The sequence below is a fragment of the Arachis hypogaea genome, chromosome 16 (genome assembly GCF_003086295.3).
Source record: "Arachis hypogaea cultivar Tifrunner chromosome 16, arahy.Tifrunner.gnm2.J5K5, whole genome shotgun sequence".
NCBI lineage: Eukaryota > Viridiplantae > Streptophyta > Magnoliopsida > Fabales > Fabaceae > Arachis > Arachis hypogaea.
The window spans coordinates 38,336,410-38,408,498 of record NC_092051.1 but is presented as its reverse complement, the minus strand read 5'-3'; the positions used below and the strand labels follow the sequence as shown (position 1 = coordinate 38,408,498).

Below are 72,089 nucleotides of genomic sequence, written 5' to 3'. Positions count from 1 at the left end.
CATCATCCTCCTGTTGAAGGAGTCTGGATCATCCTTTAGCTGAGGTAGCTTTAATATCTCTCTGATCTTGTCAGGGGTGGTATGAACAATCTTTCCCCTTACCATGGTCCGAAATTCGTAGCAAGCAGTTCCAGATAGTCTTTGCTTGTCAGTCTGCCACATATTAGCATAGAACTCCTGGATCATGTTCCTTCCTATTTTCATTTCAGGATTAGCTAGGACTTCCCAGTTCCTGATTCGAATTTGCTCCTGGATCTCCGGATATTCGTCTTCTTTCAGATCAAATCTAACTTCTGGGATCACTGATCTCAGACCCATTACTTTAAGATAATGGTCTGAATGTTCTTTAGATAAGAACTTCCCTTGATTCCAAAGTGGTTTTGGAACGCTCTCTTTCTTGCCTCTTGGAGTGGATTGTTTTCCTTTGGGAGCCATGATCTTAGTGATCTCGGAAAAACACACCAAACTTAGAGGTTTGCTTGTCCTCAAGCAAAAGAAAAGAAAGGAGAGGGATAGAAGGAGATCGAGGTGCACTTGTTGATGGAGGAGGGGGGAGGCCGAACCCAATTTTAAAGGGGTGGGGTGGTGGCTTTTCGAAAAAATGGAAGAGATAAGATAAAAAGATTGAGTTGAAAAAGATAAGATAGAAGATAGAGTTTAATTTTGAAAAGATATGATAGATTTTTGAAAAAGATAACTCTGAATTTTGAAAAAGATAATATGGATATTTGAAAAAGATATGGATTAGTTGAAAAGATTTTTGAGTGAAAAAGATAGATTTGTTTTCAGAAAAGATTTTGAAAAGAGTTGGATTGAATTTGGAAAGATGGATTTTTAGAAATTAAGGATTTTAGAAATCAGGGTTCTTAACATGTTCATGTAAAAATCATGCATTGAAGCATAAAATTTGAAATTAAAATAGAAATACGTGTGGGACAAATGGATTTGGCTCCTCCCTGTCTTCCTGGCATTTGAACGCCCAAACACTGCTTGTTTTGGGCGTTCAGCGCCCAAATGCTGATCTCCTGGGCGTTCAGCGCCCAGTTGCTGCCATTACTGGCGTTCAATGCCCAGTGGGTGGCCATTTCTGGCGTTGAACGCCCAGATTGCTACCATTACTGGCGTTCAGCGCCCAGTGGATGCCCATTTTGGGCGCTGAACGCCCAAAATGCCCCTTTACTGGCGTTTTCTTGCCATTGAGCTCTTTTACTCTGTTTTGTGTGCCGATTCCTTCTGTAACCCTGTAAACTTATACAAATGATTCTGTACCTTAGTGTCAGTGAACTTTATATAAACAAATAAAAATAAAAATAGGGCAAAAATGCTTAGAGGATTGATGCCCCATGGCTGGGTTGCCTCCCAGCAAGCGCTTCTTTATTGTCTTTAGCTGGACCTTGCTGAGCTTTTAATCTAGCTTCAGCCTTGAGCATTCTTGCTCAATGTTGCCTTCAAGATAATGCTTGATTCTCTGTCCATTGACAATGAACTTCTTATCAGAATCAATATCTTGAAGTTCCACATAACCATATGGTGACACACTTGTAATCACGTATGGTCCCCTCCACCGGGATTTCAGTTTCCCGGGGAATAGCCTGAGTCTAGAGTTAAACAACAGGACCTTCTGTCCTGGTTCAAAGATTCTAGATGACAGCTTTCTGTCATGCCATTTTTTTTATTTTTCTTTATAAAGTTTGGCATTTTCGAAAGCTGTGAATCTGAATTCCTCTAGCTCATTTAGCTGGAGCAATCGTTTTTCTCCTGCTAATTTGGCATCAAAGTTTAGGAATCTGGTTGCCCAGTAGGCCTTATGTTCCAGTTCCAAGGGCAAGTGGCATGCCTTACCATACACGAGTTGGTATGGAGAGGTCCCTATAGGGGTCTTGAATGCTGTTCTGTAAGCCCACAGAGCATCATCCAAGCTCCTTGCCCAATCCTTTCTACGGGTATTTACTGTCCGTTCTAGGATTCTCTTTAATTCTCTGTTAGAGACTTCAGCTTGCCCATTGGTTTGTGGATGATATGGTGTGGCCACTTTGTGGCGAATTCCATACCGAACCATGGCAGAGTAAAGCTGTTTATTGCAGAAGTGAGTGCCCCCATCACTGATTAACACTCTAGGGACACCAAACCTGCTAAAGATATGTTTCTGGAGGAACTTCAGCACTGTTTTAGTATCATTGGTGGGTGTGGCAATAGCCTCAACCCATTTTGATACATAGTCAACTGCCACCAGAATATAAGTGTTTGAATATGATGGTGGAAAAGGTCCCATGAAGTCAATTCCCCATACGTCAAACAACTCAATTTCCAAGATTCCTTGTTGAGGCATGGCGTAACCATGAGGCAGATTACCAGCTCTTTGGCAACTGTCACAATTACGTACAAACTCTCGGGAATCTTTATAGAGTGTGGGCCAATAGAAGCCATATTGGAGGACCTTGGTGGCTGTTCGCTCACCTCCGAAATGGCCTCCATATTGAGATCCGTGGCAATGCCATAGGATTCTCTGTGCTTCCTCTCTGGGGACACACCTACGGATAATTCCGTCTGCACATCTCTTAAAGAGATAGGGTTCATCCCACAAGTAGTACTTTACATCAGTGACTAATTTCTTCTTTTGTATTCTATTGTACTCCTTGGGTATGAACCGTGCAGCTTTATAGTTTGCAATATCGGCAAACCAAGGTGCTTCCTGAATGGCAAATAGATGCTCATCAGGGAACGTCTCAGAGATCTCAAGAAAGGGGAGGGACGTCCCTTCCACTGGCTCTATCCGGGACAGATGATCAGCCACTTGGTTCTCTGTCCCTTTTCTGTCTCTTATTTCTATATCAAACTCTTGCAGAAGCAATACCCATCTGATGAGCCTGGGTTTTGAATCCTGCTTTGTGAGTAGATATTTAAGAGCAGCATGGTCAGTATACACAATCACTTTTGATCCTACTAAGTATGATCTGAACTTGTCAATGGCGTAAACCACTGCAAGTAGTTCTTTTTCTGTGGTTGTGTAATTTTTTTGGGCATCATTTAGAACGCGACTGGCATAATAAATGACATGCAGAAGCTTGTCATGCCTCTGTCCCAATACTGCACCAATGGCATGATCACTGGCATCACACATTAACTCAAATGGCAATGTCCAGTCTGGTGCAGAAATGACTGGTGCTGTGACCAGCTTAGCTTTCAGCGTTTCAAACGCCTGTAGGCATGCTGTGTTAAACACAAATGGCGTGTCAGCAGCTAGCAGATTGCTTAGAGGTTTTGCGATTTTTGAAAAATCCTTTATAAACCTCCTATAGAATCCTGCATGCCCCAGAAAGCTTCTGATTGCCTTAACATTGGCAGGTGGTGGTAATTTTTCAATTACCTCTATTTTTGCTTGATCCACCTCTATTCCCTTGTTTGAGATTTTATGCCCAAGAACAATTCCTTCAGTCACCATGAAGTGACACTTTTCCCAGTTTAAAACTAGGTTGGTTTCTTGGCATCTTTTCAGAACAAGTTTTAGGTGATCAAGACAGGAGCTGAATGAGTCTCCATATACTGAGAAGTCATCCATGAAGACTTCCAGAAATTTTTCCACCATGTCAGAGAAAATAGAGAGCATGCATCTCTGGAAGGTTGCAGGCGCATTACATAGCCCAAATGGCATCCTTCTATAAGCAAACACTCCAAATGGGCATGTGAATGCTGTTTTCTCTTGATCCTGGGGATCCACTGCAATCTGGTTATAGCCTGAATAGCCATCCAAAAAGCAGTAATAATCATGACCTGCTAGTCTCTCTAGCATCTGGTCTATGAATGGTAAAGGAAAATGATCCTTTCTGGTGGCTGTATTGAGCCTTCTGTAGTCAATACACATGCGCCACCCTGTAACTGTTCTTGTGGGAACCAGTTCATTTTTTTCATTATGAATCACTGTCATGCCTCCCTTTTTTGGGACGACTTGAACAGGGCTCACCCAGGGGCTATCAGAAATAGGATAAATAATCCCAGCCTCTAGTAACTTGGTGACCTCTTTCTGCACCACTTCCTTCATGGCTGGATTTAGCCGCCTCTGTGGTTGAACCACTGGTTTGGCATTATCCTCCAATAGGATTTTGTGCATGCATCTAGCTGGACTTATGCCCTTAAGGTCACCTATGGACCACCCAAGAGCTGTCTTGTGTGTCCTTAGCACTTGAATAAGTGCTTCCTCTTCCTGTGAATTTAAAGCAGAGCTTATGATCACTGGAAAAGTATCACCTTCTCCCAGAAATGCATATTTCAAGGATGGTGGTAGTGGCTTGAGCTCGGGTTTAGGAGGTTTTTCCTCTTTCAGAAGAAAGTTCAGAGGCTCTTTCATGTCCTCTGAATCCTTCCAATCAGGCTGAACATCTTTAAAGATGTCTTCCAACTCTGATTCGAGACTCTCAGCCATGTTGATCTCTTCTACCAAAGAGTCAATGAGATCAACTTTCATGGAGTCTGTTGATGTGTCTGGATGCTGCATGGCTTTGACAGCGTTCAACTTAAACTCATCATCATTGACTCTCAGGGTTATTTCCCCCTGTTGGACATCAATGAGGGATCGTCCAGTTGCTAGGAAGGGTCTTCCTAGAATGAGAGTAGCACTCTTGTGCTCCTCCATTTCCAGCACAACAAAGTCAGTGGGAAAGGCGAATGGCCCAACTCTGACAATCATGTCCTCAATCACGCCTGATGGGTATTTAGTGGAACCATCAGCAAGTTGGAGACATATCCGGGTTGGTTTAACTTCTTCAGTTAAGCTAAGCTTCCTGATAGTGGATGCAGGTATCAGGTTGATGCTTGCCCCAAGATCGCATAAAGCTGTCTTGGTGCAATCACCTTCTAATATGCATGGTATCAGAAAACTTCCAGGGTCTTTAAGCTTTTCAGGAAAGCTTTTCAGAATGACTGCACTGTATTCTTCAGTGAGGAGAACTCTTTCTGTTTCTCTCCACTCCTTTTTATGACTCAAGATCTCTTTCATGAACTTGGCATAAGAAGGTATTTGCTCAAGTGCTTCTGCAAATGGAATCTTTATTTCCAGAGTCCTTAGATAATCTGCAAAGCGAGCAAATTGCTTATCCTGCTCTTCTTTCCGGAGTTTTTGAGGATAAGGTATCTTGGCTTTATATTCCTCAACCTTAGTGGTTAAAGAAGCCTTTTTAGAGGGGTTGTTATCAGCACTTGTGTGTGTCTGATCCCTCACTGGCAATTGAGTGCCAGAGTCAGAAGCTGGAGTGACGTTAGACGCCAGCTCACTGTCTGTTCCTGGCGCCTGAACGCCAGAAATGTACCCATTTTGGGCGTTCAACGCTGGATTCTGCCCCATTTGGGCGTTCAACGCCAGATTCTTGCCCATTTCTGGCGTTGAACGCCAATCCTGCCTTGTTTCTGGCGCTGAACGCCAGTTTTGAGCATGGTCTGGGCGTTCAGCGCCAGCCTTCCACCCATTTTCTGACGTTTTAGTGCCAGAATTATTTTTCCCTGGGCTCTTACTGTCCTCAGGTGAATCTTTGGTGGGTCGCTCATTTCTTGAATTTTTGATGCCTTGAGGTGGGGTATTTAATGTTTTCCCACTTCTTAATTGAACTGCTTGGCATTCTTCTGCTATTTGCCTTGATAGCTGCTGCTTTGTTTACTTAAACTGTTCGTCCATATGTATATTAGCTATCCTTGTCTCCTGTAGCCTGTCCTTGAATTCAGCTAGCTGTTTTGTTAGAAAATCCAATTGCTGATTGAATTCAGCAGCTTGTTTTACAGTACTGAATTCAGCAGTTACTGTTTTAACCTCTTCATTCATGGAAGGGTTGTTGCTTAGATACAGATGCTGATTCCTGGCAACTGTATCAATGAGCTCTTGAGCCTCTTCAATTGTCTTTCTCATATGGATAGATCCACCAGCTGAGTAATCTAAAGACATCTGAGCTCCTTCTGCAAGCCCATAGTAGAAGATGTCTAACTGAACCTGCTCTGAAAACATTTCAGAGGGGCATTTTCGTAGCATCTCTCTGTATCTCTCCCAGGCATCATAAAGAGATTCGTTATCTCCTTGTTTAAAGCCTTGGATGTCCAGCCTTAGCTGTGTCATCCTTCTTGGAGGAAAATACTGATTCAGGAATTTTTCTATCAGCTGTTTCCATGTTCTTATGCTGGCCTTAGGTTGGTTATTTAACCACCTCTTAGCTTGATCTTTTACAGCAAATGGAAACAGTAATAGTCTGTAGACATCCTGATCTATTTCCTTATCATGTACTGTGTCAGCAATTTGTAGAAATTGTGCCAGAAACTCTGTAGGTTCTTCCTGTGGAAGACCAGAATACTGGCAACGTTGCTGCACCATGATAATGAGCTGAGGATTCAACTCAAAGCTACTAACTCCAATGGAGGGTATGCATATGCTACTCCCATATGAAGCAGTAGAGGGGTTAGAATATGACCCCAGAGTCCTCCTGGACTGTTCATTTCCACTTATGTCCATGATGGATATATGGATATAACTTGGACTGATTTACCTTTTTATTTATTTTATTTTATAAGAAGTAAATACTTAAATAAAATAAAATAACTAAAAAGAATTTGAATTTTGAAATTAAAATTTTTTTTTGATAAAAAAAATAAAAATTAATTAGTTAATAAAAAAGAAATTTTTGAAAAAGAGGGAAGATATTTTCGAAAATTAGAGAGAGAGAGTTAGTTAGGTAGTTTTGAAAAAGTTGAGAAACAAACAAAAAGTTAGTTGGTTAGTTGAAACAAATTTTGAAAAGATAAGAAGTTAGAAAGTTAGAAGAGATATTTTGAAAAGATGTTTTTGAATTTAGTGAGGAGAGAGAAAAACAATAAGGTAGTACAAGATTTAAAATTTTTAGATCTAATGCTCCTTGTTTTTGAAAAGTTTGGAGGGAAAACACCAAGGAACACCAAACTTAAAAATTTTAAGATCAAGACACAAGGAAAACTCAAGAACACTTTGAAGACTCACAAGAACACAAGAACATGAAGAAAGAACACCAAACTTAAAATTTTTAGAAAATCAAACCAAAATTTTCGAAAACCAAAGGGAAATCAACAAGAAAACACCAAACTTAAAGTTTGGCACAGGATTTAATAGAAAAATTATTTTTGAAAAAGGTTTTAAAAAATATGATAGCTAATTATCATGAACATAAACACCACGTTCTAATTAACTGAGCTATAAATTTAAAGTGTTTTAACAAGGGATAAATAATAAAAGACTCTAAACCTAAAAAGAAAGATTTTTTTTTTCTTAATCTAAGCAACAAAATAATTCGTCAGTTATTCAAACACAAACAATCCCCGGCAACGGCGCCAAAAACTTGGTGCACGAATTGTGAATCACACTTTTCACAACGCGTACCACTAACCAGCAAGTGCACTGGGTCGTCCAAGTAATACCTCACGTGAGTAAGGGTCGAATCCCACAGAGATTGTTGGTTTGAAGCAATCTATGGTTATCTTGTAAATCTTAGTCAGGAAGTCAATTATGTTTATCAGTTGAATTGCAAATAAACAACAGAGCATGGATTAAAGGTTACTTGTTATGCAGTAATGGAGAATATGTTGGAGTTTTGGAGATGCTTTGTCTTCTGAATCTCTGCTTTCCTCTGTCTTCTTGTTCACGCACGCACGTCCTCCTATGGCAAGCTGTGTGTTGGTGGATCACCGTTGTCAATGGCTACCTTCCATCCTTCCAGTGAAAACTACGCTCACGCGCTCTGTCACAGCACGGCTAATCACCGGTTAGTTCTCGATCCGGTTGGAATAGGATTTACTATCCTTTTGCGTCTGTCACTAACGCCCAGCCTTCAGGAGTTTGAAGCTCGTCACAGTCACTCAATCCTTGAATCCTACTCGGAATACCACAGACAAGGTTTAGACTTTCCGGATTCTCATGAATGCTGCCATCAGTTCTAGCTTATACCACGGAGATTCTGATTAAGAGATCTCAGAGATACTCATTCAATCGGATATAGAACGGAGGTGGTTGTCAGGCACACGTTCATGGTTTGAGGAAGGTGATGAATGTCACTGATCATCACCTTCATCACAGTTAAGCGCGAATGAACATCTTAGATAGGAACAAGCGTGTTTGAATGGAAAACAGAAATACTTGCATTAATTCATCGAGACACAGCAGAGCTCCTCACCCCCAACAATGGGGTTTAGAGACTCATGCCATCAGAGAATACAAAGTTTAGATCTAAAATGTCATGAGATACAAAATAAGTCTCTAAAAGTTGTTTAAATACTAAACTAGTAGCCTAGGTTTACAAGAATTGGATAAACTATGATGGATGATGCAGAGATCCACTTCTGGGGCCCACTTGGTGTGTGCTGGGGCCCACTTGGTGTGTGCTGGGGCTGAGACTTAAGCAATTCACGTGCAGAGGCCATTTGTGGAGTTGAACGCCAGTTTTTATGCCAGTTTGGGAGTTCAACTCCAGCTTTTGATCCTTTTCTGGCGCTGGACGCCAGAATTGGGCAGAGGACTGGCGTTGAACGCCAGTTTACGTCGTCTATTCTTGTGCAAAGTATAGACTATTATATATTTCTGGAAAGCCCTGGATGTCTACTTTCCAACGCGATTGGAAGTACCCCATTTCGAGTTCTGTAGCTCCAGAAAATCCACTTTGAGTGCAGGGAGGTCAGAATCCAACAGCATCAGCAGTCCTTTTTTAGCCTGAATCAGATTTTTGCTCAGCTCCTTCAATTTCAGCCAGAAAAATACCTGAAATTACAGAAAAACACACAACTCATAGTAAAGTCCAGAAATATGAATTTTTCCTAAAAACTAATAGAAATAGACTAAAAACTAACTAAAACATACTCAAAACTATATGAAATTATCCCCAAAAAGCGTATAAAATATCCGCTCATCAAGCGACAACACAGCTCCTCACGCGCGGTGGTTCGGCGCGATGACGCCGCGACAGAGTCTCCCTCTTCCTCTGTCTGGTTCAGCGACATCAGCAGTGGGACGGACTTGACGGAAAGCAGAACGGTGAGGCTGATCGCAGAGGGCGCGACGCCAACGGGCATCACGGCGAAGGGCGACCGCAGCAACCCAAGCCCCGCGAAGACGGTAGCGGACGCGTTTTTCTGGGCAACGGCAGTAGCGCGGGGTCCCCACTCTACTTCCTCCTTCCATTGGTGGCGAAACCCTCACTCTCGAATCTCCCCTTTTTCCTGATTCTGTTTCCTTCTTCCACGGAACAAGAAAAGGAACTATGGGTGCTACTATGGGTTTCAGGTTTGGTGAACTTGCTGAAGGTGAAAGGGAAGACATGGTAGGATGTTCGGCTACTGGGATGAAGGCCTTGGGGTTTCATTCTTGAAAAAATTAGGGTTAGGAACATTTCTGTAATTTCAAATGAAATTAGAAAAAATATAGTAATTGAAACCCAATTAAATCCAACACCAACTATATATAAAAAAATACTATTTGTTCATCAATTTCACATTCTATTTTCAATAAAATGTTCAAATCAAATAATTAAAAATAATATAATTAAACCCCTTTATTTTCCAAAGTAGCAGTATTAATATTCAAAATATTAATTATTTAGTCCAAAATCATATAAAAATCCTTATTATTTCATAACTACCAACTTTATAATTTGAAAATAGAAAATAATCCAATAATTGTAAAATTGGATAAAAATCTCAATTTATTTCAAATTCAATAAATCAAAACTTGCTTTAATTTTCTTTAATAGAGAAATTTCTGAAATTAAAGCTACAGAAACACTGAATTTGAAATTAGCTAATGATAGCCCTTTTTCAAAGGTTTTGGGTTTTACATTCTACCCACCTTATAAAAATTTTTGCCCTAAAAAATTGATACAGAACGAAAGAAATTTCATAACAGTTCACACTTGAACACATTTAAGGAAGAAGCAAAAACATCTCATCATATAAACATATATACGATTTTGAAATACTTTGATTGTCATATGCATAAGGATGCAAAGGTAGAAGTATGGTTGCAAAGCAAACATTTCAAGACAGGCTCAATGCAAAAAGGTGACATGGTTCAACATGTGGTAGAAGAGCAAAGCATCGAAGGCTATAAAACAGGATGGGGTTAAAACGACATGCTTAACATCCGCACACTATTCTCATATCAACCTTCAAGGCTTCAATTTCCCAACTCCATAAAGCACTTTACAACCCCCATATCCGATCATAAGCCTAACGATCACAAACCTGTTCGCAAGGAACAAAACACCCACAACTCTTAATGTTATACACCTACCACTTCAACTTCCGTATACACATATCACGTCTTAAAGAACTAACGCATCACGTTACTACGTCTACAAGTCGCACGTGATATCAAAACAATTCTCGAGTCTACTCAGAAGGATACAAGATCTAGAACGGAGAAACAATTATCAAAGGTAATACTCATAGATTTGAGGAAATGTATCCAATTCCAGATAAACAAGGATGTCCAAGCAAAGAAGTTTGCTAGAAATAAATCGATTGACAACTCCAAAGATAACCCTTGGATCCAAGAAATTCAATAGGACCAAAAAGAAGAGAACCAGCGCCTTAGTTCGAAACAAATTCAAGTTGAGTCGAAGAAGTAGGAGGTTTACAGAAAAGAATATCAAACCCAAGACAAAGCTCACAGAACTTAAGAGCATGATTAAAAATACTTCCAAATACATTGTTCATAAAAGAATCGAAAACTTGCGGAAAAATCACTTCGCAATTTAGAAGAAAAGCTCAATAGCAAACATTCCTCAAAAGGGCAACAAAAGCAATAACGTGGCTTTGCTCTAATTCAACTTCATGTTGAAGTAGATTATGCAGAGTTTTAAAAACAAAATGCACCCAGATTTGGCTAAGAGCAAAAATATTTTCATCAAATATTTTAGAAAGTTAGTTGGGTGCACAATCTTAACCAAAAGTAGTCACAAAAAAAAACTTGGAAGAGAAATCAAATGCTTGTTTAAAAATTCCCAAAGTTCATATCCAAACAAGCGTGTATAAAAATTATAGCAAAGACGAAAGAGAAAATTAAACTCTTTTTAGAAAGGAAATTCCGAGGTAAAAATTTGCTTACAATCTGGTAAGGAAATAAGTGGTGCGTTACAAACAAACCGGTTTCCGCTAAACAAGGAAGCTTTTCAAAACTTCATTTAAAATAGTGCATGCCAACTTTAAATTAACTTCGTCAAAATTGAACAATGGTTTCAATTATAACCAAGCAACTGAAAAATAATTTCGATTTGGAACTTCTTCAAAGAGAGTTCAATCTGCTTTATAAAATTCAAAATAAGACTCCAAAAGTATACTTGAAATCACCATCTCACAACGATATTCAAGAAGATTAGGATGTACTTGAAAAGGAGTCAAGCCATACAAGAAAAGATCTTAAATCAAAGTAGTTTAAACAAGATCCACTAGTCGTGAGACATCCAACAAGCCTCCAATTGATCCAAAAGAAAGTCATAGGAAAAGACGACTCAATCATTAGTAATTTCTCAAGGATAAATATTTGACTAAAAACTCTGGTAGAGACAATGAGAGGATAAATGATGCACTATTTTGAAACGAATCAAACTGACTCACATACGGATGAGATTCACAAGAGAGGACAAACCAAGATCAATGGTAATTTCACAAGATGTAAAAGATTAGTTAAAAACAGAATCGCGTATGACATTCATAGAGGTGAAAAGCTTAAGAAGGAACGAGTCCGTTCATAAGAAGAAAGCTATTATTCCAACATTTTCAAAAGAACAACAATGGCATAAACCATGTAGTATGCTAAATCAGACTCAAATCAAAATGAATTAAGTAAAGTTTATCAAACGAAACTCAACCGGGATAAAAGCGAGAAATCCCCTTTCTTTCCAAAATTTTGAAAAATACCCCAAATACATAATCGAATAAAAATGTTCGTTGGAACTATAGTAATATTACTAGAAGGTCAATTTACATTTAAAGTAAGTGCAGTTCCATAAACCAGTAAAAGTACAAGCAAGGTATTAGAAATAAATAGTTGTTAAACTGTATAAGAAATCTTCAAAACTTCATATATAGATAAGTATATATCTAATCAACAGCAACTTTTATAAAAATCTCAAAATTGGCTGTAATCACTGTCAAATAAGAGAAAAACTGAATCAACAATTTCTCAAAGAATGGACTCAGAACTCGGAGTTAAAAAGCACAGCGCATTAAGACAAGTTCAAAGCTATATCAAAGAACACCTGAATCAAGAAGAACTCAAACAAAGGAAGATAGACGCAACAAGGATTCCAAACAAGCATATGCAATTAAGATCAAAACAACAATGCATATGAATGGAGGGATAGAGTTGAAAAATCAAACTACTTTTCAAAAGGATTAGCAAACAAGAACTTCAAATTAGGATATGAAAGAACAGGTCGACTTGAACAGAAATCAAGACACACAACTGAATAGCCTTGAGAAATAGTTTCCAACGTTCCCAAAACCCGCGATTCGCTTTACTTGAAACTCGTATATCGCCTATGATAACCCATCAGTGCTCTCATGTACATAATTCACTAGTATTAAGCTGGCCAAACTTAATACCAATAATTATGCAATGCAAGACTAACAGCGTCAATCAATAGATCGTCATGTGCATAAAGCTCTAATTCTCGTCATTCGACAAGACCTAATACATGACACACACTCAGAGTATGCAACTGAAGCATAGTCGGTCCATTCCTCAGGCTCTACAGGAAGGACTGCTCTGATACCATAATGTAACACCCTAACTACCAAAGCTCACGCTTCCGGCTGCGCAACTCTGATAGCTCGGACATTACGACGACACTTATACTATTTAATACTAAAATATGAGCCTGTTTAAAACTTTAAACCGTAATACGGATCCCAAAAATACCTTCGTTCGATAACGTACATCCATAAATACCATACAACTTACAACAACTCATAAAGAGTACGTCCATATATATATATAATATTACAAGCATTAGACAATACAATTCCTACCCCTCTTACAGAATATCTCAAGATAAAGATGAGGGTACAAATAATAACCTAAAGCAATACAGAGCATCTCAATAACAACTAAATAAACTCTTCGTGACTTCTGCGCCCATATCCTGAAAGGGAAAAAATGTAGGGGGGTGAGAACATCATCCTCGAAAGGGTTCTCAGTAGAGGGTTTTTGGGAATTACTGTAATAGGATACGTGAAGATAAACCGTACCAGTGATTAATAACCGTCTTATGCCTCTTTTCAAAAATAACGGTTTTCAATAAAAATGAAGTCGAAAATCTTTTCTGAAAGAGGAACCATTCAATTCTCAAAAACATCAAAAGCCTTTCAAAAAGATTTATCTATACTGAACCAAAATAGCCTTTCATACATTTCCAAACCATAACCACAAAACCGAAATCAACCATCGGTCCATCTCAATTCAACCATGGCCCTAGGCCCAAACAATCCAACCAACAACCAATCACCACAATCCAACAGAGTCCCAGATGCAAACACAGATAGGAAGTTCAAGTACAAACAAACAGTTATTGCAAGTAGGACAATTAGCAATTAATCACAGAGGCAAAACAAGTATAATATGCACACCCAAACAATGTCACATAGATGCATATGATGCATGCCTGTCCCTAATGGCTGATGATATCATCTGTCGGTTATAGAGCCAACCCGACAAGTCCTGGTAGCTAACCATTGGACTGTCCCTCTGTCGCGCATCCCCAACTCGAGTTATACTCATCATAAACTTGATCGTAATCATGATCCATATCCATCACCTTCACTGGTGAATATTTACGGGGGCGAGCTCATCTGGGACTTTCACAGTGCCCGGCCACACTTACGACATAGGGTCAAAAGAGCTTCGAGTCTCAACCTGGAGCACGTGGTGGCTAGCCACTGCTTTCTCCCAGGAAAACTCTTATCTCCGATAGTGGAAGTGCAACATTCACATTTATCAATGATTCAGCATATACATGCATTCAATCTCATCCATGGATCAACATCCATCTCAGCCATCCGGCTCACAGTTCAGTCCAGAACCAGCCAATATTCATATCATACATAGCCATTCTGGCTCTGATAAACCACTATTTCATGGTTTATATTGTGTTTAAATTGTGTGGTTTTATCATGATCTTTGCCCACTTATTCATTAAATAAGCATGCATTTATATTTCCTTCCTAAAGATGTTTTATGGTTGAAAACTTGCTTCCTAGAGACTTTTAATTATGTATTTTATTTTTCCCTTATTCCATTCGATGCCGTGATCTGTGTGTTAAGTGTTTCAGGCTTTATAGGACATGAATGAGTTGGAGATTGGAAGGGAAGCCTGCAAAAATGGAAGGAACACAAGAAATTGAGGAGATGACCAGCGAGAAGCGACGCGGTCGCATGGATGACGCGACCGCGCGGAAGAGAGCAATTTGAAGCGATGCGGCCACATGGATGAGACGACCGCGCGGCATGGAGTAGCACGAGTGATGTGGCCACATGGGCGACGCGTCTACGTGGCAAAGCAGAAACGCGAATGACGCGTCCGCATGAGCGACGCGATCGCGTGACGTGCGCGATCTGCATAATTTGCAGATTTGCTGGGGGCGATTTTGGGCCCTATTTTGACCCAGTTTTCGGCTCGGAACAGCAGACTAGAGCCAGAGAACATGCAGAAACCAAAAACAACATTCATTCTACACGGTTTTAGTTTTTAGATATAGTTTTACTCCTCCTCTAGGTTTTTGCTCTCTATACATTCATAGTTCTTAGGATTTTAGTTTCTTTAGCTTTTTGCATTGGGATATTGAGAAGAGTTATTACCTCATCAAGACTTCGTCATTCTAGTTCGTTTTCTTTACTTGGCTTACTCTTCCATGTTCCTTGCTTTGTTTAATTTTACCATTGGAATATTTTTAGGATTATTTAATACATGGATCACTTTTATTTTTAATTGATTATTTTCAATTTTATTTATAATGTCGTTCTTTAATTCCTTTTCATATGCTACGAATTTTACCTTTACAATGAGTGAGTAGTTCCCTAACTTGATGGGGAGTTGATTGAAAGGAACCCTTGAGTTGGAAGGTTCAAGAGAAAGATTGCAATTGGGTTATTGTTGGATTGCTCTCTAATTCCTAACACCAATCCTCCCCAGAGTGGATTGGGACTTGTGAATAGAACAGCATTCCAACTTGTTTTACCTCCCTTTACCTAGTAAAGGATAACTAAACGAAATAACTCTCAATTGTCAATTAACCTTAAGAGTGTTCCATCAAGAATAGGGCTTCCATGTAATCAACTCCCAGTCAAGGCTTTTAATTACATTATTCAATTTCATCAATTTAATTTCCTATTTACTCAACTCAACCCTTTTAAAAAACATCTGATTAATAAAATAGCACCTTTTCCTGCAACTCGTTGGGAGACGACCTGGGATTCATACTCCCAGTATTTTAAATTCAATTTTCTGTGACACCTTTCTAAATTGATAGGCGGATTTCTGGTGAGTTAAGAACTATACTTGCAACGTACATATTTCAACAATTTTTAATTCGCCAAATTCTGTCGGCACCAATTTTTGGCGCCGTTGCCGGGGAGTTGCAATAGAGTGCTAAAGTTATTAATTAGAATTTACTTATTTACATTTTATTTTATTTTGCTACTATGAGCTGCCTGTTTCTTTCGTCAAATGACGCGTTCACTTCCTGATCCGCGCTTGCAAATATTCGATTCTGAAATTGAAAGGACTATTTCACGAATAAGGCAAGCTCGGCGTCGGTTAGTCCGCTCTGAGGGCAGATCTGAAAGTGAACTTGAGGAAGAAACCAGCTCCCGTTCTACTGATTTGGTTGATTCACGTGCAGACGACATGGCATAACCTAGGAGAGTTACCATCCAGGAGGAAGGAGCCCCTAATTTTACAATGCAACCGTTTCAAGCGCGTCACCCAGCAGTGGCTACAGATTTTGAAATAAAGAACGCACTGCTCAATTTGATGCCCAAGTTTCATGGTTTACCTGCTCAAGAGCCCATCAAGCACCTGAGAGATTTCCAGGCAGCCTGTTCTACTGTCAGGCATGATGGTACAGATGAAACTTCAATATTGCTGAAAGCTTTCCCATTTTCTCTTGAGGGAAAAGCAAGAGATTGGTACTACACTCAACCCCTAGCAAATGTATCCAACTGGGATATGCTTAGAAAAGAGTTTTTGGAGAAGTTCTTTCCAGCTGAAGTTACTGATAAACTGAGGAAAGACATTTCCACGATTGTTCAAGATGACAACGAGACTCTCTAATAATCTTCTGGAAGCATGCCCCCACCACATGATGGACAAGATAGTGTTACTCAGCTATATCACACAGGGTATGAGGCCCCAAGATAAGACCACATTGGAAAGTGCTAGCAATGGGTCTATGAAGAAGTACAAGACCACTGATGAGGCATGGCAATTGATCAGCGACTTAGCTGAATCCACTAGGAACCACAGACAGAAGCAAGGCCGCTCAAAAGCCGTTGCAGAAGTATCCTCTAGCAGAGAGACTACTGCTCTAACTCAGAGTATCTGTGAGATGACCAACTTGCTGAAGCAGATGCAATTGAATCAACAACAAGTTCAGCAAGCTCAACCTCCTTCACCACAGCAAAACCAACAGTTAGTCCCACAGATGGTTTGCGGAATTTGTACTGATTATAGCCATTATACTGATGAATGCACGCAACTCCAATAGGAAGACAACATGGTAGCATCCACTCATAACTTCTATGACTGTCCCAACCAAGGGTACAATCAAGGTGGAAATAATAACCATGGATGGCAGAACAATTCTAACCAGAATTGGAGGGATAACAATAACAGAGGAGGCAGAGATAATCAGGGAAATCAGAGGTGGAATAATAACAACAATAGACAGTAGAACCAACCTTACAGAGCACCTCACCTGAGGCAGTCCCAAGGACCACAGAATACCCAACAGCAGACCTATCAATTTACTCACCCTTCTTCATCTCCTAATGAAGAATTACTAAAATTTTTTGAGCGAAGTCAACAGACCATGGAAAATAACATTAATGCCAGTCTGAATGGTCTAACCGCTACCCTGTAAGCTCTTGTCTCACAGATTGGATCAATGCAAAATTCCAGTAACCAACCTTCAAGCTCTACTGGAATTCCCTCTCAACCTTTACCCAATCCAAAGGGAGGTATTAATGCCATCACCCTAAGGTCCAGAATCACACTGTAGGAGAGGAATCAGGAGGAGCCAAGCTCACCAGACCACGCCTCAGCTGAAGAGGTAGTAGAAATAGAAGATGTTGAAGAAGAAGGGGACATACAGGACATGGCTGAAGAAGAAGAAGTGCAACCACAAGAGAAAGCACCAAAAGGTGCAGACACTGCAGAAAACACTACTCCCATTCCCTTTCCACAACTTGCAAGGAAGCCCAGGAAGCAACTGGAATCCGATCCCAAAATGGTAGAAATATTCAAAAAGGTTGAGGTAACCGTTCCTCTTTTTAATGTTATTCAACAAGTACCTAAATATGCAAAGTTTCTAAAAGATTTATGTATACATAAAGACAAAATTAATGAATTAGAAACTATTCCTTTAGGTAGTTCCATATCTGCTTTAATGGGAGGATTACCTGAAAAATGTAGTGACCCAGGTCCTTGTATCGTTAGTTGTACTATTGGTGGAGTAGTAATTTATGATTGCATGTGTGATTTAGGAGCATGTGTCAGTATAATGCCTTTGTCTATATATGATATTTTGAGGCTCCCTCCCTTAAAAAGGTCGGCAGCTCGCTTTGTGTTAGCAGATAAAAGCATTATTACAGTGGCTAGAGTTGCTGAAGATGTTTTGGTGAACATTAAAGGGCTTACATTTCCCACTGATTTTTATATCTTGGAGATGCCCCATAATGACTCAGATAAGCCATCATCAATCCTACTTGGAAGACCATTCCTGAAGACATCAAAATTCAAATTGGATGCTTTTTCAGGAACATACTCTTTTGAAATAGATGGCCGAATAGTAATCTTCAATCTGAATGGAGTCATAAACAACCCTCCAGAAGATCATTCTATCTTCCAGTGTGATGTCATAGATGAAAGTGTAGCTGAAGTTCACAAGAAAGAATTAGAAGAGAGGCACACTGGACCAGGTCCAAGTGTGGGGACCCTCTTAACTGACAATGAGGGCACTTCACCATTTTCACAAGCTCCAAATAATCCAGAGCCTGCCCACGATCAGAATTTAGAGTTACCCCTCCCTCCACATCTCAAATATGCTTATCTTGAAGATGAGCAGAAGTTTCTGGTCATCATTGCAAGGGAACTTACTTCTCAATAAGAAGAGCAGTTACTTGATGTACTGAGGAAGCACAAGAAGGCAATTGGGTAGAGTTTGGCAGACATAGTAGGCATCAACCCTCAAGTATGTGAGCACAGAATATTTTTAGAAGAGGGAGCAAGACCTGTCCGTCAACCCCAAAGAAGATTGAACCCCACTATCTTGGAAGTTGTCAAAAAGGAAGTGACCAGACTATTGGAAGCAGGTATCATCTATCCCATTTTAGACAGTGAATGGGTCAGCCCAGTATAAGTGGTGCCCAAGAAGTCTGGAGTCACTACAGTGAAGAATGAGCATGGAGAGCTCATAGCAACTAGAGTTCAGAATGCTTGGAGGGTCTGCATTGATTACAGGCGTGTCAACCAAGCAGCCCGTAAGGATCACTACCCACTTCCATTTATTGATCAAATGCTGGATTGCCTATCAGGTAAATCACATTATTGTTTTTTAGATGGTTACACAGGTTATTTCCAGATTCATATAGCTCCTGAGGATTAGGAAAAGACCACTTTTACATGTCCTTTTGGGACTTATGCTTACAGGAGAATGCCCTTTGGCTTGTGCAATGCACCAGCTACTTTTCAAAGGTGTATGATGGGTCTTTTCTCTGATCTTATTGAGGATTGTATGAAAGTTTTTATGAATGATTTTAGCGTTTATGGTGATTCTTTTAGCCTTTTCTTAGATGGATTATCTAGAGTATTGGATAGATGTGTCAGTACAAACCTTGTATTAAATTTTGAAAAATGTCACTTTATGGTAAAACAAGGGATTGTACTAGGACATGTGGTATCTAATACCGGCATTTCTGTAGACCCAGCAAAGGTGAATATTATTTCTAGTTTACCTTACCCCTCTTCGGTGAGGGAAGTCCGTTCGTTCCTTGGCCATGCAGGTTTTTACAGGAGATTTATTAAGGACTTTAGTAAGGTAGCACTTCCCTTATCCAGATTACCGCAGAAGGATATCGAGTTCGAGTTCGGTGAGGATTGTAAAGAAGCGTTTGATAAGCTGAAGACCGCCCTGACTCATGATGCCAAGGCATCTTAGGCTAGTTTCACTAGCATTTTTCTGTTAGTTTTAGTTGTTTTATGCATTTTCTTGAGCTTAAAGTAACCAAAAATGGTTAAATGAAGAACAAAGCAATGAACCATCCAAACAGTATGATTTTAATGCAAATTCCATGAGTTTTAGTTATATTACTTGAATGCTATGAATGGAAGATTTCTCATGAAATTTTGCAAGACTTTGATGCATTTGTTTGGATGATTTCAGGGAAGAAGAGGCTAAGCAAGGAAGCAACAAAATCAATAAAGGAAGCTTGAATATCACATGTGGAGTTTAAGTTCCAGTTTAAGCCTAAACTGGAGCTTAAACGCCAGAATCATGAAGGCTAAGAAATGCTTGAATTGAAGTTTAACCTCCAGTTTAACCTTAAACTGGAGGTTAAACGCCAGAATGAAAAGTCTCACCAAAGAAGCATTCCACGTTTAACCTCCAGTTTGACCTCAAACTGGAGGTTAAACGCCAGAATGATAATGCCACTCAGGAAGGAGTTCCACGTTTAACCTCCAGTTTAACCTTAAACTGGAGGTTAAACGCCAGAATGGGAAAAGCACCAGGGAGCCATTTCCACGTTTAAGCTCCAGTTTGACCTCAAACTGGAGCTTAAACGTGTTCGACCAAGTTTTCTCCTCCAGGGTTGCTCTCTCCATTTCCAAGTTTAAGCTCCAGTTTGACCTCAAACTGGAGCTTAAACGTGTTCGACACCTCCAGGGCTACCTTCTAAGCTTCCACGTTTAACCTCCAGTTTAACCTTAAACTGGAGGTTAAACGTGTTCGACCTCCAGGATGCCTCCTTCCATTTCCACGTTTAACCTCCAGTTTAACCTTAAACTGGAGGTTAAACGTGTTCGACCTCCAGGGCTGCCCTTCCTATCTCCACGTTTAAGCTTCAGTTTAACCTTAAACTGAAGCTTAAACGTGTTCGACTACATGACTCTCCAGGGCTGCCTTCTTCCATTTCCACGTTTAAGCTTCAGTTTAACCTTAAACTGAAGCTTAAACGTGCTTCTACAAAAGGCCTCACTGGAAGTGTCTGGCGTTTAAGCTGCAATTTAAGCTTAAACTGCAACTTAAACGCCACTCTTGGAAAAGGTTTCTGGGCCAAAAATATTGCGGTTTAAGTTAGTATTTGAGCACAAACATTAACTTAAACTTACTCTGGTATGAAACCCAATTGAATATCATGGTTTATGGGATTGGGCCTGAAGGATTGATGAGTCTGAAATTTCAATTTATTGAGTCATGTGTCATTATTTGATTATCACTAAGTTTGCTCAATGAATGTTACAGAATTTGGATCAACAGCCTCATCAAGATTATGGATCATAAACCCAAGGCAAAAGGAAAGCATGGAGAGGCCTCAAAGCCCAAGAAACACAACAGAAGCTCAATATAGAAAGTGTATAAATAGGATAGAATTTAAGTTAGGAGGACTTTTACCTTCACTTTTAGCTAGTTTTCATATCTTTGTAATTGAATTCAGAGCTATGACTCACTAAACCCCCTTTCATTGGGTTAGGGAGCTCTATTGTAATTCAATGAATCAATAATAGTTTATCTTCTTCTTCAATCTTTTCTCTTGAATTTTGTTAGAAAGCTTCTCGATCTAATTCCATTGGGTAGTTGTCTTGGGAAAGAAACTACCCATAATTGGAATCCTTCGGAACCTTGGGAAAGGAATGGAGGATTCATGCTAGAGAAGCTTTCTCACAGTGAATTGGATTGGGGTTTGGATGGATATTGTGACATGTAATCCTACCAAATTGTGGTTCATGAAACTGTGTGGTATAATCAGTGATCGAGCATCATCTCTTCTTATGAACATTTAAACCAAGGGATTGGGAATTTGTTCATTTTTAGAGAGAATTGGTGAGCCAAGGGATTGGGATCCAATCATATAAGATTGCCAAGCAAAATTCAATGAACGCATTGCTTGAGGAAGAGATAAACATGTGTTGATTCGGAGATCTCAATATCTCCTATAACCCAATGAATTCCCCAATCTGATTTCCAACTTCTCTTTACATTCTGCAACTCAATTCATGCAATCAACCCCCATTCCCTTTTAATTTCTGCAATTTAGTTTTTGCTCTTTAATTCATGCAATTTAAGATTCCGCCATTTCAATTTCTTGTCATTTACTTTTCCCGCCAATTTTACATTCCGCAATTCTCATCTCAATCTTGATTCCGCTCAACTAGAACACACTTCTAATCCGAATTGTTCACTCAACCAATCCTTGTGGGATTCGACCTCACTCTATTATGAGTTTTTACTTGACGATAACCGGTGCACTTGCCGGAAGGAATTTTGCCGATCGTGCAATTTCCTAAATCGTAGCATAACTAGTTTATGCGCATCAACTCAAGCCCCAATTGTGAGAGGACCAGACTGGAGCCAGCCATTTGAAATCATGTGCGATGCTTCCAACCATGCAGTAGGAGCAACGCTAGCTCAGCGTGAAGGTAAGGACCCTTTTGTTATTGCTTATGCGTCTAAGACTTTAGACACTGCCCAATCCAATTATACTACTACTGAGAAAGAGCTTCTTGCTATTGTTTTTGCTCTGGATAAATTCTGAGCTTATTTACTTGGTACTAGAGTAGTAGTGTATTCGAATCATGCAGCTTTAAAGTATCTATTAGCTAAAAAGGAGTCCAAACCAATGCTTATATGTTGGATACTGCTATTACAAGAATTTGATTTAGAAATAGAGGATAGGAGTGGTAACCAGAATTTAGTGGCAAACCACTTGAGTCGCCTTGAGCACATTAAGGATGATTCTACTCCTATAGATGATAATTTACCTTTTGATAACCTGCAAGCAGTATCTGAGGTATCTCCTTGGTATGCACCTGTAGCTAATTATCTAGTTAGCCGCACATTTCCTCCAAACTTTTCTAAGCATCAAAGAGACAAGCTGAAAAGCGAGTCTAAATATTATATATGGGATGACCCATATTTATGGAGATGTGGCACTGATCAGGTAATTAGACGGTGTGTGCCTCAATCAGAATTCCAGTCCATCTTAGAGGCCTGTCACTCATCTGAGAGTGGAGAACATTTTGGCCCCCAAAGAACTGCTAGAAAAATCTTAGACTGTGGATTCTGGTGGCCTACTCTTTTTAGAGACGCTGCTGAATTTTGTAAATCTTGCCTCCCATGCCAAAAATTTGGTAATATATCCAAGAGGAATGAGATGCCTCAACAATATATGCTTTTCTGTGAAATCTTTGATGTTTGGGGCATTGACTTCATGGGTCCATTTCCAAATTCTAATGGTTATTTTTATATATTGTTAGCTGTGGATTACGTTTCCAAATGGGTGGAAGCAATTTCTACCCGCACTGATGATGCTAACATTGTTGTTTCCTTTGTGAGAAACCATATTATCTGTCGCTTTGGATCCCCACGAGCAATCGTGAGCGATCAAGGCACCCATTTTTGTAACAGGAGACTAACAGGACTAATGAAGAAGCATGGGATAATTCATAAGGTTGCAACAGCATACCATCCTCAGACCAATGGGCAAGCCGAGGTGTCAAATAGAGAGATAAAGCGTATCTTGCAGAAGATAGTAAAGCCCCATAGAAGAGACTGGAGCACCAGGCTACAAGATGCACTTTGGGCATACAGAATAGCATACAAAACACCCATTGGGATGAGCCCTTTTCGCTTAGTTTATGGAAAAACTTGTCATCTCCCGGTAGAAATAGAGCACAAAGCCTTTTGGGCAGTCAAGGAGTGCAATATGGGAATTGAGAAAGCCGGGGCTGAAAGGAAGTTGCAACTACAAGAACTGGAGAGCCTTCGCCTAGAAGCTTATGAGAACTCAAGGCTACACAAGGAGAAGATGAAGGCTGTACATGACCAGAACATTAAGAGGAAAGAGTTCCAACCTGGGGACTCAGTCCTCCTTTACAAATCTCGACTGAGGCTCATGCCAGGAAAGTTGAGATCAAGATGGGAAGGTCCATACAGAGTAGAGAAGGCCGAACCGTACGGAGTTTATCACCTTATCCATCCTTCGAGCTCGGAGCTTATCAAAGTTAATGGACATCGTTTAAAGCTGTACCATGGTGAAAAGCGGAAGAAAGACAAGGAACTCGAGATCTTCCTCTTGGAAGATCCCCACATAGCCACAGACTGAGCTAGTGAAGTGTCCAACTTACAGACGTTAAAGCAAAGTGCTAGGTGGGAGACAACCCACCATGGTATGATCGTTCTTTTCTTTATTTTTAATTTTTCTTATTCAATAACTCTTCTCTTTGCTGGAGCATGGCTGGATACGTGCCAGTGGCACAAATCAACCCACGCGACCGCATCACTGACGCGTCTGCGTCGTATGCGCATAATGGCCTCCCACGCGACCGCGTGCCCCACGCGGCCGCGTGCCCCGATTTTCGACGTAGAAAGGGTGCACAGCTGAAAGTTGTGCTAGAGTGGTGCTGGACTGGCGCTGGACGCGCAGTCCCCCTCACGCAATTGCGTGCCCCACGCGGCCGCGTCGTACCTCATATATTGCCCATTCACGCGATTGCATGCCCCATGCGATCGCGTCACCTCAAATTTGGCACATATATCAATTCGAACAGAGAGTTGTGCTGGCGTGAAGCTGCACTCGCGCCAGAAGCACAAACTGGGTCACGCGACCGCGTGACCGACGCGACCGCGTCCCTCACCTTAAGCGCAAGTCACGCGATCGCGTGCTCCATGCGATCGCGTCGCTTGCGCCGCACAACTCAACCTGAATTGCCAAAATATCTTATCTTTTTCCTCTCTAATCCTAATTTTTCTTTTCCCTCCTTACTTCTTTCTTCCCCCTTCTTCCTTTTATCTCACCTTTCACTCTCACTCTCCCTCACCTCCATTAACAAGGTTTTTATTTTCTTCTTCGTCCTTTCCTTTTCTATCATTCTTCTTATTTTATTTGTTATTTTCTTTTCTTTTCTTTTTCTTTTCATTATTCATATTTTCTTTTTTCTTCTTTCCTTTTTACATGGTGTTAGAATTTTATTTGAGTCATTATTTTTCCTTACTATGCTTGTGGATTATTGTAAATTGCTTGACAATTATACATTATTTTCTTTAAAGGGTTGCTTGCATGTTCACTTTAATACTTTCTATACCTTCTTCACCATTCATGCTATATGTTTGTGAAAAAACTCATATGACACTATGCACTTCTCTATATTATTCTACTATTCAATGCTTGCTTTTCACAAATCTCCTTTACTATTATATTAATTGAATTTAATTGTCAATACAAACGTGATGGTTTGTTACAAAGTCATGCTTGGTCTATGCTACTCATGCCCATTGCCGGCATGCCAATAAACACCTTGCATTTACTTGTATCATATGCACTAACTATTTTCCATTAATGATCTTTCACATGTACTCATGAGCATGTGTTAACATCATTTACCTTTTAATGTGCATTTCTAACCATCCTTTTCCGTTCTCTTCATTGCTATATATCTCTTTAAATTTAATTTACTTTCTCTTCCCTCTTTCAGAATGGCTGGTATGCGAAATTGCTACTTTGGGATTGTAAAATTTGTTGTTCGTTCTCTCCCTGGTAATGGCGCCAACAAACTGGTGCACAATACCATAGTCCAAACATATCTTCACAACTTTGCACAACTAACCAGCAAGTGCACTGGGTCGTCCAAGTAATAAAATCTTACGTGAGTAAGGGTCGATCCCACGGAGATTGTTCGTATGAAGCAAGCTATGGTCACCTTATAAATCTCAGTCAGGCGGATATCAAATAGTTATAGAGTTTTCGAAAATAAATAATAAATAAATAGAAAATAAAGAAAGAAATACTTATGTATATCATTGGTGAGAATTTCAGATAAGCGTATAGAGATGCTTTCGTTCCTATGACTCTCTGCTTTCCCGCTGTCTTCATCCAATCAATCTTACTCCTTTCCATGGCTCGCTTTATGTAAGGGAATCACCATTGTCAGTGGCTACTTTTCATCCTCTCTGTGAAAATGGTCCGATGCGCTGTCACTGCATGGATAATCATCTGGAGGCATCACCGTTGCCAATGGCTGCTTCCCATCCTCTCTGTGAAAATGGTCCGATGCGCTGTCACTGCATGGCTAATCATCTGGACGTTCTCGATCATACTGGAATAGGATTCACCCTCTTTTTGCGTCTGTCACTACGCCCAGCACTCGCGAGTTTGATGCTCGTCACAGTTATTCAATCCCTGAATCCTACTCGGAATACCACAGACAAGGTTTAGACTTTCCAGACTCTCATGAATGCCGCCATCAATCTAGCTTATACCACGAAGATTCTGATTAAGAGATCTAAGAGATACTCATTCAATCTAAGGTGGAACGGAAGTGGTTGTCAGGCACGCGTTTGTGGGGGAATGATGATTATTGTCACGCTCATCACATTCATATTGAAGTGCGAATGAATATCTTAGAAGCAAAATAAGTTGAATTGAATAGAAAAATAGTAGTACTTTGCATTAATTCATGAGGAACAGCAGAGCTCCACACCTTAATCTATGGAGTGTAGAAACTCTACCGTTGAAAATACATAAGTGATGAAGGTTCAGGCATGGCCGGGAGGCCAGCCCCCAAAACGTGATCACAGGATCAAAAATACAATCCAGGATCTTCCCAAAGATGTCTAATACAATAGTAAAAAGTCCTATTTATACTAAACTAGTTACTAGGGTTTACAGAAGTAAGTAATTGATGCATAAATCCACTTCCGGGGCCCACTTGGTGTGTGCTTGGGCTGAGCTTAAATGTTACACGTGCAGAGGCTCTTTCTGGAGTTGAACGCCAGGTTGTAACGTGTTTCTGGCGTTCAACTCTGGTTCGTGACGTGTTTCTGGCGTTTAACTCCAGACTGCAGCATAGAACTGGCGTTCAATGCCCTTTTGCGTCATCCAAACTCGACCAAAGTATGGACTATTATATATTGTTGGAAAGCCCTGGATGTTTACTTTCCAACGCAATTAGAAGCGCGCCATTTTGAGTTCTGTAGCTCTAGAAAATCCACTTTGAGTGCAGGGAGGTCAGAATCCAACAGCATCAGCAGTCCTTCTTCAACCTCTGAATCTGATTTTTGCTCAAGTCCCTCAATTTCAGCCAGAAAATACCTGAAATCACAGAAAAACACACAAACTCATAGTAAAGTCCAGAAATGTGAATTTAACATAAAAACTAATGAAAATATCCCTAAAAGTAACTAGATCCTACTAAAAACATACTAAAAACAATGCCGAAAAGTGTATAAATTATCCGCTCATCAATGGCCACCAAGAAAGGAAAGGAGAAAGCTACTCCCAAACCTCCAGCAAGAAGAGGAACTAAAAGAGCACTAGTGGCAGAGCCTTCTTCAACTGCAGTCAAGCCCTCAACAAAAAGAGTTAAGAGGATCATAAAGGTTGACGAAAAGGAGAAAGCCTTTCCAGCAAAGGACACTACGTGATTTTCCAATCGCTACTGTGAGCAGATGTTCCCTATTCTGGCTGAAAGGAGTTACAACAACGAACACCTTCTTATCCTCCCGCCCAATATTGCTACTTTTGTTGAGCCGCAAATTGAACGAAGACAATGGGGTTTCCTACAGAGACAACAAAAGCAGGTCAATCTTTCTTGGGTAGTCGAGTTCTACTCTAACTTCTACCTGCCTACCCTGCAGTCTGTCTTTATCCGTCAGAAGCAAGTCCCCATTACAGAAGAGGCTATTTAACAAGCTTTGAGTCTTCCCCCTTTTTCAGAAGGATTGGACGCTTTTCAAGAAGCTGCACTCAAGCGCCAGATGTACCAATTTGACTGGGAAGCTGTTCTCAGCGTTATCGCACTACCTGGCAGCCGTTGGATCTACGGATACCATCGTACCCGCCCTAAGGGTATATTGGCTTCAGCACTTACCTTGGAGGCTCGCGTATGGGCACAGATCATGTCCCATTACGTCTTTCCGAGCACTCACGAGTCTTACTTCACTGCGGACATGGCCGTTCTACTATGGTGTAGCCTTACAGACCAGCCTCTGAATCTACCAAGACATATCCGGAATGCCATGGGACACGTACAAATTGCGGGCAACTTACCTTTTCCCGCCTTGGTCTCAGATCTTGTCTCAGCAGCCGGAGTTTCCTACAGAGCTGGAGACACCAAAGACATGCTTCCACGGGATGATCAGTATGTTCCCAATGGGAAGTACCTCAGACTTCCAGCAGCCACTACCAGCCTTCCTACTACTCTAGTTGAAGATATTCCTTCTTCAACACCACAAGCACCTACTACTGATGAACTGCTCTAGCAGATAATCCAAAGATTGGATCGGCAAGAACAAAAAGTGAAGTTAAGAGAGCGCCGTCACGAGCGCCGATTCAAACACCTCAAGGAGCTACTCAAAGGATACTTTAATGACTCAGACACCCCGGACTCCACTTCTTTTACCAGCACAGGGAGCCATGATGGTCCCGACTGTGGAGATACTGCAACCAGCCCACCCCTGTTCCTGACAGATGGCAACGAGGACGGTGCAAAGCCTTAAGTGTGGGAAGGTCGGTCAGTACCTGACTTCCGGAGGTAATTTTCCTTCCCTAGCACCAATGAATTAGGATTTTAGTTAGTCTTTCTTTCTTTTATAGAATAGGATAAATTGCATAGTAATAGGTTAGTTGCATGCATGCTCTACTTGATTGAAAAGACAATAAGTTTCTTCTAAGACCCTATCTTTGGAACAAATTTCACTAATTTTTAAAATTTTTATGATAAATCTGCTTGGAGTTGTATTTGGAACATGATGTTTGAGCTAAAAGAACACACAACCTGTGAAGATTTGAGCCTTTATGCATGGTTACACTATTTAACCATGATTAATTTATTCTTGTGTGTTTACTTCTCTATTATTGTAATCTATATTTTGTTTTATCTTATATGTCCAATATTTATTATATTTATATGCTTGCACATGATTAAGGCCATTATTTATTTAAACTCACTCATCCAAATTAAGCCTACCCTTTTCAATTACCTTTTGTTAACCACTTTGAGCCTTTAAATCCCATTTGTTCTATATTTCACCACATTACTAGCCTTAAGCGAAAAAACAATTGTATATCCCAAATTGAATCTTTAGTTAGCTTAAGATAAAATTGTTTGTGCCAGTTAAGTATGGGAAATTGTGGGAACAAAACTTATTAAGGGGATGTATCATGATAATTTAATGGGAATTTGGATACCTACTCATGTGAAACTATAAGAATAAAAAAAATCTATGTGCATTGATAAGCTATATTTATTTTTATGTAAAAAAAAAAGAAATAAATAAATAAGGGGACAAAATTACCCCAATACTGAATTAAGAATTTAAAGATCAATGCACATATAATAAAAATTAAAATAAAACATTGATACATGAGTATGGAATGAAAAAGGGGAACTCTGGGTAGCTAGGTATGAATTCTAAAGTTATGTAAATTATATAGGTTGGGTTGAAGCTTGGGTTAATTAAAGATTCAATTTATAAGCTCACTTGACCATATATGTATCCCTACCCTTACCTTGGCCCTATTACAACCTTGAAAAGACCTCATGATATTTGCATTGGTATAATAAATGTTGTTGATTGGTTAGGAGAAGAACAAAAATTAGAAAGCATGATTAGAGAAGGATAGAGTGATTACCCTATACACTAGAGAGACTAGAGTGTACATACACCATCAGTGAGGGTTCCATGCTTGAATTTCTATGTTCGCTGCTTTCATGAGCTATCCTCTTGCATTTTTATCTGCTCTTACTTTATAAGAATTGAATTAGTGGAATTTGAATTATAAGTGTTTTGAAGAACTTACTTACTTTTGATCAAGTGGACAAGAATCATATAGTTGCATTCATATATATAGGTTGCATTGCATTTCATAGGTTTTACATGTTCTCACTCATTTCATTTATCTCCTTCAATTAAGCATGAGGACATGCTAATGATTAAGTGTGGGGAGGTTGATAAACCACTATTTCATGGTTTATATTGTGTTTAAATTGTGTGGTTTTATCATGATCTTTGCCCACTTATTCATTAAATAAGCATGCATTTATATTTCCTTCCTAAAGATGTTTTATGGTTGAAAACTTGCTTCCTAGAGACTTTTAATTATGTAGTTTATTTCTCCCTTATTCCATTCGATGCCGTGATCTGTGTGTTAAGTGTTTCAGGCTTTATAGGACATGAATGAGTTGGAGATTGGAAGGGAAGCCTGCAAAAATGGAAGGAACACAAGAAATTGAGGAGATGACCAGCGAGAAGTGACGCGGTCGCATGGATGACGCGACCGCATGGAAGAGAGCAATTTGAAGGGACGCGGCCGCATGGATGACGCGACCGCGCGGCAGGGAATAGCACGAGTGACGCGGCCGCATGGGCGACGCGTCCGCGTGGCAAAGCAGAAACGCGAATGACGCGTCCGCATGAGCGACGCGATCGCGTGACGTGCGCGATCTGCATAATTTGCAGATTCGCTGGGGGCGATTTCGGGCCCTATTTTGACCCAGTTTTCGGCCCGGAACAGCAGACTAGAGCCAGAGAACATGCAGAAACCAAAAACAACATTCGTTCTACACGGAGTTTTTAGATCTAGTTTTACTCCTCCTCTAGGTTTTTGCTCTCTATATATTCATAGTTCTTAGGATTTTAGTTTCTTTAGCTTTTTGCATTGGGATATTGAGAAGAGTTATTACCTCATCAAGACTTCGTCATTCTAGTTCGTTTTCTTTACTTGGCTTACTCTTCCATGTTCCTTGCTTTGTTTAATTTTACCATTGAATATTTTTAGGATTATTTAATACAAGGATCACTTTTATTTTTAATTGATTATTTTTAATTTTTATTTATAATGTCGTTCTTTAATTCCTTTTCATATGCTACGAATTTTACCTTTACAATGAGTGAGTAGTTCCCTAACTTGATGGGGAGTTGATTGAAAGGAACCCTTGAGTTGGAAGGTTCAAGAGAAAGATTGCAATTGGGTTATTGTTGGATTGCTCTCTAATTCCTAACACCAATCCTCCCCAGAGTGGATTGGGACTTGTGAATAGAACAGCATTCCAACTTGTTTTACCTCCCTTTACTTAGTAAAGGATAACTAAACGAAATAACTCTCAATTGTCAATTAACCTTAAGAGTGTTCCATCAAGAATAGGGCTTCCATGTAATCAACTCCCAGTCAAGGCTTTTATTTACATTATTCAATTTCATCAATTTAATTTCCTGTTTACTCAACTCAACCCTTTTCAAAAACATCTGATTAATAAAATAGCACCCTTTCCTGCAACTCGTTGGGAGACAACCTGGGATTCATACTCCCAGTATTTTAAATTCAATTTTCTGTGACACCTTTCTAAATTGATAGCATATTTCTGGTGAGATAAGAACTATATTTGCAACGTACATATTTCAACAATTTTTAATTCGCCAAATTCTGCCCACATCAGGCTCACGGTTCAATCCAGAACCAACCAATTTTTATAATCATACACAGCCATTCCGACTCACAACAAAACAGCACTTCCACATTCAACATCATGAATTCATAAAATCGGCATTTAAGCCATAAATCACTTTTTCCCAAATCATTTCACTTTGAAATCAAGTTTCAACTCTTTTCAACCTTGGCTTTAAAGATCTCATTTCTCAAATCATCTCAGGCTTATAAGCCAAATTTACTCAAAGTGAGTTCCCTTTTTAAAATAAAGCCGCTCTCGGCATTCTCTTTCCAAAACTTCCAAAACCATGGCAAGTTAAGGATTTATTTCAAAGCATTCAAAATCATCCATTCAACAATGGGATTTTATAACAAAAGTTCCTTGGCAGAGTCCCAAGTCTCTAGGGAGGACAGCATAACTCATTTCGTCAAATTCATTTAAAATCATTAAAACCTTGGCTTTACGATTTGAGTAATAAAATAGGGTTTAAGCCAAACCGAGTCACGTAATCCTTTACTTCTTTCAAAGCCGTTTCCTTTACTTAGGCAAAACCAGCTTTAACCCCCATGATAAATTCTAAAGCATTTCAACTGTTCAAAATTGTTTTAGTCTTGCAAAAATTCAGAATTCAAAGAGTAATTAAAACCTTTCTCAAAACATTTCAAAATGAAACTTGTCACTAGACATTCAGGTTCTTTCAAAGTCATTGAAATTTCTTTAATTGAAACCCCCAAGTCAAATTCAAAGGCATAAACCCTTTTCACATTCAAACAGCTTTAAAGCACAAGTTTCATCTAAATAACTTTCTCCTGAAAGAGATACAATGCCTTTCTTAAGAAGCAAGACTAAATCACAATTTCGTCTTTACTGATTCATTTCGAAAACATGAATCATCCTTTTCTCGATAATTCAAATAAAATAGTAGAAGTCTTTAACTCATCATTTTCCAGACAACATTTCAATAAAGACTCGGATTTTATAGAAATTTCGGCAGTACCTCCCCTAAAACTTGGGCTTTGCCACCCTGTTCGGGTCCCAACTAAACCGTTTCAAAATCTTTTTCAACAGCCCAAAATCCAAAATTAGTTCAAGGCAAGCCAAATCCAACAGTCATCTCAATTCCATATTTCAAGGAAACCGTTTCAAAATCAAATCATTATCAGCCGAATAAACTCATTTCTAAAGCTTTAAAGAAACGGTTCAGTAACAATCATTCATCAAAAACCAGATCATTTAAAGCAAGCTAGGCTAAATTCAAGAGTGGATTCTATTTTTTTCACATTCTCAATAAAATTAACTCAATTCAATTCTCAACGGATTAAACTCGATCTCAAAGCTTTAAAAGAATCAACTTGAAAAGCATTTCGTTTCACAAAACCACACAACAATTCAACCAACAGACGTTCATAACCAACCAAGGCAAATCAAGCCATACATAAGGCCGATACAATCACCAAATACACATTCACTCACATCAGTATCCATGTGTAATAATTCCAATACATAAAATATAGTTTTTGGAAAGCGCCCCTACCTCAAAACGCAAAGTTCCATAATCCAAACGCCTCATAAGTTCTTTTTGCCTCAACTCGAAATCAAAGGCAGCTTCAAAGCACAACCCCACACATTTTCGCAGCAGCATAAACAGCTCTAAATTACAACAAGCAACCTCAGTTACTAAACTCTAAGAACATTAATACCGTAAAGCCTTTAATACAAGTACGGGACACTAACGTAGGGCTTTCGAAACATAATTTCTTACCAGAATAACTACACGAAGCAGCTGCGATTTCGAACAGTCCCCAACAATAGCTCCGGCGGTGGCCAGAAGCTCCGGTGGGTCATCTATAAAAAGCCGCGCAGCATCAAAACCTTCTTAAAATCCAAAATGGCAGAAACCTCAATTAAAACCCTTACCGGAAGAGTTTTCTGGCAATGGCAGCGAGATTCTCCGGCGACCGCAGCAAGGTTCCCCAGCGACAGAAATGGGCGAAAGCTCCAGCGATGCTAACCGAGGCTTGCCGGAGGCAGAAATGGCGGCGATAGCTCCGCACAGTGGGTCACGTTCCCGCACGCGCCACTGGTCCGTATCTCCCACCCTCAACATCGCGCGACCTCTCTTTGTCCTCTGGGCTCCCTCCTCTGCGACGGGAAATGCAGCGACAACCCGGCTCCTCACGCGCGGCGGTCTGGCGCGGTGATGCCGCGACAGAGTCTCCCTCTTCCTCTGTCTAGTTCGGCGACATCAGCAGCGGGACGGACTTGACGGAAAGCAGAACGGTGAGGCTGATCACAGAAGGCGCGACGCCGACGGGCATCACGGCGAAGGGCGACCGCAACAACCCAAGCCCCGCGAAGACGGCAGCGGACCCATTTTTCTGGGCAACGGCAGTAGCGCGGGGTCCCCACTCTGCTTCCTCCTTCCACTGGTGGCAAAACCCTCACTCTCGAATCTCCCCTTTTTCCTGATTCTGTTTCCTTCTTCCACGGAACAAGAAAAGGAACTGTGGGTGCTGCTATGGGTTTCAGGTTTGGTGAACTTAAAAGGGAAGACATGGTAGGGTTTTCGGCTACTGGGATGAAGGCCTTGGGGTTTCATTCTTGAAAAAATTAGGGTTAGGGACATTTCAGTAATTTCAAATGAAATTAGGAAAAATATAGTAATTGAAACCCAATTAAATCCAACACCAACTATATATAAAAAAATACTATTTGTTCATCAATTTCACGTTCTATTTTCAATAAAATGTTCAAATCAAATAATTAAAAATAATATAATTAAACCCCTTTATTTTCTAAAGTAGCAGTATTAATATTCAAAATATTAATTATTTAGTCCAAAATCATATAAAAATCCTTATTATTTCACAACTACCAACTTTATAATTTGAAAATAGAAAATAATCCAATAATTGTAAAATTAGATAAAAATCTCAATTTATTTCAAATTCAATAAATCAAAACTTGCTTTAATTTTCTTTAATAGAGAAATTTCCAAAATTAAAGCTACAGAAACACTGAATTTGAAATTAGCTAATGATAGCCCTTTTTCAAAGGTTTTGGGTTTTACAACATTCGTCCAGATTGCTTTAGACCGTATAAAGATCTTTGCAATTTGACTGAGTATAACCCTTGCGAATATTCATTAGATGGTTTAGATATCTTTAGTCCTTCAGGGACTTTCATATAGATATCCCGATCTAATGAGCCGTATAAATAGGCTGTTACCACATCCATTAAGTGCATATGTAGTTTATGATATGCAGATAAACTGACCAAATAACACAATGTTATCGCATCCACTACAGGGGAATACGTTTCTTCATAATCTATAACGGGCCTTTGTGAAAAACCTTGTGCCACAAGTCGGGCTTTGTAGCACATAATTTCATTTTTCTCATTTCGTTTTCTCACAAATATCCATCGGTATCCAGCAGGTTTTACATCTTCTGGTGTATGGACTATAGGTCCAAAGACTTCACGTTTTGCAAGTGAGTCTAATTCATCCTTCATGGCTTCTTCCCATTTTGGTCAATCATTTTTTTGTCGACATTCTTCGACTGATCTTGGCTCAAGATCCTTACTTTCATGCATGATATTTAATGCCACATTATATGCAAATATTTCATTGAAAACTGTCTTATTTCGGTCCCATTTCTCTCATGTAAAGACATAATTTATCGAGATCTCGTCATTTTTACAATTTTCAGGTACCTTAACGTCTTTTGGCGTTAAAACTATATCAGAATTTTGGACAACTGCAGGTGTCTTTGCTATGTCTTTTTCAACCGGAATAGTATTTACCTCTTTTTTCTTTTGAAGATTTTTGTCTTTGGAACCGACAGGCCTGCCACGCTTCTGGCTTGAATTTGCTTCAGTGGCTACTTGTCCTACTGGGACATCAACTCGAATTGGGACATTTTCCGCTGGTATATAAGATTTGGTTATCCTCTTTGTATCCGAAAATGTATCAGGCAATTCATTTGCTATTCTTTGCAAATGTATAATCTTTTGAACTTCTAGTTCACATTGCCCTGATCGAGGATCTAAATGCATTAACGATGTTGCATTCCAATTAAGTTCCTTTTCAAGAAGCTTATTCTCTCCCCCTAATGTTGGAAACTTGATTCATCAAAATGACAATCCACAAACTGGGCTTTAAATATATCTCTAGTTTGTATCTCAAGATACCTCACTATAGAGGGAGAATCATATCCAACATATATCCCCAATTTTCTTTGGGGTCCCATTTTGGTGCGATTAGGTGCTGCAATGTGAACATATATCGCACACCCAAATATTCTTAAATGGGAAACATTTGGCTGCTGGCCAAAAACTAATTGCATAGGAGAGAACTGATGGTAACTCATTGGCCTTAATCGAATAAGTGTTGCGGCATGTAAAATAGCATGCCCCCAAACCGAGGTTGGGAGATTTTTTCTCATAAGTAAGGGTCTAGCAAGTAATTGAAGGCGCTTAATAAGTGATTCTGCTAACCCATTTTGTGTGTAAACATAAGCTACTGGATGTTCAACACTTATTCCATTAGCCATACAATAAGCATCAAAAGCTTGGGAAGTAAATTCACTAGCATTATCAAGACGAATTGCTTTGATTGGATTTTCTAGAAATTATGCTTTTAATCGAATAATTTGAGCCAGTAATCTCGCAAACGCCAGGTTGCGAGAAGACAATAAGCACACATGTGACCATCTCGAAGATGCGTCTATCAGGACCATAAAATATCTAAAAGATCCATATGGTGGATGAATAGGTCCACATATATCACCTTGAAACCTTTCTAGGAATTCAGGGGAGTCAAATCCAATCTTTACTGGTGATGGCCTTAAAATTAACTTCCCTGAGAACATGCAGCACAACAAAATTCACTAGATTTAAGAATCTTCTGGTTCTTTAGTGAATGACCATGGGAGTTTTCAATAATTTTCCTCATCATAGTTGTTCCCGGATGACCCAATCTATCATGCCAAGTTATGAATTCATTTGGTCTAGTAAACTTCTGGTTTACAATGGCATGTGATTCAATTGCACTAATCTTGGTGTAATATAACTCAGATGAAAGTGAGGGTAATTTTTCTAATATAACTTTCTTATTTGAATCATGAGTTGTGATGCATAAATACTCATGATTTCCCTCATTCATTGTCTCAACATGATATCCATTTCCGCGAATATCTTTGAAACTCAATAAGTTCCTCAGAGACTTAGTAGACAATAGTGCATTATTTATTATAAATTTTATTCCTCCGAGAAACAAAATTATAGCTCTTCCGAAGCCTTCTATCACATTGCCTGAGCCAATAATAGTATTAACACATTCTTCTTTTGGCACCAGATAGGTAAAATATATATCACTTTTGAGAATGGTGTATGAACTTGCGCTATCTACAAGGCATACATCTTCATTATATATCCTTGCCATTTTCTTCAAAGATAAATAATAATAAAATGAGTAGCAATACATGCACAGTCAAATCGAATTCTCGATTGGAATTATTTTTCTAAGAAACACTGCACATAATGTCATATACTTAAAATTTTATTTTAAAACTTGACACATTTAATGATTTCAAAATTCATAAACATTAATATTTCATTATTTATATACATCACATTTGAAACTTAAATACATAGAAAATAAAACTTAACAATAAGTTCTTTACATTACTTATTTACATGGATACATAACAATCCCACATTTTAAACTATTCCATCATTGATCAAATGACCAATATTTCCTTTAGGATCCTCAAAGAAATCAGATACATCATAATGAGTGGTGGAATTTTCAGCATCATTTGAAACAAAATTTGTTTCCTTTCCTTTGTCATCCTTTTTCAAAGATGCTTGGTAAAGATCGACTAGGTGCCTTGGGGTATGATAGGTACGTGACCAATGGCCCTTTCCACCACAACGGAAACACTTATCCTCTGTTGACTTATTTTGCCCAGAATTTCTTTCTATATACCACTTCTGGTGAGATCCTCTCTTTTGAATATAATTCCTTTTCCTTCCATAATTATTCTTGTTATTAAAACCTTTCCATTTACCTCTTCTGGGGTAATGATTTTCCGCATTTACTTCAGGAAATGGGACGGCGCCAGCTGGGCGCGCTTCATGATTCTTTAAAAGCAACTCATTGTTGCGTTCAGCAACAAGAAGGCAAGAAATTAACTCAGAATATTTTTTAAACCCTTTTTCTCGATACTGCTGCTGCAGGAGCACATTCGAGGCATGGAAGGTTGAGAAAGTTTTCTCCAACATATCATGATCAGTTATCTTTTTCCCACATAATTTCATTCGTAAGGTGATTCAAAACATTGCAGAATTATATTCATTTATGGATTTAAAATCCTGCAGACGCAAGTGCGTCCACTCATATCGGGCTTGAGAAAGTATCACCGTCTTTTGATGATTATACCTTTCTTCAAGGTCTTTCCAAAGATCTGTAGGATCTTTTAATGTAAAATATTCATTTTTCAACCCTTTATCAAGATGACGATGAAGAAAAATCATGGCTTTGGCTTTATTCTTTTGGGATGCATTATTTTCAGCCTTAATGGTATCTCCAAGATCCATTGAATCAAGATGGATTTCATCATCTAGTATCCATAATAAATAATTATTTTCAGATATATCAAGAGCATTGAATTCAAGATGGGAGAGCTTCGACATAATGAAAATTTGTTACCTGAGTCTTCCTAAATTTTGATTAGAGTCTCGTGCTGTAACGTGTTGTAAAATAACTAAATAAATAGATAAGGAAGAGGTAACAAATATAAAGTATGGAAATATAATTAGATAGCTCTAGTAGTAATGTTCACTAGAATTACTATATTAATAGATATATTTAATATATTGTGGTAAAGAATATAAGAGAGAGAATAGTATAAGAGAGAGAGTGAAGAATATTTAATATTCTTATTGTTGTGTAACTGTGTGTTACGTACTGAGGTTTAACCTCTATTTATACATGCAAGGAGGCTACCTTTTTTCACTATTATTAAATGCAAGAACTTTGGTAACATAAAACTTCAGTATAAAAAAGGTGAGCCGCCCATGGATATCCATTTCATTCTTATCGTAACAAATAATCACAAATGCTATTCGAATCCGTAGGGTTTTTCTTTTTTTTTGTTTTTCTATCTAAATAAAACAAGAAATAACTATCAACATTATTTTGAAGCAAATAAGCTACTCCACTGTCTTATTCATCCAAATTACTATTTGCAATTACAATTTTTTTTTGGAATTTATTTTTAAATTTTTTAATTTTTTCAAAAATTATTTTATACTTTACTCTCATAATTGATTAGTTCATCTTGTATATATGTATAAAGATAAAAAAAACTCGCATCTGTAAATACTTATAGGAATTATTCGCAATGAGAACCTAACGGAAAACCTATAAAATTCCCATGAAAAAAGGAATCCACCCTCGTGAATAAATGAGAATAGAAGCGGAGATTGACCTACCTGCCTCATGAAGGCCCCGCAAATTTTTTGCAAAAAAATTACTTAAATATTCTTATATAAGTATATGTGTATGTAGTGGCATTTTTTTAGTTTTATCAAGAAGCAAATTAATAATAATGTGCATAATATTTAAATTTTTAAATGCGTCAAGAAAGGAATATTATTATCTAACTATAATCAACCACTAAGAATTGTTATGTTGTTTTGTTGGAAATTTTTTATTTTATTTTATTTTAATTTATATGTTAGAAATTTTGTGTGTATATTGATTATGTTAAATTTGTATTTAGATTTTGTTTTAGTTTAATACATTTAGTTAAATTGTATTAAATTTTATTATGATTGTGTTAATTTTTTCAATTTCTTTTAAAGTTTAATATCAATGAATACCAGGGATATCTACATTCTCAATGGGAGAATATAAATGGAGACCCATAATGAAAATAAGACGAGGATGATAGACATTTTACTAAATAGGAACGTGGAATAATGCAGCGTTTATTTTGTTGGACATGTCCATCACTTAATGGATATAGTACATAGTGGTATGTATCCGTCGTTTGGTTTATTAGACACAATTTTTTTATGGACATAGTGGCACACAAGAGCAAATAAAATACATGTTGTCTCTCTTTTAGCTTGAAATACTAAAACATAACTTATAATACACAAACTTTTTTGATTTTGTCCCTTCTTTTTTCTTTAATTCCCACTTTGTTCATTATTCTCTCTTTTTCAGTGAGTTTTTTGACAGAGATAATATTGACATTTATAATTTATTATTTTGTCCAGTGTATAATTACCAAATAAAGTAAAAATTTTATGTCTTATTATATCTATGTTTTCAATGTTTATGTTCTTATGTCTTTTTCTCAATCCATTCATAAACTAAACGCACTGTAAAAAAGGGATCTCCACTCCCATAAAATCTCATTATTACTATCTCTACATAGATAGATATTTAATCTTCACATGTATAAGATAACATTCCATATAAGTAGTTATTATTAATGGCTAACAAATTAAGATGCAGAAAAATTATATTATCTAATAAAAACAAATGTTAAAAATTATTTTATATATTTTTAAATTTAAAAAACTAAAATATTCAATTTTAAAATTCTCAAAAACTGATCTAAAAAATTATTCAACATTATACAGAGGTTCTTCCGAGGGAACAAGCTTGCGACAAAATGTTCCAATGAGCCTTAGGCACACAATTTTCTTGCGCAACTATTCCTATTGTTATATGAATACCGAGATCATATTTTCGAACAAAAAGTTCTGTCAACAATCATATAAATAACTCATTCGTATAGCACTTGTCACGAAGACATTCTATGTGAATAAATATAATATGACTATTAAAATTTATTATTTTTATTGGTATTTTATTAATACTAAATTTTAAATTAAATTTTAATTATATAAAAATTAAATATATATTAACCTAAAAATTGGGACACTAGAAGTCAAACTCATCAAACATAAGGACTTTTGTTTTGAGGATATAATATATTAGTGCTAATATGGGAGTTCTACAATATGAAATTGGAGCGATTTGATTCAAGATTACTCTGTCTTGGTATCAATGTTATGGGGATGGTGATGATGTTCTTTGATGAGAGTTCTTGATGGTTGAGGATGCTGTTGCTTTATTCATAATAGTGTATAGGTTGTAATAGGTTGATGTATTATCTTAGAGTCTAAAATCTATTTGTGATTTATTTGTGTTGTTTTTCGTATGTTTATGTAGGGTAAAATTTTGTATCTAAACTTTCTCCTTCTTTGTGGTCAAGAGTGTTGAACCATTTATAAAAAAAAATATTAATTTTCTAATATTTTTCTATTCCATGTAGGTTATGTAGGAAAGGCTTTTTGTAATTAACGTTTACATGAATTCTAAATAAAGTTTTAAGGTAAATTATTAAAATAGTATTCAAAAATTTATATCATTGATAAAAATAATTCTTTAAAAATATAAATAACAAATAAATTTTTGAATGATAAAAAAATACTATAAAAATAACTAATAAATATTATATTTTTACAAATGACAAAAAAATTATATATAACAAACAACTTATTCATTTGATCTGAATTTTCGTGACAATATTTGAATAACTATTTTAAAAGTGAGTACAAAAAATAAAAAAAAAATTGATCTCTATTTTTTTAAAAAATTTGGTCATTTACAATAAAAAATTTTAAAAGGAATTCACTTGCCATGAAATTACCAAATTTTAAGGATATAAAGTTATTATTTTACTAATACTGTTTGCAAGGGTATGTCTAAAATCAGTTTAACTATTTTGTGTGCATTAGATACACTATCTTTTATAAATTATTAGATTTTATTAAATAAAAATCAACACTATAACATTTTTGAACTATTGCAACATATAATATAAGTAACTTTTAAAAAGTGTTGTCTAAAATGGTCAAAAGCAACATTTAACATTTGTTGCAAAGAAATAAAATTATTGCAACTCTTTGTTAACCAACATACTGCAAACGTTCTCTTTGATCAATTTATAATACATGTGAAAAAGCGTTGATTTATAAATTAAATAGGTAACATTTATAGTATTTATCTATTATACTTTTTAAGAGTTGCCTTTAAATGTTTAATGAACTTCTCCTTCTAAGTGTTGTCTAAAGTTATTTCACTAAAATTTTTATTTTATTTATTTTTTAAAATCATTCTTTTCCTTTGAAACTCAACCAAAAACAAGAAAAGAAGCACAAAATACATCAAGCAATAATTGATTCATCACATTCCTAACGGCAAAGGATTCGATGGTCCCAGAACGTTTGGACCATTAAATGATCCCATAACAAAATATATTTTTTAAGTTTTTTAATAATTGATAAATAGTCCTTATCTAATTTTAATTACAAATTAACCCCATATATTTTATTTAATCATAAAAACTATTTTTTATTTTATAAATTATTATTTTATTATTAATCTATTAAGTTTATTAACAATAAAAAATAAAAACAATAACGAATTAGATCTTCCATTGATCGTAATAAACTTTTTGGCTATTCCAATCGATTAAAAGATTATATTTGATCCGTGTCCAAGACTGTGAAATCGTGTTTCTTTGAAAATCAATCAATTGGATTATCAAAACAATCGATTGAATTTCAGGTTTCCTATAACTCAATTGATTAAAAATTGCAAGGCATCATGATTTTCACAAACATCAATCAATTGGTCATATTACCTAATCGATTGAACGATGACTAAAATGTGGGTTTTTAATAATTCAATCAATTGCTTATACTACCCAATCGAAAACAACCTGAGGTCTCACAATTTAATTGATTAGTGATAAAGGCTGCCAAACAAGCTCAGGAAATTGACAAGTTGTTCGATACGGTGATCATGGTGAACGTGACAAAACGTCATGATACAAAGAAGATTCAAGGCTAAATTGCTGAGATGCTAGGAATGAAGTTGGAAGATGAAAGTGAGGAAGCAAGAGCAACTAGCATACAAGAGAGGCTGAAGAATGAGAAGGATAACATCCTTATAATCCTGGATGATCTGTATGACAAACTGGATCTGAATGCTTTGGGAATCCCATTACAAACAAAAGAAGAATCTTCTGCTTTGGGAATCCCACTACAAACAAAAGAAGAATCTTCTGCCATTATGGTTCACAACCAAAATCCTGAATTGAAGGATAATAAGCAAACTGAGAAACCTGCTACTAATGATAAGAAGGATAAGAAAGCAAAAACCTCCTTCGTCAATGCCTCTAGCAAGTTAAAAGAGCACAACAGGGGGTACAAGATTTTATTGATTTATGAGCTGAGACAAGTATTAACTGAAATGGATGTGAAAGCAGCCTCTATTTTTTCAATAAACTTCTTAAATTCCAAGGAGGCAGAGACATTGTTCAAGAAGACAGCTGCAATAGCTGACAAAAATGTTGACGAACTAAAAAAATATGCTCCTGATCAAATTGCCGAGAAGTGTAATGGTTTGCCTATGTTACTAGTGACAACTGCAAGGGCATTGAAGAACCAGAAGGACCACTTGTTTTGGAAGGATACCCTTGGAAAACTTGCAAAGCTTGCAGCTGAAAATCCAAACGCAGCACTTGAGTATTCTACAAGTTTGAGTTATGGGCTTCTAGAAAATGAAGAGCTCAAGCTTACATTCTTACTTTGTGCTCGTATGGATCACAATGCTTTGGTTGCTGATTTGGTGAAATATTGTATTGGTTTGGGTTTTCTTCAAGGCGTCTACTCAGTATGGGAAGTTAGAGACAAAGTACAAATGTTACTTGCAAAATTAAAAGATGCAGGTCTGTTGTCTAACAGTTATTCCAGCAATCGTTTCACAATGCAAAATCTTGTTCGCGATGCAGCTCTGTCAATATCATTTGAGGAGAGACACGTGTTCACGATGACTGAAGGAAAATTTGAGGAATGGCCTAGCAAGGATGAACTGGAAAGATGCACTGTTATTTCCTTAAAACATTGTGACTTCATTAGAGAATTTCCCAATAGCCTAAAATGCCCTTCACTTAGTGTCTTTCATATTGAAAATAATGATCTATCTTTAGAAATACCAGATAGTTTCTTTCAAGAAATGAAAGAGCTTAGGGTGTTGATTTTGATTGGTGTCAATCTTTCATCATTGCCTTCATCAATTAAATGCCTCACAAATCTTAGGATGCTTTGTTTGGAGCAATGCATTCTAAGTGAGAAATTAGAACTCATAGGAGAGTTAAAGAATTTAAGAATACTTAGTTTTTTAGGATCTGACATTAGAATCTTGCCCGATAAACTAAGTCTTTTATCTAAGCTACAAATCTTTGACATAAGTAATTGTTACAAGCTTAGAATAGTTCCATATTGTGTAATGTCAAGTTTGACTAGACTAGAAGAGTTGTATATGAGAAACATTCCATTCCAATGGGAGGTTGATGATGGCAAACAGAAACACCAGAGTAAAAATGCTAGTCTGTCTGTGTTAGGAGATTTGGATCAATTAACAAATCTAGACCTATAAATCCCAAGTGTCTCTTATTTGCCCAAGAATTTGTTCTTTGACAAGTTATACAGCTACAAGATTACAATTGGTTCTTCAATCAGATATTCAAAGCCTGATTTCCAAAGTCCAAATAAGTATGACTTGTCAAGATGTTTGGCAATATATCAAAAGGATGGCTTTGACATTCACTCCCATGAGGCAATCAAAATATTGTTTGAAAGAGTAGAAATTTTGTTGCTGGAAAAACTTAACAGTGTCAAAGATGTTTTCTATGAACTGAATTTGCAAGGGTTTTCATATCTTAAACATTTAACCATTGCAAGAAATTCCAATATTCAGTGTCTCATCGGTCCAAAAAGAAGGGAGAATTATCTGGAGAATGCTTTTCTGAAATTGGAGTCATTGCATCTCTACAAGCTCAGGAAGATGAAGCAAATTTGCTCTCATCAATCATTCACAGAACCTTTGGTGTGCGAAATTGTGATCTAGATGTGAAATTGTTGTTCGAAATTGATTCCCTGGCAATGGCTCCAAAAACGTGTGCACAATACCATGGTCCAAACATAACTTCACAACTTCGCGCAACTAACCAGCAAGTGCACTGGGTCGTCCAAGTAATACCTTACGTGAGTAAGGGTCGAATCCCACGGAGATTGTTGGTATGAAGCAAGCTATGGTCATCTTGTAAATCTCAGTCAGGTGGATTAAATTGTTTTAAGAAATTATAGTGGATGAAAATAAATAAAATATAAAATAGGATAGTGGTACTTTTGTAATTCATTGGTGAGAATTTCAGATAAGCGTATAGAGATGCTTTCATCCCTCTGAACCTCTGCTTTCCTGCTGTCTTCATCCAATCCTTCCTACTCCTTTCCATGGCAAGCTGTATGTAGGGCATCATCGTTGTCAATGGCTACTTCCCATCCTCTCTGTGAAAATGGTCTGATGCGCTGTTGGTGAGAGGAACTTTTGCGTGGTCTAGAAATTTTGCGGATAAATCCTCGTTGCAAGTATAGTTTCTAAACCTTCAAAAGTCCTTTCATACAAACGTTTTGGTTGTCACAAGTAACAAACCCCTAAATAAATTGTTAACCGAAGTATTCAAACCTCGGGTCGTCTTCTCAAGGAACTGTAGGGAAGTATGTTCTTATTATTGGTTATGGAGATTGTAAATTTGGGGTTTCAAGAATGAGGAACAAATATGACAAATAATTTAAATGGCAATTAAAAATAAATAAATACTGTAAAGCAAACTTTTGGTAAGGGATGAGAAATTGGAAGTCCAGATTAGTTACCCTTCTCAATAATAAAGAAGATTGAATCTTAATTCCACTTAGTTGACCTTTACTAAAGCAAAGGAAAGTCAAGGGACTAATTAGCTTAATCTTCGAATCCTATTTATTTCCTAAGAAAAGGTTGGGATTATTGAAGTTCAGTTCAATTAGCAAAGATAACAGTTATCAATTATATTGAGCTAAGATAACTCCTGAGTTACTGATTTCTTAACCAAGACCAAAAGGGGAAAAGTAAATCTATTGGAATAAAGATGTCTTCAGAGTAAAAGCAATAATAGCATAAATAAAAGAAAGCAATATTAAACTGAAATACCTCAAATAACATTAATTCAAATAATCTGGAACATAGAAGAATTCATAAATTAAATGACAAAGTAAATAATCAACTAAAGTAATGGAATGAAATAAAAGTGAAAGGGAAGCTTAAAATAAGGGAACATTAAACCTGGGATTGAGAGTCACTCCTAAAACTAAGAGAAGTCCTAAATCCTAAGAGAGATAGGAGAGAACCTCTCTCAAGACTAACCTAAATCATGAGAAGTAACTAAATTGGCGAGCTCCCTTGAATGGATGTATTCCCACACTTTATAACCTCTGGTCTATGCCTTCTGGACTTGGATTTGGGCCAAAAAGGGCTTCAGAAATCGCTGGGAACATTTTCTGTAATTTCTGGTGCGTGGCCTCTGTCACGCGTCCGCGTTGGTCACGCGGTCGCGTCAGTCATGCGGCCGCGTCATATGTGTTTTGCTTAAGGTGCGTGGTCGCGTCAGTCATGCGGCCGCGTCGCTATCGATTCGCACTTGGCATGCGTCCGCGTCACCCCATGCGATCGCGCGGATGCCAGTTTCTCCAAAAACTCCGTTTTGTGCTTTCCTTCCATTTTTGTATGTTTCCTTTCCATCCTTTGAGTCATTCCTGCCTTAGAAGGTCTGAAACTACTCAACACACTAATCACGGCATCGAATGGAAATAAAGGTAATTAAAATAATTAATTTTAAAGCATAGAAAACATGTTTTTCACATACATCATATAATAAGGAAGGGAAAGTAAAACCATGCAATTAATATGAATAAGTGGGTGAAGGATTGAATAAATCACTCAAATTAAGCACAAAATATATCATAAAATATGGGTTTATCAATCTCCCCACACTTAAACAATAGCATGTCCTCATGCTAAATCCAAGGTAAAAAGTAAGGTTAAAGTGGTGGAATGTCATGCAATGCAATCTAATCTAAATGCAACTACCTAGATGAATGATGCATCATGCAATTCTAATTTTTATTCACTTGAATATAAAGCTTGCATGTAGTTGAATTAACTCACATTCTCAAGGAGTCATGTATATATATATATATAGCCAAGCCTTAGATAGTGATAAAGTGCCCTTACAATTGAGATGGGAGAGAAAAACATTTTAAAAACTTGCAAGACAATTAATAATTTAAGCAGAGATATATGTTAATGAGCTCTTGAACCCTCACTGGATTTTGTGTTTACTCTCTAATCACTCAGTGTTTATTGGGTTAATCACTCTATTCTTCTTTTTATTCTTTCTTTCCATAACTTTGTTCTTCATCTAACCAATCAACAATTATAGAATATAGACATACCAAAGATCATGAGGTCTTTAATCAAGGTTGTAATGGGGCCAAGGTAAAGGTAAGGGTATATGTATAAGGCTAAGTGAGCTAATAAGTGAATCCTTAGTTAGACTAAGATCTCACCTAACATACATACTTTCTAAATCAAAGCTTCTTTACCTACTTTCCATATTTTCCCACTTTTGATGTTACATGCTCATGCCTTAATGTTTATTTTTATCCCATGTGCATTGCTTTATTTCATAATTGGGGAGTTCTTTTTGTGTCCCCTTTATTCGTAACAAATTTTTTTTTAATGCACATGGTAATTCAATTATTTTGATTTTATATGAGCATACTTCCCAAAACTTTTTATTTGAGTTATTTTATTCTTTTCAACTTTTCTACCTTTTGTTTTCATCATCCATGTTCCCAATAGGTTTTCCCACATTTAAACTATACATAATTTTCTATCTTAAGCTAACCAAGGATTCAACTTGGGATTTTATTTTATTTTTATGCTTAAGGCTAGTAATGCGGCTAATAGAATAAAAGGGGATTTAAAGGCTCAAGGGGGCTAACAAGGGTGATGTATAGGGTAGGCTATTTTGGGATAAGTGAGCTAAAATCAAATAATGGCCTCAATCACTCTCTTGGTATGTATCTACATTCTATAATCGGACATATAGATTAAAACAAAGTAAAGAACACCAGAATATAAAAGAAGGGCGGAACACATAGGAATAAAAATTATGGTTTGAATGTAACCATACAATTAAGCTCTAAACTCACAGGCTATGTGTTCTCTAGCTCAAAAATCATTTATCTATTATGTATGTCATGCAGGTTTAGTTAAAAATTCCCATTATTCTCAATGTAAACTTAAGGTGGCTTTAAAGTTCTAGTGTTTCTCCTTGATGAAATGTTGTTTAATTAACTAACATTTAATGCTATATATACAAGGTGTGGGTTGTTTTGATTCTGTTAAAGTCTCTAGTTTACTTCCTTTTTCTTTTCAATCTATTCCGAGTTATCTTATGCTAAAAAGGGTAAACTATACTAATCAATCCACAATTTCTATAACTAATAAGTTAGAATTGCAACTAAACTAAGTGGCTAAAGTATGAACTAAAAATGTAAAATGCAGAAATAGAGTATAAATACATAAAAATAGCAATGTATAAGTACTGCAAAATAGAAATAAAAAGAAAAATACAGAAAATTAGCAAAATAAATAAATAGAGTATGTAGTGGTTCACCAAAAAGAACGCCAGAGATGGCGACCTCCCCACACTTAAAATGTAGCATCGTCCCCGATGCTCACTCAAGCAGGGTGTGAAGGAGTGTCATCACTGGAAGGGTGGGTAGCTGGGGTCTCTGAGGTGGTGATCTGAGGGTCTGGCTGCTGTGCGGCAGGTGCTGACTGAAGAGGGATCTCAGGGTCTACAGCCTGAATCTGGGGCAGAGCCTCCTGATGGTGTGCTGCCTGCTGGGTGCCTGCCTGCTCCGCCTCCTGCTGTGGGTGGGTCTCTGCTTCGGGTGCATCCGCCTCCTCCTCAGATGCCTCGGATGGTGTGTCAGGCTCGAAGGGGATGTCACCAGATCGTATCATCAGCTTCAGGTGCTCATAGCGTCGCTTGTTGCGACACTCCATCTGGTCAAGCCGTCGAAACAGGCAGTGCACTAGATAATAGATGGGCTCTGGGGCAGGTGGAGGTGCAGTGGTGGTGGCAAGTGTAGCTGTGGAGGAAGAGGGGCTGGCAGATGGTGTGGCTATGTCACCAGGAGCAGTGAGGACTGGAGGTCTGTAGGACAAGGCCAGAAAGTTCCTATTGTGCGGGATAATCTTCTTACATTCCGCAGCAGGTGGCCTCTCATCAGCATCCTCCCAAGGCACGTCAGCTCGACGGCCTAGCTGTGTGATCAAATATAGAAAGGAAAGAGTGCCTCAGACGTGGACCCTGGCCATGTAGAACCGGATAAATCGTGGCAGGTACAGGTCCTTACCCTCCATCACACACCATAAGAGGATGATCATAGCGGCTGGTATATCCGTCTCATGAGTACTCGGCATAATGAAGTTGCTAAGTATCTGATGCCACATCCGAGCCTCATCATTCAAGTATGCCCGCTTGATTCCCTTGGGTATGGTGGTATTCTGACCCATAATCCAAGGAACGGTCGGGTCAAGGGCAATCCTCGCCTTGACTGCATCCCAATCAAGCTTCAGAAAGCGCATGTCTTCCTCAGCTTTCTGATAACCATCTGGCTGATCAGATTTAGGCAGAAGCTTCAGAACATCTTCAATTGCCTCTTCAGTAACCAGAATCTGCTTCTCCCTAAGGTTCACTACATCTAGGGAAGTCTTGAAGTAATTGCAGTAGAATTTCCTTACCCAAGATGCATTGACCTCAAACATGTTTCTCTCTAGAAAGAACCAGCCTCTTTGTTTGATCTGATCAGAGGTGTATTGCTGGAGTTCTTCTGGGATCTTCAGAGTCCTCTCCAGGTATAGGTTCCTGGAGTTTGCAAACACCGGATACTTTAGCTCACAGTATCGGTTTGCAAACTTCACTGGGTCATTAGCAGGGAGCAACTGGTCGGCCTTTTCCTGCGGGGTGAAGTTTTTCTCCCGCCAGGAGGCATCATGCATGAGATCTATGATAGACATAGAGGATTCTCCTCTTTTATGTTTGCCAGTGGTAGCCTTTCCTTTTCCCTTTCTATGGGTATCTGACATCCTGAAAAACAGAAAACCAGGATATATAAAAAAAATAGGAAAACAAATAGGCAAATAGTCAAAAGAAACACACAGTGGCAAAGGAGAATTAAAATGAGGTGAATGAGTTAAGGAAATGTGCATTAAGGATTGTATAGGAGTTAAAAATTCGAAAGGAAAAATTTACAATCCAAAATGTAATAGAAGGCATGTTAAGTAGGAAAAATTATCAGTATGCCATGGTTAGAGGGTTAAAAGAAAGTGAAAAACCAGAAAAAAGAATTTAAAAGGTTAGTTTGGTTAGAATTAAAAAAAGAGTTCAGGAAATTAGAATTAGTGAGTTAATGAAAAATGGGTTAAGGTAAGTGGCATAAGGATAAGTTTCTAAGTAACAAGCACTCATAATTAGAAGCGATAGGTAACTCATAACCAAACAAGGAAAAACAGGTTGATGATGATTCAAATAGATATAGAAATAGCAAAAATTGGAATCAAACATCAAAAATGCAATATATGAACCAGGAAATCAAAGAGAATAAGAATGCGTGCCTGGCATTCAAGAATGGGTTTGGGTAAAGCAGAGGAAAGCAGATTTCAAAATGCCAAAACCAAAACATGAATGAAAATAGTTTACAGAAATTTGGGCAGCATTTCGGCTAAAATTGGATTGTCCCGGAAAATAAACAACAATCAAATAGTTCATATGAATTAAAATTAAAGCTTGCAATTACATATAAGGAATATAAACATGAAAATTCAGTGTAAAGAGCAGCATGAAACAAGAAATCACAGCATATGAACATTACAAACATCACAGCAACAGCAGAATTACAAATTGGATAAAATAGAAACATGAACAGTGCAAGTAAACAGGCCTAAATCCACTAACCACATCCTAGGCTACCTAACAACCTAAAATCCACTACAACATGTATATCTAACTAGCCTAAACATGAACATAAACAGAAAAAAATTGAAATAACGACTAAGGATAGAAGGGTGGCATTCGTCAGAACCTGGTAGGCCGGATAAGGAGAGTGGGCAGAAAGGTGGCTGGGGGTAGTGGTAACAGTGGATGGCGCGGCGGCTGGCGGTGGTGGGCACGGCTATTCGGGGCAGGGGGGAAAGGAGGGATGGGTAATGGGGTAGGGGGTAAGAGGGAAAGGGAGGGGGTAGGTGTGTGTGGTGGACGGGGGGTGCGGCTGGGACGGGCGGCGGCGGTGGGTGGTGGTTGCGAAGGGGCAGTGGCAGAGGGGGGAAAGAAGAAGAAAGAAGAAGAAAGAAGGGGGAGGAGGAAGGAGGGGTAGGTGGCGGCGGCGTCTGGGGGTGGCGGTGATGGTGGCTGGATGGTGGTGGTTGGATTGGAGAGGAAGAGAGGGAGGAGAGTGTTTCAGGGAGGCGCGACTGATAGGGTTCGCGTGGTTGGGGGGTTATAAATTTGAAACCACGCAGCCGCGTGGGGCACGCGGTCGCGTGGCTGGAGCGAAATGGGGGGTGACACGATTGCGTGGATGACGCGATCTAATGGAGGGCAAAAAAGATTGAATGACGCGATCGCCTGGGGCATGCGATCGCGTCGCTGGAATTTGTGCGAAACGCATGAATCCAGCGTCGTTTCCGCACAACTCTCTGTCTCCTTCTGCGGCCTTGTGTAATCCATGCGACGCGATCGCGTCACTCACGCGGTCGCGTGGGATTGGTTGTGTGCAAGTGACGAGATCGCATGGGGCATGTGATCGCGTGGGCATTTTGTGCAAAACGCACAATGGCCGCACGATTCCAGCCCAACTTTCTGGACGTTGGATCCTTACGCCGATTTCCATATCATGCGGCCGCATGGATGATGCGGTCGCGTGGGTAGTGTTTTTCGCAATACGACGCGATCGCATGAGTGATGCGATCGTGTCGCGCACCCTTTTTTATGCAGTATGCAGAATGCAATGATTAATATGAATGCGATGCAAAATTCCAGGTTTAATAGAATAAAATAAAACTCAAAAACAAACAAAACTAAATAAAATTAAAAGTGCAAAAGGAACGATCATACCATGGTGGGTTGTCTCCCACCTAGCACTTTTAGTTAAAGTCCTTAAGTTGGACATTGGAAGAGCTTCTTGTTATGGCGGCTTATGTTTAATTCATCCAAAAATCTCCACCAATGCTTGGAATGCCAATAGCCTCCGGGGTCCCAAACTAGGCATGTAAAGCTCCTGAGCAGCTTCAAACAAATTTTTAGGCTCCCAGAATGACGAATGTCAGAATAGATTCCAGGATCCCAAACTTTGCTTTTAAATCCGCCTCTGTCTTGATCTATACTTTTTCATCCGGGCGGTTTAGAAAGTAGATTCTCACCATGGTGACCAAACGTTTTCCGAGATCCATTCAATTGAACATGATACCAATCCGTGCACTTCAAGTTGAAGCGTGGAACCTTATTGAACCTTGTGCACCAGCTCTGAGCACGAGCCATTTCCCTCTTACTCTTAAAGCCATAGAGAACTCTAAGCTGGCCATCTGTTTCAAGCAAACCGTATTCAAGTGAAAAAGTAAAGTTAAAGGTTAAGGATTGTACCCACTTGAAGCTTGTATTGGGTGGTAATGGCCTTGGGGAAGGTGTTTCTGGTGGTTCTGTAAGTTCTACTCCCTTGTGCTCTTCTGTGAATTCCTCCACTTCTTTGCAAGGTTCTTCAAATGCATCTGTGTCCTGGTCAAAGTCTTCTGTGTCTTCCTCATCACTCGAGTCATAGATTGGAGGTTGAGAGAAATCTACCTCTGCATCATCTTCGTATTTATTTGGGGAAGATTCTTCGATCTCAGAGAATTCACTTGCGGATGTAAGTTCATTACTAAGAGAGCTTGACTTGTGACTATCATCATCAAGGGAATTTGTGTCCTGGGTTATTCCGTCGAGTTCTTCATAAACGACTTGCCTTGGGGATTGTGTACTGTCCTCCTTAGCATCAACTGTAGTGTCCTTAACGGAGTTCTCTTCAGCTCTGAATTCCCATGGAGGTTCAACGTCTCCTAGATCTTTAACCAACTCTTCTTCTTGCATAATGACAGCTTCTTCTACTTGTTCTAGTACGAATTCATTCTCTGTCTTGTCCACTGGAGTTTCTAGTATTTCCTTCATGCTACACTCTTCGTTAGATTGTCCACATGGGGCTGTGGTTGGTCCTTGAATGTTTGAACGTCAAAAAGCTAATTGAATTACTTCTTGCTCCATTTGTCGAATGGTTGTTTGAAGTTTATTTACTGTTTCCTTGAGGCGAACCTCTGATTCTCGGGGTGATGGATTTGGACATGATACATAGGAAAGTGGTGGTGCTTGGGATTGATTGGATTAGAACTGGGGTAAATAGGGATCATGTGGTGGCGAATGGTGAAGAGAAGCTTGTGAGTGTGGTGGTTCGAGGTTATGTTGAGAGGATGGTCTATAGGCACGGGGTGGGGCTTGTTGGTAGTTACAAGGTTGTCCACCATATCTATCAGCTGGGTATGCATTGTAGAATGGTCGTTGTCCATGATATCTTGGAGGGTGTTGTTGCCTAAAGGGTTGATTAGATCCTTTTGGCTCCATCCATCCTTGATTGGTCTGACCTTGATGCATATTCCTGCTGTAACTTCTATTTCCTTCAACAAAGTTAGAACCAAACTCAAAGAGAGAAGGGTGAGAGTTCATAGTAGCAAATAAAATTAAAAAGGAAAAACAGAAATAAATAAACAAGTAAAAGAAAAATATTTACAATAACCAATAATAAGGCACACGTTAGCAGTTCCCCGGCAACGGCGCCATTTTGGTGAGAGGAACTTTTGCGTGGTCTAGAAATTTTGCGGATAAATCCTCATTGCAAGTATAGTTTCTAAACCTTCAAAAGTCCTTTCATACAAACTTTTTGGTTGTCACAAGTAACAAACCCCTAAATAAATTGTTAACCAAAGTATTCAAACCTCGGGTCGTCTTCTCAAGGAACTGCAGGAAGTATGTTCTTATTATTGGTTATGGAGATTGTAAATTTGGGGTTTCAAGAATGAGGAACAAATATGACAAATAATTTAAATGGCAAATAAAAATAAATAAATACTGTAAAGCAAACTTTTGGCAAGGGATGAGAAATTGGAAGTCCAGATTAGTTACCCTTCTCAATAATAAAGAAGATTGAATCTTAATTCCACTTAGTTGACCTTTACTAAAGCAAAGGAAAGTCAAGGGACTAATTAGCTTGATCTTCGAATCCTATTTATTTCCTAAGAAAAGGTTGGGATTATTAAAGTTCAGTTCAATTAGCAAAGATAACAGTTATCAATTATATTGAGCTAAGATAACTCGTGAGTTACTGATTTCTTAACCAAGACCAAAAGGGAAAAATTAAATCTATTGGAATAAAGATGTCTTCAGAGTAAAAGCAATAATAGCATAAATAAAAGAAAGCAATATTAAACTGAAATACCTCAAATAACATTAATTCAAATAATCTGGAACATAGAAGAATTCATAAATTAAATGGCAAAGTAAATAATCAACTAAAGTAATGGAATGAATAAAAGTGAAAGGGAAGCTTAAAATAAAGGAACATTAAACCTGGGATTGAGAGTCACTCCTAAAACTAAGAGAAGTCCTGAATCCTAAGAGAGAGAGGAGAGAACCTCTCTCAAGACTAACCTAAATCATGAGAAGTAACTAAATTGGCGAGCTCCCTTGAATGGATGCATTCCCACACTTTATAACCTCTGGTCTATCCCTTCTGGACTTGGATTTGGCCAAAAAGGGCTTCAGAAATCGCTGGGAACATTTTCTGCAATTTCTGGTGCGTGGCCTCTGTCACGCGTTCGTGTGGGTCAGGCGGTCGCGTTATTCGGAGCTTTTCTTGTCACGCGGTCGCGTCAGTCATGCGGCCGCGTCATATGTGGTTTGCTTAAGGTGCACGATCACGTCAGTCATGCGGCTGCGTCGCTATCGATTCGCGCTTGGCATGCGTCCGCGTCGCCCATGCGATCGCGTGGATGCCAGTTTCTCCAAAAACTCCGTTTTGTGCTTTTCTTCCATTTTTGTATGTTTTCTTTCCATCTTTTGAGTCATTCCTGCCTTAGAAGATCTAAAACTACTCAACACACTAATCACGGCATCGAATGAAAATAAAGGTAATTAAAATAATTAATTTTAAAGAGTAGGAAACATGTTTTTCACATACATCACATAATAAGGAAGGGAAAGTAAAACCATGCAATTAATATGAATAAGTGGATGAAAGATTGAATAAATCACTCAAATTAAGCATAAAATATATTATAAAATATGGGTTTATCAGCTGTCACTGCATGGCTAATCATCTGGAGGTTCTCGTTCATACTGGAATAGGATTCACCCTCCTTTTGCGTCTGTCACTACGCCCAATACTTCCGAGTTTGAAGTTCGTCACAGCCATCCCTTCCCGGATCCTACTCAGAATACCACAGACAAGGTTTAGACTTTCCGGATCTCAGGAATGGCCATCCATGGGTTCTAACTTATACCACGAAGATTCCAATATCTCGGACTCGGTCCTCTGTATTAGATATCCAAGAGATACTCATTCTAGCTTGTTTGCATGTAGAACGGAAGTGTTTGTCAGGCACGCATTCATAGGTGAGAATGATGATGAGCGTCACATAATCATCACATTCATCATGTTCTTGGGTGCGAATGGATATCCTAGAATAGGAATAAGCTTGAATTGAATAGAAAAACAGTAGTACTTTGTATTAATTCATGAGGAACAGCAGAGCTCCACACCTTAATCTATGGAGTGTAGAAACTTTACCATTTGAAAATATATAAGTGATAATGGTCCAGGCCTGGCCGAATGGCCAGCCCCCATGAAAGTCTAAGATAGCATAAAACTGATCAAAGATCCAAAGATGTAAATACAATAGTAAAAACTCCTATTTATACTATACTAGGGTTTACAGAAATAAGTAAATAATGTAGAAATCTACTTCCGGGGCCCACTTGGTATGTGCTTGGGCTGAGCATGAAGCTTTCACGTGGAGAGGTCATTCTTGGAGTTGAACTCCACTTTGCAACATGTTTCTGGCGCTGAACGCCAGACTGCAACATGGAACTGGCTTTCAACACCAGTTTGCGTCATCTAAACTCAGGAAAAGTATGGACTATTATATATTGCTAGAAAGCCCTGGATGTCTACTTTCCAACGCAATTAAAAGCGTGCCATTTGGAGTTCTGTAGCTTTGGAAAATCCACTTTGAGTGCAGGGAGGTCAGAATCCAACAGCATCTGCAGTCCTTCTTCAACCTCTGAATCTGATTTTTGCTCAGGTTCCTCAATTTCAGCCAGAAAATACCTGAAATCACAGAAAAACACACAACTCATAGTAAAGTCCAGAAATGTGATTTTTAATTAAAAACTAATAAAAATATACTAAAAACTAACTAAATCATACTGAAAACTATGTAAAAACAATGCCAAAAAGCGTATAAATTATCCGCTCATCACAACACCAAACTTAAATTGTTGCTTGTCCCCAAGCAACTAAAAATCAAATAGGATAAAAAGAAGAGAATATACTATAAATTCCAAACTATCAATGAAACATAGCTCCAATCAGATGAGCAGGACTTGTAGCTTTTTGCCTCTTGAATAGTTTTGGCATCTCACTTTATCCATTGAAGTTCAGAATGATTGGCATCTATAGGAACTCAGAGTTCAGATAGTGTTATTGATTCTCCTAGTTCAGTATGTTGATTCTTGAATCCAGCTACTTTATGAGTCTTGGCCGTGGCCCTAAGCACTTTGTTTTCCAGTATTACCACTGGATACATAAATGCCACAGACACATAACTGGGTGAACCTTTTTAGATTGTGACTCAGCTTTGCTAAAGTCCCCAATTAGAGGTGTCCAGGGTTCTTAAGCACACTCTGCTTTTGCTTTGGACCTTGTCTTTAACCGCTCAGTCTCAAGTTTTCACTTGACACCTTCACGCCACAAGCACATGGTTAGGGACAGCTTAGTTTAGCCGCTTAGGCCAGGATTTTATTCCTTTAGGCCCTCCTATCCACTGATGCTCAAAGCCTTGGATCCTTTTTATTTACCCTTACCTTTTGGTTTTAAGGGCTACTGGCTTTTTGCTCTTGCCTTTTGGTTTTAAGAGCTTTTGGCTTTTTCTGATTGCTTGTTCTTTTTCTCTTTTTTTTCGCTATTTTTTTTTTTGCAAGCTTTGTATTCACTGCTTTTTCTTGCTTCAAGAATCATTTTTATGATTTTTCAGATTATCAAATAACATGTCTCCTTGTCATCATTCTTTCAAGAGCCAACATATTTAACATTCTTAAACATCAAATTCAAAAGACATATGCACTGTTCAAGCATTCATTCAGAAAACAAAAGTATTGTCACCACATCAAAATAATTAAACTAGTTTCAAGGATGAATTCGAAACCATATACTTCTTGTTCTTTTGTTTTTAAAACATTTTTCATTTAAGAGAGGTGATGGATTCATATTCACTACTTTAAGGCATAGACACTTAGATACTAATGATCATGTAATAAGACACAAACATAAATAAACATTTAACATAAAAAAACAAAAAACAGAAAATTTAAGAACAAGAAATGAGTCCACCTTAGTGATGGTGGCGTTTTCTTCTTGAGGAACCAATGATGTCCTTGAGCTCTTCTATGTCTCTTCCTTGTCTTTGTTGCTCCTCCCTCATTGCTTTTTGATCTTCTCTAATTTCATGGAGGATGATGGAGTGCTCTTGATGTTCCACCCTTAGTTATCCCATGTTGGAACTCAATTCTCCTAGGGAGGTGTTGATTTGCTCCCAAAAAATTCTGTGGAGGAAAGTGCATCCCTTGAGGCATCTCAGGGATTTCTTGGTGATGAGCTTCTTCATACGTCCCTTGAGATCCATGAATAGGCTCTCTTGTTGGCTCCATCCTTTTCTTAGTGATGGGCTTGTCCTCATCAATGAGGATATCTCCCTCTATGTCAATCCCATCCGAGTTGCATAGATGGCAAATGAGGTGAGGAAAGGCTAACCTTGCCACAGTGGAGGACTTGTCAGCCACCTTGTAGAGTTCTTGAGGTATAATCTCATGAACCTCCACTTCCTCCCCAATCATGATACTATGGATCATGATGGCCCGGTCTATAGTAACTTCAGACCGGTTGCTAGTGGGAATGATTGAGCGTTGAATGAACTCCAACCATCCTCTAGCTACAGGCTTAAGGTCTAATCTTCTCAGTTGAACCGGTTTGCCTTTTGAGTCAATCTTACATTGAGCTCCTTCCACATATATGTCCATGAGGACTTGGTCCAACCTTTGATCAAAGTTGACTCTTCTTGTGTAGGGGCGTGCGTTCTCTTCCATCATTGGCAAGTTGAACGCCAGCCTTACATTTTCCGGACTGAAATCTAAGTAGTTACCCCGAACCATGGTAAGATAATTCTTTGGGTTCGGGTTCTTACTTTGATCATGGTTCCTAGTGATCCATGCATTGGCATAGAACTCTTGAACCATTAGGATTCTGACTTGTTGAATGGGGTTGTTTAGAAATTCCCAACCTCTTCTTTGGATCTCATGTCGGATTTCCGGATACTCATTTTTCTTGAGTTTGAAAGGGACCTCGGGGATCACCTTCTTCTTGTTCACAACATCATAGAAGTGGTCTTGATGGGTTTTGGAGATAAATCTTTCCATCTCCCATGACTCGGAGGTAGAAGCTTTTGTCTTCCCGTACCCTTTTTTAGAGGTTTCTCCGGTCTTAGGTGCCATCAATGGCAATGGAAAAACAAAAAGCTTATGCTTTTACCACACCAAACTTAGAATATTGCTCACCCTCGAGCAAGAGAAGAAAGAAAAGAAGAAGAAGAGAAAATATGGAGGAGAGTGGGGGGAGGTGTATTCGGCCAAGGTATAGAAGAGAGGGTTGTGTTGTGTTGAAATGAAGGAGGGATGGAGGGGTTTATATAGTGAGGGGAGAGGTGGTAGGTTCGGCCATTTTGGGTGGGTTTGGGTGGGAAAGTGATTTTGAATTTTGAAGGTAGGTAGGGTTTATGGGGAAGAGTGGATGGATGTGAGTGGTGAAGGGGTAATAGGGAAGAGAGTTTGAGGTGATTGGGGAAGGGTTTTGGGGAAGGGTGTTTATTAGGAGGAGAGGATGAATGTTGAGAAGAGGGAAGAGTATGAGTGGAGGTAGGTGGGGATCCTGTGGGGTCCACAGATCCTGAAGTGATCTTGTGGGGCCCACAGATCCTGAGGTGTCAAGGATTTACAACCTTGCACCAATTAGGCATGTAAAATGCCTTTGCATGCATTTCTGGCGTTTAAACGCCGAAGTGATGCTTGTTCTGGGCGTTCAACGCCCATATGCAGCATGTTTCTGGCGTTGAACGCCAGTTCTATGCTTGTTTCTAGCGTTCAGCGCCAGCTCTATGCTCTGTTCTGGCGTTGAACGCCAGCCAGATGCTCCTTACTGGCGTTTAAACGCCAGTAAGTCCTTCCTCCAGGGTGTGATTTTCCTTCTGCTGTTTTTGATTCCGTTTTTAATTTTTTGTATTTATTTTGTGACTCCACATGATCATGAACCTAATAAAACATGAAAGAACAATAAAAATAAAAATAAAATTAGATAAATAAAAATTGGGTTGCCTCCCAACAAGCGCTTCTTTAATGTCAATAGCTTGACAGTGGGCTCTCATGGAGCCACACAGGTGATCAGGTCAATTTTATAGACTCCCAACACCAAACTTAGAGTTTGGATATGGGAGTTCAACACCAAACTTAGAGTTTGGCTAAGGCCTCCTAACACCAAACTTAGAGTTTGACTGTGGGGACTTTAGTTGACTCTGTACTGAGAAAAGCTTTTCATGCTTCCTCTCCATTGTTACAGAAGGAGATCCTTGAGTTTTAAATACAAGGTTGTCCTCATTTAGTTGAAGGACCAACTCTCCTCTGTCCACATCAATCACAGCTCTTACTGTGGCTAGGAAGGGTCTTCCAAGGATGATGGATTCATTCTCATCCTTTCCAGTGTCTAGGATTATGAAATCAGCAGGGATGTAAAGGCCTTCAACCCTTACTAGCACGTCCTCTACTAGTCCATAAGCCATCTTCAGAGATTTGTCTGCCATCTCTAATGAGAAATTGGCAGCCTGTACCTCAAGGATTCCCAGTTTCTCCATTACAGAGAGTGGCATGAGGTTTATCCTTGACCCAAGGTCACATAGAGCCTTCTCAAAGGTCATGGTGCCCATGGTACAAGGTATTAAGAACTTTCCAGGATCCTGTTTCTTCTGAGACAATGTCAGTTGATCCAGATTACTCAGTTCATTGATGAGCAAGGGAGGTTCATCTTCCCAAGTCTCATTACTAAATAATTTGGCATTCAGCTTCATGATTGCACCAAGGTACTTGGCAACTTGCTCTTCAGTAACATCCTCATTCTCTTCAGAAGAAGAATACTCATCAGAGCTCATGAAGGGCATAAGGAGGTTCAATGGAATTTCTATGGTTTCTAGATGAGCCTCAGATTCCTTTGGTTCCTCAAAGGGAAACTCCTTGTTGATCACTGGACGTCCCAGGAGGTCTTCCTCACTGGGATTCACGTCCTTTTCCTCCCCTGTAGGTTCGGCCATATTGGTTATATCAATGGCCTTGCACTCTCTCTTTGGATTCTCTTCTGTATTGCTTGGGAGAGTACTAGGAGGTGTTTCAGTGATTTTCTTACTCAGCTGGCCCACTTGTGCCTCCAAATTTCTTATGGAGGACCTTGTTTCACTCATGAAACTTAGAGTGGCCTTGGACAGATCAGAGACTAAGTTTGCTAAATTAGAGGTATTTTGTTCAGAGTTCTCTGTCTGTTGCTGAGAAGATGATGGAAAAGGCTTGCTATTGCTGAGCCTGTTTCTTCCACCATTATTAAAGCCTTGTTGAGGCTTTTATTGATCCTTCCATGAGAAATTTGGATGATTTCTCCATGATGAATTATAGGTGTTTCCATAAGGTTCACCCATGTAATTTACCTCTGCTATTGCAGGGTTATCAGGATCATAAGCTTCTTCTTCAGAAGATGCCTTTTTAGTACTGTTGGATGCATTTTGCCATCCATTCAGACTTTGGGAAATCATGTTGACTTGCTGAGTCAACACTTTGTTCTGAGCCAATATGGAATTTAGAGCATCAATTTCAAGAACTCCCTTCTTCTGAGGCGTCCCATTACTTACAGGATTCCTCTCAGAAGTGTACATGAACTGGTTATTAGCAACCATGTCAATGAGTTCTTGAGCTTCTGCAGGCATTTTCTTTAGGTGAATGGATCCATCTGTAGAATGGTCCAGTGACATCTTGGAGAACTCAGACAGACCATAATAGAATATATCCAGAATGGTCCATTCTGAAAGCATGTCAGGAGGACACCTTTTGGTCATCTGCTTGTATCTTTCTCAAGCTTCATAGAGGGATTCACCATCTTTTTGCTTGAAGGTTTGAACATCCACTCTAAGCTTGCTCAGCTTTTGAGGAGGAAAGAACTTAGCCAAGAAGGCCGTGATCAGCTTATCCCAAGAGTTCAGGCTATCTTTAGGTTGTGAGTCCAACCATGTTCTAGCTCTGTCTCTTACAGCAAAGGGGAAAAGCATGAGCCTGTAGACTTCAGGATCTACTCCATTAGTCTTAACAGTCTCACAGATCTGCAGGAACTCAGTTAAAAACTGGTAGGGATCTTCTGATGGAAGTCCATGGAATTTGTAGTTCTGTTGCATTAGAGCAACTAATTGAGGTTTCAGCTCAAAATTATTTGCTCCAATGGTGGGGATTGAGATGCTTCTTCCATCAAACTTGGAAGTAGGTGTAGTATAATCACCAAGCTTCCTCCTTGCATTGTTATTATTTTTGGCTGCCATCTCCTCTTCCTTTTCGAAAATTTCTGTAAGGTTATCTCTGGATTGTTGTATTTTAGCTTCTCTTAGTTTCCTCTTCAGAGTCCTTTCAGGTTCTGGACCAGCCTCAACAAGAATACCTTTTTCCTTGTTCCTACTCATATGAAAGAGAAGAGAACAAGAAAAGAAGAGGAATCCTCTATGTCACAGTAAAGAGGTTCCTTATTGTTAGTAGAAGAAGAAAGGGAATAGGAGTGAAGAAGAATGGATAATCCAAACACAAGGGTGAGGATAGGAGCAGTGATTTGAGATGAGGAAAAGTGTTAGTAATTGAATAAATAAATAGAATAAGATGAGGAAGAGAAGAATTCGAAAATTTAAAAAAATTAAAAATAAAAATTAAGGTTAAAATTCGGAAATTAAAATTGAAATTAAGTTAAATTAAAATTCAAAACAATTAATTAATTAAAAAGAATTTTTGAAAAAGAGGGAGGTATTTTCGAAAATTAGAGAGAGAAGAGAAGTTAGGTGATTTTGAAAAAGATAAGAAACAAACACAAAGTCAATTAGTTAGTTGAAAAAGATTTGAAGATCAATTTTGAAAAGATAAGAAGATAAGAAATTAGAAGAGATATTTTAAAATCAAATTTTTGAAAAGGATAAGATTTAAAAAGATATGATAGAAATTTATTTTGAAAATAGATATGATTAAAAAGATATGATAGAAAAGATATGATTGAAAAGATATTAAGAAGATTTAAAAATTAAATTTGAAATTTCAAAATCAAAATTAATGACTTGACTCACAAGTAATCACAAGATATGATTCTAGAACTCAAAGTTTGAATCTTTCTTAACAAGCAAGTAACAAACTTGAAATTTTTGAATCAAAACATTAATTGTTGATAATATTTTCAAAAATTATGAGATAAATTTAAGAAAAAGATTTTTGAAAAATATTTTTAACATTTTCGAAAATAAATAAGAAAAATAAAAAAGATTTTATTTTTGAAAAAGATAAGATTTTTAAATTGAAAATTTGATTTGACTTATAAGAAACAACTAAATTTTAAAAACTTTTGACTAAATCAAATCAAATTTTCGAAAATTATGAGTGAAATAAGGGAAAGATAATTTTTTGATTTTTGAATTTTTAATGAAGAGAGAGAAAAACATAAAATTGATGCAAAACATAAAAATTTTGGATTAAAATAAAAGATGCATGCAAGAATACTATGAGTTTCAAGATGAACACCAAGAACACTTTGAATGTTAAGATGAACACCAAGAACTTATTTTTGAAAAATTTTCAAGAAAAGAAAACATGCAAGACACCAAACTTAAAGATTTTTCATGTATAGACACTAACAAATTGAAAATGCATATGAAAAATAACAAAAGACACAAAACAAGAAAATATGAAGATCAAACAAGAAGACTGGCCAAGAACAACTTAAAGATCATGAAGAATGCAATGGATGAAATTTTTGAAAATAATTTTTAGAAAATTAAAAAGATGCAATTGACACCAAACTTAAAAGTTGACTCTAGACTCAAACAAGAAACACAAATTATTTTTGGTTTTTATGATTTTATTAATCTTTTTTTTATTTTTTCGAAAATTAATTGGGAAAAATGAAAAAGAAGAAATATTTTTTTTTTGAAAAGAAAATGAAAAGAAAGTTACCTAATCTGAGCAACAGGATGAACCGTCAGTTGTCCAAACTCGAAGAATCCCCGGCAACGGCGCCAAAAACTTGGTGTGCGAAATTGTGATCTAGATGTGAAATTGTTGTTCGAAATTGATTCCCTGGCAATGGCTCCAAAAACGTGTACACAATACCATGGTCCAAACATAACTTCACAACTTCGCGCAACTAACCATCAAGTGCACTGGGTCGTCCAAGTAATACCTTACGTGAGTAAGGGTCGAATCCCACGGAGATTGTTGGTATGAAGCAAGCTATGGTCATCTTGTAAATCTTAGTCAGGCGGATTAAATTGTTTTAAGAAATTATAGTGGATGAAAATAAATAAAATATAAAATAGGATAGTGGTACTTATGTAATTCATTGGTGAGAATTTCAGATAAGCGTATAGAGATTCTTTCGTCCCTCTGAACCTCTGCTTTCCTGCTGTCTTCATCCAATCCTTCCTACTCCTTTCCATGGAAAGCTGTATGTAGGGCATCACCGTTGTCAATGGCTACTTCCCATCCTCTCTGTGAAAATGGTCCAATGCGCTGTCACTGCATGGCTAATCATCTGGAGGTTCTCGATCATACTGGAATAGGATTCACCCTCCTTTTGCGTCTGTCACTACGCCCAGTACTTGCGAATTTGAAATTCGTCACAGCCATCCCTTCCCGGATCCTACTCGGAATACCACAGACAAGGTTTAGACTTTCCAAATCTCAAGAATGGCCATCCATGGGTTCTAACTTATACCACGAAGATTCCAATATCTCGGACTCGGTCCTCTGTATTAGATATCCAAGAGATACTCATTCTAGCTTGTTTGCATGTAGAACGGAAGTGTTTGTCAGGCACGCGTTCATAGGTGAGAATGATGATGAGCGTCACATAATCATCACATTCATCATGTTCTTGGGTGCGAATGGATATCTTACAATAGGAATAAGCTTGAATTGAATAGAAAAACAATAGTACTTTGTATTAATTCATGAGGAACAGCAGAGCTCCACACCTTAATCTATGGAGTGTAGAAACTCTACTGTTTGAAAATACATAAGTGATAATGGTCCAGGCATGGCCAAATGGCCAGCCCCAATGAAATTCTAAGATAGCATAAAACTTATCAAAGATCCAAAGATATAAATACAATAGAAAAAAGTCCTATTTATACTAAACTAGTTACTAGGGTTTACAGAAATAAGTAAATGATGTAGAAATCCACTTCTGGGGCCCATTTGGTGTGTGCTTGGGCTGAGCATGAAGCTTTCACGTGGAGAGGTCATTCTTGGAGTTGAACGCCAGTTTGTAACGTGTTTCTGGCGTTGAACTCCACTTTGCAACTTGTTTCTGGCGCTGAACGCAAGACTACAACATGGAACTGGCGTTCAACGCCAGTTTGCATCATCTAAACTCAAGCAAAGTATAGACTATTATATATTACTGGAAAGCCCTGGATGTCTACTTTCCAACGCAATTGGAAGCGTGCCATTTGGATTTTTGTAGCTCCAGAAAATCCACTTTGAGTCCAGGGAAGTCAGAATCCAACAGCATCTGCAGTCCTTCTTCAACCTCTGAATCTGATTTTTGCTCAGGTTCCTCAATTTCAGCCAGAAAATACCTGAAATCACAGAAAAATACACAACTCATAGTAAAGTCCAGAAATGTGATTTTTAATTAAAAACTAATAAAAATATACTAAAAACTAACTAAATCATACTGAAAACTATGTAAAAACAATGCCAAAAAGCGTATAAATTATCCGCTCATCAACCTTCCTTCAGTAAATTGAAAACCATAAAGATCGAGCTCTGTGGTATGTTGAAAAAAGTTTTCCTAAGTTCTGTGGTTGGATTTCTAACTGCTCTTGACACAATTGAAGTTTCTGAATGTAACTCTTTGAAAGAGATTGTTGTCATGGAAACAAATAATAGTAATGAAACAGAGCCTATTCCCAATCTTCCTAAACTACGTTCTTTGACACTACAATCTTTATCAAAGCTTATTGGATTCTATCATATTTCATCTGAAGGAGATACCAAATCACTATTTCATCGTAAGGTATGTTCAAATTCGATTCTCTTGTGCATTTTGAATTTTGTTTAATAGTAGCTTGGAAGAATTGACTTTCTTTTTCCTCGAAGGAAGAAAATTAATTTGAGAAAATCAAATTCATATTGTTTTGCAGATAGAAGTTCCAAAGCTGGAGAGAATTGAGTTGTCTATGCTCGAAATCAACCACATATGGAGTGACCAAATATGGAGTACTTTCCATACTATCAATCAAAGCAATTATCCTTTACAAAAGTTGAAAGAGTTGGGCAAGAAGTACCACACTATCAAACAAACTTATTCTCCCTTTCAAAACTTGATACACCTGGATGTGAATGGGTGTTGGAATTTTTTAAAATGCCTATGGTCTTTCTCTATTGCTAGACATTTGGTGAATCTTCAAAGCCTTTTTGTTACTGATTGTAACATGACCTACATCTTTCCCCAAGATCAAGGTGGTGGAGAGGCTAAAACGAAGAAGGTATGTAACCCCCCCCCCCTTTTTTTATCTTTTTGTTTAATTAATTATTTCTTGATAAAAAAAATTTAAGATGAATAATATCTTCTTGTTATCTGCTAGATTTCTTGTTCCTGAAAGTCCAAACTTGTCTTGTACTCTAGACCCTTGTAGTTGTAAGATGAATAATATCTTCTCTGTTATGTGAAAAAAGACGCTTTACCTTCATCGATTCACAAACATTCATATTCCTTATCTTACCTTCATACGTCCGTACATCATCACATGAATTTCTATACTGCTTCATTCAATCACCCATTTAGCTATAACACAACCAATCGATTGAATTGTGAGACCTCAGGCTGTTTTGAAACATTCAATCGATTGGGTAGTATAAGCAATTGATTGAATTATTAAAAACCCACATTTTAGTCATCGTTCAATCGATTGGGTAATATGACCAATCGATTGATTTTTGTGAAAATCATGCTGCCTTGCAATTTTCAATCGATTGTTTTGTGATAACAACCTGTAGTCCAATCGATTGAGTTATGGAAAACCTGAAATTCAATCGATTGTTTTGATAATCCAATCGATTAATTTTCAAAGAAACACGATTTCATAGTCCTGGACGAACGTCACGGATCAAATATAATCTTTTAATCAATTGGAATAGCCAAAAAGTTTATTACGATCAATGGAAGATCTAATTCATTATTATTTTTGTTTTTGATTGTTAATAAACATAATAGATTAATGATAAAATAATAATTTATAAAATAAAAAAATAGTTTTTATGATTAAATAAAATATATGGGGTTAATTTGTAATTAAAATTAGATAAAGACTATTTATCAATTATTAAAAACTTTAAAAAAATATGTTTTGTTATGGGACCATTTAATGGTCCAAACATTCTGGGACCATCGAATCTGGTGCCATTCCTGACTACCATTACTTAGAAACAAAACTCGAAGTCTCGAACCATACCATTTCAGAATCAAAATCCTAACCCTAACTCAATTTTCCCCTTTAACGACATTGACGCGCGTTCTGCATTCCTCTATGCTTGTCGTCATCATGTTCATCACTGCTTAAGCTTGCGCCGTGTTCTACTTTGCTGGCACCGTATTCTTTTGCTTGCATCACATTTTGCTATAGTCTAATCTGATGTGTTCTTCTACCCGTGCCGTTCTGAATCTTCTGCTCTTCTCCGCCATTTTGAAATCTCTGACTTGTGCTGCTGTTGCCATTTCTACCTGCGCTGCCGGATCCGCCGCTGCTGTAATCCCTCTTCTCTGCCTTGCGCTGCCTGAGTCGTCTCTGGTCATCGTTGCTGCTCGATGGTTGTCATCGGCTCGCCAATGCCTCACGTCCTCGCTGCTCTGTCTGAGCTGTCTCCGCTGCAATCATGTCTCAGGTTAGGGTTTTTCTCCACTGTAATCTTAGGAAGCTAATTCTATTCTCAAATTGGAGAAATTGAGGAATGTGTTTAGGATGTATGTATGTTCTTTGAGAGGTTCTAGTGTATGTTGTTATTGAATATGCTTTTTTGAGTCGCTAGCATATAATGCTATGCTTTGAGGTTCGAGGCCCAAACATGTTCAGAAACAACTGTATGTACTGTGTATTTTTCCTTTTCTTTCTATTTTCACTTTCATCATCATGATGTGCATCTTTTCTGAGTTTCTTGTGCTGAATTTTCAATGTTTTTCCTAGCTTGTGGTTAGTACGGGTAACCGCAGAAGCTTTCAGAGTTGCTGATGCTCCTGCCAAGGTTTTCTTTCTTCTGATGGAAAACACTGAGGAGATTCTTCCATTTTGCACACAGATCTTCCAGTTCCAGGCTCAGTGGTATTAATTTCTTAAATTCAAGCTAAGTGATATACATATAGTGGTCTAAATTTTTTGGCAATTAACTTAATTGAACATAACTTGCATAAAAAATGTATTGCTTTTCTATAACAGTATAGCTTTAAGATAATACTATTATAGTGAAGAGATTTTATGCGTATCAATTATAAAAACTAAGCTTCATTGGTATATGTGCAGGTTATTTGTGGTAGCAGCTAAGGTATACTGTCTTATTATTTTTGTGTTGCTCTTCCAGGGAAACTTAAACTTTGTATCAAACCAGAGCAAATGGCTTGAGGATGAATCTTAGGGATCCTTGTCTATGGATTGTTATATCTAGAAATATTGGTATGCCTCTGTAACTAATGCTTAATGGTGCAATATTATTATTTGTAAACTGCAATGTTATGTGTAACTTTATTACCCATTTGAAAAAGATTAGCCTTATGGTGCTATATTGGAGTTTAATTTGATTAATGATTATTATGAATTTTTGTGGACATCAAACATCTTATGGTATCTAATACAGTGAGGATTTGTTGAAAACTTGATCCCATTGATTACTAATAAATTGTATGATACTCATTATCACTATTGGAAGGTGACTAAAACGAATTATTGTGCACGACTGAATTGGCTATTTATGTGCAACTATTGTACTAGGGACCGGTGCCAACACTGTGTTTGCAGAAGATCCAACTAATGAAGCATCTCCAGATGATGACTTAATTGGATTAAGAAAAGTTGAGGATAGTTCTGTAGTATCAAAAACACATACAGCAAAATAGAGAGTATTTACTGATAAAGCGAGGGAATTTTTCATAAAGGCAAGCAGTTTCTGCCTATTGTTTTTCTTTTTCATTCTCTTCATTTAAAATTTTTCCTGCTCTACCAACCTCTATTGTATGTTCTTTTTCTGCCAAGGACAACTAGATGCAGCTGAAAACATTTTTCTTGCTACTCTACAAGAAGCTAAAGAGGGTTTCGGCCCAAGAGATCCGCATGTTGCATCTTCATGCAATAACCTGGTTAGTTTATCTATACTTGATAATTGTCCTATTCTTAATTACTATGAGAACTGTATAATAAATCCTATATACTTTTTGTCAGATGCAACCTTTTTTCAAAAATGATCATTGTTGTCTGTTGATTTAGAAGTTTTATAGGGGAGAAGGGCAAAATAAAACTAGGGAAGGAGATGTGTACTACCTCTCACTTGGTATTCCCCTTTTATTGCTGAAGTATTTTCATATGCACTAAGAAAATATTGGTACATCTGTCATAGTTCTTATATGAAGAATGGTTTAATGCTATATTACGAGATTACATTTGATGCACAACTTAAAATGGTCAAATCTCGAATAATTTGGCATAGTGGTGTTGAAGTTGTATTGAAATATTCAGCTTCCTATGACACATGTACCAACATTTTCTTTAACTTCATCTAATTTTTCCTCTCTTCTAACTACTTAAATTTCTTGAAAGATTGATTGTATATAATATGCTACTAATATGTACCGATTCTTTATGTTAATTGAAAAAGTAAATGACATTGATAACACGCCCCTCAGTTATTTCTATTATTTTTCATTTCAGGCAGAGTTATACAGGATCAAAAAGGATTTTTCCAAAGCAGAACCATTATACTTGGAAGCCATCGACATATTAGAGGAAGCTTTTGGCCCAGATGATATACGGTATAGTGCTACTGCTGTGCAACATCATAGATTATGCTTCTTTCAACTGTATTTGTAGACATCATTACTAGGGGGTCAATAATGCATCTGAAACTAAAGAACGTAAGTTATGATTTAGTTTGCATGGAGCTGGAGATTTTAGGAAAATAGAATTATGTTCAAGGAATTACTGAACCTTTTCATCTCAAGGTCATTTTATGAACTAGAAGTAAACAATTGACAGGACATTAAACTTTATTTTTTATTTCCCTTCCTATGAGCTAGCATCGTTTTTGATGTTGCCAATTTTCTTGATGATTGGTAGTATAAAAATCTTGCATAACAATAGTTCAAATTAAATTTTTCATCAATGAAATTGAGTATAAGCTGTTATATATTCAATATGAATTTTGTTTTCCATGGAAATTTTTTCTTACATTGATGGTAGACCAAATTGAGTATAAGCTATTATATATTCATGATGAAATATATTTGCGCACGTGCTATGTTACATAGTACGAATGATTCTAGTGCCTTGATATGGTGAGTTCCATTAACCTTTGACGGCTTTAATACAAAACCATACTCATGCAAGGTTGGGGCTACTGCTCACAACCTTGGACAGTTCTACCTTGGACAGCGGAAGTTGGAAAAAGCTCGTGTTAGCTATGAGATAATCTGCTGAGTTTAACAGTCTTGGTGATTCATATGTGGGGTAGATGACAATTTTACTCATAAGTGGAACCAGATTTCAACATTTTATTCTACAGTTTCCATTCTTTTTTCTCGAAAGAATTGATTGTAAAATTGATTATCAAAATATCTTTTTTAGCGTTTCATCCCATTCCTAACTGTCTAAAACTGTCTAATTGAACCATCCAATTCTGACATAAACTATTGCTTTTTTGTTTCTAGGGGTATTTGTTCATGTGGCAAATTGATTTGATTGTAAATGTAGTCAAATTTTAATGCAGAGGGCTTTATTTTATTTTATTTTCAATTTTTAATGCGTGGATTTTAAGTTTTTCTCATAATTGAATCTTTAAGTACTCTTTCCAGACAGCTTCATCGCCTTTTGTTTATTCTCAGGGCTATACTGCTGGAAATGCAATTCCAAGTCTTTTTAAAAATGTGGAGAAAGCATTTCTCAAAAAGTGTTGGGCCAAATGAAAAGCAGATCATACTAGTCGAAGGTAAATATAATTTATCATACAATGCAATTTACACCAGAGCTAGTTGATATTAACTTTTCTTCTGCATTAAACTTTAGATCCTAAGCCATACAATGCAATTTACACCAGACCACTTGTGGCATGATCTGTTTCCTTCTCAATAGAAAGTATTATTTAGAAACTCCCCTCCTCCCAAGCCTCTTGGCTCTACTTTCTAAAGCCCCACATAGTGAAGTAGAAAAGTCTAACTTGTTGATTCTGACTATGCCTAACAATTTTTTGAAAAGCTAGATGTGGAATTTGTTGCTAAATTGATTAAATTTTAGACTATGGCCTCATGATATTAACTAAGCTTGCATTTTTTGCATTGATTGTGTCTTTGAATATATCTCTTTTGTTTCAACGGAATCCTATCGTCCTATACCTTGGCCACATTAGACGGAATTTTTTAGACCTATTTATTGCTTTTATATCTATAGTATTTAATATCATAAAGAAATTTTTATTATAATTTTTCAATTTTAATGATAAGTTGCTTATTTTTTGTTGTGTATTATTTGCAGATTTAGCATATGGGATAAGTCAAGCATGGATATAAAATATGCAAGTAGATTGACCTCTTTTTTATAAATATTAATTACTATTTTGTTATGACAATTATTGTTAGACAAAAATTTTATTATTTTGTTGAGAATTATTGATGAACTTGTATTTAAAATACTAATTAAATTTTTTAATATCTATTTTAATTAGAATTTTATTATTAGTTATTTTGTCTCTTTTATATTTTTTTTATTGTGTACAAATTTATTTATTAATTAAAATAATTACACATGTATGAATAAAAAATTTTATTGTAAATTTTAATTTTTTGTATTTTTATTATGAAAGTAATTTTTATTTTTATCAAAAAGGCAATGCTTCTATTAGTTGTATAATTTGAATATTAGACAACACTTGTATGGTTGTATATTTAAAAGAAAAGGCAACACTTGTATAGGTTGCATATCCAAAAGAAAAGGCAATGCTTTAAAATGTTGCATATTCAAAACTAATAGGCAACACTTTAAAGTATTACAAATTCAAACTTATAAGCAACACATAAAAGGGTTGCATTTTATTACAAATAGACAACATTTTTTAGTAGTGGCTAAAATATGAGAAAAGACAACTGATAAACCACTATTTTATGGTTTATCTTGTGCTCAATTGAGTGGATTTCATCAACTCTTTACACACTTATTCATAATATTTGCATGGTTTTATATTTCCTTCCTGATTTTGTGCTATGATTGAAAACATGCTTCTTTGATCTTATATTTACTTATTATTAATCCTCTCCTATTACCATTAGATGCCTTGATATGTGTGTTAAGTGTTTTCAGAGATTACAGGGTAGGAATGGTTCAGAGGATGGAAAGGAAGCGTGCAAAAGTGGAAGGAATACAATAAGTTGGAGAGATTGCTAAGTTGTCCAGCCTGACCTCTTCGCACTCAAACGGCTATAACTTTAGCTACAAAAGTCCAAATGATGCGGTTTCAGTTGCATTGGAAAGCTAACGTCCGGGGCTTCGATTTGATATTAATATGCCATAGTTGCCCTGACGCTAGATGACACGAACGCGTGATCCACGCGAACGCATCGCATCTGCGAACATCAATCCGCGCGGCCGCGTGGTTGACGCCTCCGCGTTATTTGTCCGCGACCTGAACGTACCAGAATACGCAGGGGGCGATTTCTGGGCTGTTCTTGACCCAGTTTGCGGTCAGAAAACACAGATTAGAGGCTATAAAGTGGGGAAATGCATCCATTCAAAGGGAGCTCGCCAATTTTCACTCTCCATGATTTAGATTTAGTTTGAGAGAGGTTCTCTCCTCTCTCTCTTAGGATTAGGATTTAGGATTTAGGACTTCTCTTAGTTTTTAAGAGTAACTCTCGATCCAGGTTTAATATTTACTTTAATTTATGTTTCTATGCTACTTTAATGCTTTTATTCGTATCTACAGATGTTGCCCAATTGGCTTATGAATTATTCCATGTTACAGATTATTATTTGAATTAATGATTATTTGAGGTATTTCAGTTTATTATTATTCTCTTTAATTTAAGTTATTATTGCTTCCCATCTAAGGACATTTTTATTCCAACAATTTTACTTTTTCCCTTTTTGGTCTTGGTTAAGAAATCAGTAACTCAACATTATTAAACTCAGCATAATTGATAATCATTATCTTGCTAATTGAACTGAACTTCAATAATCCCAACTTTTTCTTAGGAAATAAA

General features: G+C 37.7%; 1 protein-coding gene and 1 non-coding gene across 2 annotated transcripts; both read left to right on the top strand.

Annotated features, from left to right (window-relative positions):
- Positions 1 to 41,868: 41,868 nt before the first annotated feature.
- Positions 41,869 to 67,267, top strand: LOC140180105 (uncharacterized). Its single transcript, XM_072220501.1, has 9 exons — positions 41,869 to 43,394; positions 43,494 to 43,890; positions 47,718 to 47,823; positions 64,477 to 64,655; positions 64,783 to 64,922; positions 65,031 to 65,127; positions 66,265 to 66,523; positions 66,834 to 66,957; positions 67,156 to 67,267. The coding sequence occupies exons 1-9, from the start codon at positions 41,869 to 41,871 to the stop codon at positions 67,265 to 67,267; spliced, it is 2,940 nt and encodes a 979-aa protein (XP_072076602.1).
- Positions 60,424 to 60,531, top strand: LOC112761234 (small nucleolar RNA R71). Its single transcript, XR_003181639.1, has one exon. It is a non-coding gene; the product is annotated as a small nucleolar RNA R71 (small nucleolar RNA).
- Positions 67,268 to 72,089: the final 4,822 nt, after the last annotated feature.

What these genes read in the sequence shown, in the direction of transcription:
- LOC140180105 (XM_072220501.1), top strand. Translation starts at nt 41,869, where the DNA reads ATGAAGTTGGAAGATGAAAGTGAGGAAGCAAGAGCAACTAGCATACAA. An exon ending in TGCTCCGCCTCCTGCTGTGG is followed by an intron (nt 47,824 to 64,476) that starts GTGGGTCTCTGC and finishes ACACAATTGAAG; the next exon opens with TTTCTGAATGTAACTCTTTG. An exon ending in AATCACTATTTCATCGTAAG is followed by an intron (nt 64,656 to 64,782) that starts GTATGTTCAAAT and finishes ATTGTTTTGCAG; the next exon opens with ATAGAAGTTCCAAAGCTGGA.